The 71,779-nt window shown below is 50.5% G+C and overlaps 1 long non-coding RNA gene across 1 annotated transcript; it reads right to left on the minus strand.

The window, feature by feature from the left end:
* Positions 1-9,900: 9,900 nt before the first annotated feature.
* LOC141567315 (uncharacterized) lies at positions 9,901-30,360 on the minus strand. Its single transcript, XR_012489893.1, has 6 exons — positions 30,098-30,360; positions 26,472-27,129; positions 21,404-21,635; positions 11,602-11,710; positions 10,727-10,876; positions 9,901-10,484 (listed from the first exon to the last, which is right to left on the minus strand). It is a non-coding gene; the product is annotated as an uncharacterized LOC141567315 (long non-coding RNA).
* Positions 30,361-71,779: the final 41,419 nt, after the last annotated feature.

Consider the following 71,779-nt stretch of genomic DNA (forward strand, 5'->3'; position numbering starts at 1 on the left):
AGGCGGGTCCAAGCGTCCCCTGGTGACCAATATGCAGCCAAGTCTGACACCCTGGGCCGACCCTAGATCCGAGTGAGAATGTCGGCCTCACCTGGGCACTTGATGAAAATGCAGTTCCTTGGGCCCTTGAATGAGCACCTGAGGAATGGGGTCGCCACCATGTATATTTCCACAAGCCCTCGAGGTTCAAGTGTGAGAGCCCCGCGTCTCCAGCAGGGCCTCTCGAACTTCAACGTGCATGAAAATCACGGGAGGTCTTGTTCAATGACATGTTCAGGACATCTGGAGTGGGGCCTGTAATTCTACATTTCTAAATGAGATTCCAGGTCCCGCTGACGCTACTGGTCTGAGGCCCGCACAATTGCAAACCTCTGGGTCTGCACCCTGAAGCTCTTCTTCTTCTGAGAGAGGATTGAGGGTTTTGTTTTTCATTGCCTCTTCTCTCCTGCCACCCACCACCCAGCACTCAGTGGGTCTGCCCTAAGCTGGACATGGGTGGCAATGGACCCTGCCTCCCTCCCCCTGTGCCACTCTGGGGAACCCCACTTTTAGTGAGCAGAGCCATGTAGGGAGCATTCTGGGACTTCAGCGTCATTGGCACGTGGGTGCAGATACTGTCACAGGTACCTTTCTACTCAGTGGTCAGCTGTGAGCCACCAGAAGCTGGAAGAGGCATGGGACAGAGTCTTATGTATAGGCAGACCGCGTTTTATTGAACTTTGCTTTTTTATGCTTCGCAAATGTTGCATATTTTACAAATGGAAGGCAAGACCCTCTACCAGCAAAAAGATCATGAGTCACTTTATTTTAGTGTCTGGAACCAGACCCGAAATATCTCTGAGCTGTGCCTGCATTAGTCTGCTCGGGATGCCATAACGAAGTACCACAGACCTTGTGGATTAAACAACAGAAATTTATTTTCTCATAAATCTGGAGGGTGGAAGCCGGAGGTCAAGGTGTGGGCAGGGTTAGTTTCTTCTGCGATCGCTCTCCTTGGTATGTACACAGCTGTCTTCTCCTGTGTCCTCACATGGTCTTCCTTCTGTGTGTCTCTGTCCTAAATCTCCTCTTCCTATAAGACCACCAGTCCGATTGGATTAGGACCCACCCTTATGGCCTTGTTTTAACTCAATCACCTCTTTAAATGTCCCATCTCCAAATGCGGTCACATTCCGAGGTGCTGGGGTGAGGACTTCAACATATGCACATGGGGGGACACAGTTCAGCTCCTAACACCTCAACTTCAGACTTCTGGCCTCCAGAATCTAGGAGAAAATAGATTTCTGTTGTTTTCTGCAGTTGGTGGCATTTGTTTCGGCGGCCACAGGACACACTTTCCCTGTGTCTGTTTTGGCAGCTCCGTCTCTCACAGCCCCCAGCCATCCAACAGGAAGCCCTTCAAACCAGATCCTGGAGCCAACGACTCCTCCTGGCTCCCACGCCCCGCCTCCGCCCCCGCGGAGCCGTCCCCATTCCACTGTCCTCTCAGCCGACCCAGTGTGTTCTCAGAACCATGCTAGGACCACGTCCTCCTCTGCTCAAACCCTTCACTGTGCCCCAGCTCAGAGTCTTTCCAGTGGCCCCAAGGCCTGCATGACCTGGCCCTCTGACTTCGCTGCCCTCATCCCTCTCCCAGCTCTGCCTTCCTCAGGGCTTTCCTCTGGCTGTTCCCCCTGCTGGATGCTCTTCCCTACACATGCATGGGGCTCCCTCCTCACCTGCTTCACGTCTCCTCAAATATCACCAGCTCAGAGAGGCACTCCCTGCCTCCGGTACCCATCTCCAATAGCACTGATCACCTTTGAACTTGCTGTTACTTTTACTAATTATTTCATCTTCTCCCCCCATAGAATAAAATCTCCCAGAAGGAAGAGCCTTTGCCTACTGCACTCACTATTTCTAGTTCCAGCACCTGGAACAATGCCTGGCACATAGTAGGTGCTCATTAAATATCATCAAGGAAAGGAGAAAGGGAGGAAAAATACTCTCCCCACCGCCCCCCCCAAAAAAAACCCCCAAAAACGTATATCCTCACAATACCTAGAATTTAGGAGAGGAAAGAGAAGATTCTAAAGAAAGAACTCAATGTTTTCCGACCAGAGAAAAGGATCCTTCTAGGGGCTCTAAAGGCGGTTACCACCCTGGGCATCTGATCCAGGAGACCGCGCTCCAGGCCTGCACACTGTCTTCTTGCCGTGCCCAACATGACCAGCAGGTGGCAGCCCTCCCTGGCCGTGCTTCCTGCAGTCTCTTCCCCGCGGTACAATGGGTGCCATAGGACAGGGGACATAGATGGTGAGGGCCCTGGCGGCTGTGGCATTTGCAGACACGTGCACATGTGTGAACACACAGGCAAACGCCACATGCACATGCATGTTCACTCTCATACAAGCAGAGCAGCCTACCTGGGAATCAGCTTCCCGAACATTCTGCCCCTTCCAGGACAAGGCATTTCTCAGGACTCTTGTCCTTGGGAAGTCCTTTCAGAAGAGGGGTCCCCCTCTGTTCTGCCTCATCTTTTCCTTCCTAATCACTTTTCTGAGGCATGCACAGGTCAGCACGACACAACTCCAGCCACAGAAATCTAATTGCAGCTGAGGAGGGAAGTGGGGTAAGGAAGTGGATAGGAGTCCTCGCCTGGCTCCCAAGACCTTTGCAAGTCAGTTAATCTGTCCGAGCTTTAGTTTCTTTGTGTTACACAATTAGTATAAAGAGCAAACTCTTACAACTCAACAGCTGAAAGACAAACAACCCACTGAAAAAATAGGCAAAGGACTCAAATAGACATTTCTCCAAAGAAGACATATAAATGGCTAGTAAGCACATGAAAAGACGTTCCACATCGTTAGTCATTAGGGAAATGCAAATCAAAACCGCAGTGAGGTACCACTTCACGCCCCCTGGACATTTCTGATCCTCACCGGTCCAGAACTGGGCTCCAGTCTCCTCCCAATCTTGTCCTCTGAGCAGGAATCTCCAGAACCTTCCCCACCATGGGGAACCTCACCTCCCACCCACTGGGTACTCAAGCTAAACATCTGGGAGATGCTGATTCTTGCTCTTCTACCTTCCTGCATCCTCTCCGATGTTGGCTAGTGCTGTTGGCTCTCTTTCTAGAATATACCCCCAATCCAAGCCTGTTGGTCTGTCTCCCCTGCAGGCACCATTCCTCACCTGGGGGCTGCTCCCTGGCCTCCCTGCCCTGGCCTCTGCGCAGTGACCTCTAACAACATAAGCTGCACCGAAGCGTCCCCTATGGCCCCACTGCTCTAAGAATAAGCCTAGGCCCTTCCTGCTTTATGGGGTCTCCCAGACCCTCCCTGCCACATTCCCGCCCCACGGGTCTTTTCTTAGATCCTGGAACAGGCTGTGTTAGAGTTCTAGGACTCCCGTAACAAACTCCCACAACACAGGTGGCTAAAGCCCCAGAACGTTATTATCTCACAGTTCTGGAGGCCAGGAGTCCAAGATCAACGTGCTGGCAGGGTACTTTCTAGAGGCTCAGAGGGAGAATCTCTGCTCCACGTCTCTCTCCTGGCTTTTGGGAGCTGCCAGCTGGCCATTCTGCGTTCCTTGTTCTGTAATCGCCATCAGTCCCATGTCTGCCTCCTGCACACGGCTGTCTGTCCTGTGTATCTCTGAGCTCCTCCTTCTCTTATACAGACACCAGTCATTGGCTTTGGGGTCTACCCTAAATCCGGGATGATCTCATCTCGAGATTCTCAACTAATCACACCTGCCAAGACCCTCTTTCCAAACAAGGTCACATTCTGAGGTTCTAAGTAGACATGATTTCTGAGGGACAGTATTCAACCCATTACATAGGCCAAACCTGGAGGTACTCAGAACATGATGTGAGTGCGTGGGATTCCAGGTCCCCTCCACTGAGAGATGAGCCCCTCTGACCCAGGAGCAGGGGTGGGAAGAGGCACGCGGGCTGCAACAGCTGGCGATGGAAAGAATGTTGGGTACAGTCAGTCACGAGAGGCATGTGCTGAGTCAGTATTTTGGAGACAGTGGTAGGCAAACCACCCTCTGGGAGTGGGAGGGTTTTGCTTTCCTTATTTTCTTCCCCCAAAGCCACCGTGTGCTTCCAGGAATGGGCAGCAGGGGGCGCTACAAGCTTTTCTGAGAGGAAGCCAGCCGCAGAACAAAGAACGCAAGGCTAGGCCTCCCTTGAAACCAAAAAAATAAATAAATAAAAATACTCAGTTGTTCCCACTCAGGCAGTAGTTTCTGGCCAATCCCCAGTGAGCGTTTGACCAGGTGCTGGGCCGCTCTTAGTCAGATCCTGGAGGAGGCCGGGGATGGGGGCGAAGGGGGCAGGGGCTGAATCTTCTCTCAAACAGAAACCACAGCCTCTGCCCCCAAACAGAGGTCGGGTCAGCGCAATCTCCCGCTCAAAACCCTCAATGCCTTCTCATAACCTTTAGCACCACATCCAAACTCAGTCTGGCATTCAGGCCACTCCCACTTACCTCTCCAGCCTCATGGGCTATCGTTTTCACGCTATCGCTAGGACATGTGTGGTCTGATCACATCCCCATTGCCATTAGGGCTCACCCTTCATTCATTCAGTGAATGTCACTGTGCCAAGTGCTGGGAGTGCAGCCACAAACAAGGCAAGGCCAGCCGCTTGGGGCTTCCTGCCCCGTGGATGTCTGACGCCAAGCCACGAATCACCGAAATAGCCACCAGCCAGCGCCTAGTGCAGAAGACACCGAGAGTCCCGACTCCAGCCCAGACCACAGCAATGATGGGAGTTCTGGTGGCCATGTGTGGCTCTTCTGATGGCAGAAAACCACGAGGCTTCCCCAGGCTCAGGGTCCCCATGGAGATGCTCTTGGCTTCTGAACTCCAGGAGGTGAAGACAATAGCAAATATCCCAGCAGGTGCCTTCTCACAGCCACCACCACCACCTGCTCAACCCGGGGCTACATACACGTTTCCGCCAGAGTTTTATCAGCAATTAGGAAAAACATCAATGCCTGTGGTCTATTTACTCTTATATTCCAGCACCGACACTATTAACATTCTTGCTACTTATAGATTCAACCCACTAAGAACAGTGTTCTCACTCTTGGTGATGCTAAATAGAACCCGAACCCTGTGCTCCTGGAAAACAGAGGGTTAAAGGAACACCCTACCCTCTGTATTCTGGAAAATGGCTTATTGCAAAGAACCTCCTTCTCTATGTGAATTGGGGAAGAGTCACAGAGGCCCCCCTCCCCCGTTTACCTATGACAAGACAAGGCCAGACACAGACCTCAAAATCCCCTTCCTTTGCCCCATAAATGATTGCCTGAACTAGTTGTCTCCACTGGTCATTCGGAACAAAGTGCTTGGTAACCAACCTTTGGTTAAGCTTTGCTCCTCCCTCCAGGCCCTTAGAACTTAGGCCCTCAGCGGAGCTGGCAGAGAGCTCCTTAGAAACAGGCTGGCCTCAGGGTAAAACGCTCTCTCATCTTCTATCCCATCATGCCACTCTTTCATCCTACTTTCCCACACCGGGTTCTTCTTACATGTGTTTTCTCTTTTTTATAGACGAGATCTCTGTTGCTTAGCTCTGGAGATGCTTGCAGACCTGATGGTCCGTGCATCCGCCCTCTTGCCGGAATTCCCTCCCCTCCCCCTGCCTTGCAACAATCCTTTTGAATAAAGTCTTCCTTACTAAGCCCAGATTTGTTTTTATTTGATGCTCTTGAGAAAGTAACTTGGGGACGGTTGCTGATGACTCTGTAGTCTCAGGTGTTCAGAGCAGGCGATGTCAGAGCCTGCCCACCTGCCTTAGGTTCTACCGTGTTTCCCTGAAAATAAGACCTAGCTGGACCATCAGCTCTAATGCATCTTTTGGAGCAAATATTAATATAAGATCCAGTATTATATTATATTATTATATTATATTATATTATATTATATTATATTATATTATATTATATTATATTATATTATATTAAAGACTGGGTCGTATCGTATATTAAAATAAGACTGGGTCTTATATTAATTTTTGCTCCAAAAGACACATTAGAGCTGATGGTCCAGCTAGGTCTTATTTTCCGGGAAACACAGTAGGCAGGGCTCACAGTTGTTGGGGAAGTGTTTTCCTGCCCAAACAGATAAAACCGAGTGATTTCTAGGAAACAGCACAGCTGAGCTGTCCCAAGGCCATCTCCTCGAGTTCAGCACTTACCAAAATAGCCAGTAAGTGGTGATTAACTGATACAAAGACCCGGAGGCAAAGGAACACGGAGGTCTGCTCTCTTCTTGGAACCGGGAAGGGGAAAACGCAATAAGAACAAAACATAAATTAATTGCACAGTGGTTTCTCCTGCCTGAGCTGTTCACCCAAGGTCGCAGAGGGGATTGGGTGATGAGGCTAGCGTTTGACCTCCTGGCTTGCCGGTCCCCACGCTGCTCTGGTGGGCTGGCCCCCAGCCTACTGCTCCTCAGGCCTTCAGAGGTGCCCACCTGACCTAGGTGTCACCAGGAAAGAGGCTGAGCGGCAGGAGCTGCTCTGACCAGCAGGGGGCGCACAGGCTCCAACGATGGGGAGCAGGGAGGCCTTGCAGCAGAACCGAGAGCAGAAATAGGGGGTTCAAGCCCAATCTCCCCCATTCTTGCATCCTCCCAACAGCCTTGCAAGGTAAGCCAGGCAAGGCTGCCGGGTTCAAATCTATGCAAGTCGTGTGACCTTGGACAAGACATTTTGCTCTTCTGAGTCTCACTTTCCTTGTTTCAATTGGGGGAAATAATGGTGTCATGTGCCAGAGAGGACTCTGTGCCATGTGCCTCATAGTTAGGACCCAGTAAATATTAACAGCTACTACTGTTAGTACTGATATTGTTATCAACCCAATCTACAGCTGAGGAGACTGAGGCCCAGATAGTCACCCAGTGCTGACCAAAAATCCAGTTGGCAGCACCTGCCAAGCATGTCCTCACACAAAGTTCCAGAACCTTCCAAGTCTCCTGAACCAGAGCTCTCTAGTGGGAGAACTAGAGTGGGAGAGCTCCCTGCACTGTGTAAAAAAGGCTGGAATCATGTAGACAGAAAGAGCCCCGGGTTTGAGCCCTAGGACAGCTATTGACCTCTCTGAGCCTCAGTTTCCCAAGACAATGCCTTGGAAGTGGTTGGGAATTATGTGTGAGGTTTGTGTTCCCTGAAATGTTGGCCCCATCTTGGAGTTCCTGGAGGGCAGGGGCCATGTCTGAGGTCTCGGTTCTCTGGGTGGAGCAAGGTACATGTATGCATTGAATATTCTCCAAATACAGGGAGCTGTGCTCCTGGGGGGCTCGCGGTGGGAGTGGATTGATCAGAAACTCATATGTGGGTGTCGGAGGTGAGAACCTGGAGGAGGAAGGAATGTGGGGAGCAGTGAAGGGGGGCGGGTGTAGTTGTGGTATCTCCTTCTGGAAAGTGTGCAGCCCAGGGTTTTGCAGAGGCCATGTCCTGGACAAAGGGACCGGGTTAGGGACACTGCAGAGGATGGAGGGCCACTGGTGGGAAAATGCCACCCTGGACGCCCCTGCGGCAGGATGGAGCTGTGTTCTACAAGTCACACCCACGACCTCCGTTTTCTGCTGGGGCCCAGCATGTGGGGTAGAGAAGTGTCCACCAGCTCTGGATTTTTCCCTCTGTGTTGGGTGACCTTCAGGAGACCGCTCTCTGTGATTTTCCTCATAGCCTAGCCTGCAGCTCCATCTTTAAAAATAGTTGCAGAAAAGCCCATTGCTTATTCAATGAGCTCTTTTGTTAAAAAAACACAAAAAACACCCTGCAGCTTTGGTTTGTTTAGTTCATAAAAAGGCCAACTGTGATTATCATAGAGACTGCTCATTAAAGAAAAATAGGATGCTGGGAAGGAGCATGAGCGGGCAAGGGTGGGGAGGTGGTGGAGCCAGGCGGGGTGGTGGTCGGAGAGGCCAGGGCATGCTTGAGTGCCAATCACAGTCCCCTCTGGAAACCTGGGCCATGGGTCCGCCCCTTGAAGCTTCAGTCTTCTCATTTGTCTTTTGGGGATAATAATGCTTGGCTGGGCCCTGGGATTCAGAGCTGAACGAAACACCCCATCTCCTTCCACCTGCCCCATTTCCGTCGCCTTCCCCAGCCAAACTTCTGGAAAGAAGGGCACCCACTCAGGTCTTACCTTCCTCTCACTGCACTACTCAGTGCAGCCTGGCTTCCCACCTACATCTCTGAAACTGCCTTTCCCAAGGTTATCGGTAATGTTCACATGGCCAAACCCACGCTTTCAGTAAATATTCGTCAAGCATCAACTGCAAGCCAGGCACTGTTCCCAGCAGGTTTTGACCCTCACTGTGCCTGGCACTCAGCCACCTTGGGTCCTGGGTCCATCCTGCCTGAAACCTGCAGACCTCATGCTCTCCTCGGAGGCTGTGCCTTCTCTCTCCTTTTCTGACTTCCTCTCAATGGAAGTGGCTAGCTGCCCACCCAGCCTTTGTTTTTTTTCCATTTTCCTTAGGACGGGGGTCCCCATTCAATTCTGGACCACCATGAGTCCAACTAAATGACTTTTCCAGTCCCCTATACAGCTGGGGGTGGCTGATGAGATAAAAGCAGAAGTTTTGGGTGAAACACCTTCACAGTCCCCTTAAAAGGGAGATAGACAGCTTCTTTCCATTCGTGTAGCCACCATCCTAATCCAAGCCACTAGTATGTCTGATAACCTGGACGACAATCATTTTCTAACTGGTGTCCCACTGCCCCATTCTCCTGAAAGCTGCCAGAAGGGTCCTTCTGATGCAGAAATCCCTGACCCTGTCATCGCCCTGCTCAAACACCTGTTATGGCTCCCCATTACCCAGGAAGAAGCTCAAACTCTGTATTGAGCCAACAAGACCTTCTAGCCCACGGCAGCCCTCTCAGTTTACTGCCCTTCCCTCTCCCTCCCCCTCTAAACTCTGATCCTGCGCTGTCCCATAGAAAAAAATTCAAGCCACATATGTCATTTAAAATTTTCTAATGTTCACATTTAAAAAATTAAAAGAAACAGGTCTGATTATTTTAATATCTTTTAACGCAATACAACCAAAATATCATCACTCAACATGTAAGCAACATAAAGTTTATTAATGAAATGATGTACCTTCATTTTTTTGTACTGCGTCTTTGCCATCTGGTGTGTGTAGTTTCTTCTTCCAGCATATTTTAACTTGATCCATATTTAGATTTCATAAAATGTACAGTTGGAAAAATAGATTCGCATACCCGAGTTGTTCTAAATATAATTAAAAGTCTTTCAGTGACTGAATTAAAGATCCATTTTTAAATTTTAATTAATTAATATTAAATAAAATTTGAAATTCAGTTCCTCAGTGGTACTAGCCACATTTCAAGGACTTAGCAACCACCTGTGGCTGATGGCTGCCACCGTGGACAGCGCCTCTCGGGGTCCAGCCAGGTTGACCAACAAACTTTCTGAGATGATGGAAATGTATACACTGCCCATGCCCTCTCTAACGCAGTGTGGCTCTTGAGCGCTGAATCTTTAATTCTGTTCAATTTCCCATGATTGAAATTTAAAAGCCACATGTGGCCAGTGGATACCTTACCGGAAAGTCACTGTCATCCCCAGAACTCTCGCCTTCCAGCCTTGGCCCCTCTGCTTCCTCTGACTGAGGCCCGTGGTTCTTCCCCTTGGCTGCGTCTTAAACATCAACTCATTGTTATGTGACTGCCCCGCTGTGGTCCCCTTCACCCTCTTTTGTTCCTCATCCCAATAGTGACATTTTAATCATGACTGTTTAATTTTTCTTCCCAGGGAGAGGGTGAGCTCCATGAGGACCCTGTTCATCACTCTATGCCCAGTGTCCTGACAGTGAATGAATGAGTGAATGAATGAATATTCTTGAATGAATGAAGTGTCACACTGCCTGGAATTCCACTATTAGACATTTATTTGCTTCATGGTTAAACATTGCCTTTCTCATAAAACATCCACCTTCCTTTTTCAGCCAACAAGTTCAGGAGACCTGGGCTCCCCATCCCTTGGGTCCACTAACTCATGGCAGCAAAAATTAATCTGATATAATATAATGTAATATAATACCCAGTCTTATATTAAGTTTTGCTCCAAAGGACGCTTTAGAGCTGATGGTCCAGCTGGGCCTTATTTCCAGGGAAACACCATAGGAGCCTAGGTGAGGTCCAGACAGAGGGCGGGATGGGCCACAGCACATCTTGGCCAGGATTGCCTCGTTTCCGTGGAAAGACGTCAGAGGCTGTGATGGAGCGAGGGGGAAAGCCGCCCACCCAGCAAGTCCCTGACGTTCTGTGAATGTGACGCCTAGAGAAGGATGGCTGGCACAGAGCGACGTGTCAGGAGCAGATGGAGGATCCAGCAAAAGCCGGAACTCAACGCCAGGTGGGCCTGGAGCCATGTCAGCACGCAGAGAATCCCCAGGGAGTGAGCGGCACGAGGCTGGCGTCCCTCCCAGGCCCTGGACAGGGGCCAAGGCCAATTCTGTTGAAATATAACAAGACAAAGTGACCCCAGCTGGCTGGAGGGCATGGGGGTGATGGGACAGGCTGGCAGATGGGCAAACAGTAGCAAACAGTAGAAGAAAGCCCATGCTGTGATTTTGGCTGGGTTCCGCACGCTCACACACCTGTACAGGCACCACACCTGTGCAGGTGTGCACGTCCACAGACACGCACAGACACACTCGGTGGCAGGCTTATCTCCCCCCACCCTCCCAGCTTTACCACAGACACTGTCTGTTCCTAGAGGTACGTTGTCCTAGAAATCTCTTTCCATTCAAGGATTTCTTGGATGCTGCAGCCAATTTTCATTCCTGCCATGGAGTTCCGCCGCAGACCATGCCAGCATTATGTCTTGTTCATTTATTTTGGGTGCTGGAGAGTCAGTGAGAGGAAGAACCCTGCAGACGGCTCGTGTATTTTCCTCAACACGACAGCCTTCTGAGCAAGTACACCCTGGAAGCCAGGGCCTGGGAGCCATTCTCCCTCTGATGGGACTGGCTGGACCAGGCCCCTCGCTGGGAGGCAGGGAAGCAGAGTGGAGGGGAGTCCTTATGCACAGTGCACCCCCATCCCCACCTGATCCCCCCCACCTGCTCCATCCCCAAATCTTACGTCCTATGAGACCAGGGCCCGTGTCTGGGTGGTCCACCTTTGTAGCTCCAGCCCTAGCACAGTGACTGGGCCACAGAGGGTGTGGTGCATCCACCGGCAATCAGATGCCAAGACAGGATTTTATTAGGGAAATGCCTGTGTGGTGGGTTCAATAGAGTCACTCCCCAAACATTCATGTCCACCCAGACCTCAGAACGTGACTGTATTTGGAAATAGGGTCTGTGCAGACGTAATTAGTTAAGGACCTCAAGAGGAAATCATCCTGGACTTAGGAGGGCCCTAAATCCAATGACTGATGTCCTATAAGAAGAGGAGAGGACACAGACACACACAGGGAGAACGGCCATACGACAATGGAGGAGAGATTGAAGTGATGTGGCCACAAGCCACCGAGCACCAAGGACCACTGGCCACCACCAGGAGCTGGGGGGTTGACAGGATAGCTTCTCCCTCAGAGCCTCCAGAAGAACCAACCCTGTACATACCTTGATCTTGGACTCTGGTCTCGTGGACTGTGAGAGAAGTCATTTCTGTTGTGTTAAGCCATCTGGTTTGTAGTGATTTGTTGTGGCAACCCTAGGAAACTAACACAGCCTGAATGAGAGAGAACAGAGGGGGTTAGGAATGGCTGAGCACACTGTCAGCTCAATGCAATCCTATCACGAGTAAAGGAAAGAGGGAGGGAGGTTTAGCCTGCAAGTGAGCTCCGCTTATGTGCAGCCTCAGGAAGCTTCAACAAGGCTCTTGGGGAATCTCCGGGCAAAGCTGGCCATCAGCGTCCCGAGAACCCCAGGAATGGGTCTGCTGAAGGCAGCTGCTGGCTGGGAGCAATCCATGAGAAGGGTGCTCTCAGGGCAAACACAGCTGTGGATTGCAGAGCACAGCAGCTGTTGGGGGCTGCCGGTGTGTTCTCATGGCCATCCCAGTGGTTGAGCAAATGTACAGTAAAGAGGAGCTGCTGGCCTCAGAAGGACTGGATCCTTTTGGAGCAGGGCCCTTTCTCAAGGAATTGACATCAGAGAGAGACACTTCTGCAGAAGCCTCCAGAAGGCAGAGGGCCTATATTTCTTTCCTAGGGCCACCTTGAAATTACCACAAACTCATGCCTGGTGAGTTTGCAGAGCTGCCGAGGTCCTAGTCCTGAGGTTCTGCTGGCTTAAAATGACAGAAATGTATTTTCTCACAGTCTAGGAGACCAGTTAGGGAACCTGTCACAAGTACTCACCTCTGACTGCAATGGCAGAGTCCAGGGGTCTCCAAGACCACTCTCACTTCTGACACCAATTGCAAATTCAGGGGTCCCCAAGACCATCTTCAGGTTCAATAATTAGACAGGACTCAGAACTCACTGAGAGCTGTCACACTCATGGCTGTGGTTTATTCCAGCAAAAGAGACAGATTACAGTCAGCCAAGGGCAGAGGCTCATGGGACAGGGTCCAGGAGGGTTCCATGTATGGAGCTTCCAGTTATCCCCTCCCAGTGGAGGCGGTGCTAACATCTCCTGATAGTGACATGTGACAATGCACACAGAGTACTGCCCATCAGGGAAGTCCCCTGAGCCTTGCTGTCCAGTCTTTATTGGGGCTCCATCACATAGACACGGCTGATGGCCCACATGGCTGACCTTAGTGTCTAGCCCCTCTGGAGGTCAGGCTGATATTGCGTGGTCCCAAGCTTCATCCCTATTCACATTGTTAGACTTTCCGGCATGGCCCAAAGCCCCCAGGTAAACAAAGACATTCTTATCATGCAAGGCATTCCAAGGGCTTAGAGATCACCTCCCAGAAACCTAGGACAAAAGCCAGACCTCTTTTTGGATAAGGTTGATTCTTCATTAGATGCCCACAAAAGGACCTTGGACAAGATACTAAACCTCTTGGGACCTCAGTTTTCACCTCTGCAAAACAGGCATGTGGGCACCTTCCTTCTGTCATTAGGGGAGGATTATGTGAGAAAACATCTATGAAAGCCCCCAGCCCAGCCCCTTGCACACAGCTGGTCCTCAGGAAGAAGGGGGCAGTGTTGTCCCAGGCTAATGACTGACTCACAGGTGATTCATCCCCAGCCTCGGGACAAGATCTAAGGGTCCTTGTCCAGGGTGTGGGGCTCTTAAAGGTGAGCTGACAGTCCCAGCTGCAGAGTAAGAGATGAGCTCATTATGTGTGACCTTTTTGATGAATTATAAAGAGCTCAAGTCACATGCTGAGAATGGAGAGGGAGAGATGTGAGGCTACCAGCAGGCAGACAGGTATATTTTATTTCTGAAGGAGCAGAATTCTGGTTCTTTACCAGGAGAGCTGTGCCTCCGTGCAGAATGACCAAGCAGGCTAAGGGCTGAGAGGTGCTGAGCCAGGAAACGGGGGCCCATCAAGAAGAAGGAGCAGGGCCGTGTGTCAATGGTGCCTTTTAGGGGACACTTCGCTGTGTTAGAAGTTCAGGGCTGTGTCAGCTGCTGGCGGTGAGAACTTGTGCAGATTACCTCACTCCCTGAAGGTGTTCTTTTTTCTTTTTTTTCTCTTCCTTGAGAAACGTGCTCACAGGCCAGGGCTTTTGCAGGAGTGGGAGGCCCTGGCCTTCTGGTGGGGGCTCCACTGGGCAACCCTCCCTGAACATGAATGCTCAGAAGGCAGATAGGGGGTGGGCAGTGGGCAGTGGTCCTTGGATCGCCCACTTCTCTGCCCTTCACTTCTCTTCCTGACTCCTGAAATGGGCTCCCAATGGGCTTGGTTGGAACCCCTAATCTCTTTTCAGTTTTCGTCCCCACAACCTGCTCCTTCCAGCCTTCCCACCTCAGTTGGTGGCAACTCCACTCTGTGGTGTCTCAGGCCAAATCCTGTGACCCCCGGATATCTCTCTGCCTTTCAAACACCATATCCATTTGTGAACGAATCCCACTGGCAGCCTTTGTAATGTATCCAGAATCTGCTTAGTTCTTTCTAAGTCTACTGCCCCCAAACTGGTCCAAAGGCAGCACCACCTCTCACCTCACCTGGGGTATTGCCATCAATTCTTCCATCTCCGCATGGTCTAGTCTCAGCCCTTTACAACCTGTGTTGATTAGGCCTCAGCCCTGCCACAAACGTTCCCAGTCTCCCCGTCTCTCTCAGATCCCTGACCTGCTCCCTCTGGACCGCCTACCTACACGGCAGCAAGGGGATTTCACTGGGCAGCGGGGCATCGAGGCTGTGGCAGGGGCCACCCGGCCCTCTCGTGCTGGACATGCCCATCCTGAAAGGTATCAGAGTAGCCACCGGGCACAGGAGGTGAGCAGATACCACCTGGGGCCTTCAGCTCTCTCTATAACTTCTACCAAGTGGGAAATACCCCATGAATAGCCAGAATCTGCCCGTGGGAAATACGTAGGCTGCCATTTTGTTTCACGATGGCAGCCAGAATCCCAAAGAAAACTCTAAATATGCATACACATGTGTGTGCGTGCACAGACACACACACACACTTGGCTCTAGGTTCTTTATGTGATTTGACTCATTAAATCCACAGAACAGCCCACAAGACAGGTTACTACTGTTGTCTCTAGATGTGTGGGGTTTCCCTATGTTCTCTTCAGAAACATTGTAAATATTATCAACAACAGCTAACTACTGGAAATTCTTCCTGGGGCCAGCAGACAAATGTGAAACCCTACCTGGGTGGGCTGGAACACACCCCTCCATTGGTTTGGTCACTAGGGTCTTGGGAACCACTCAGTTCTGGAATAAAGATGGAAGAGTTGACATCCCAGACCACTTCTGCAGTTAGCATGGGGTGGAACAACTGGCAATTTGCCACCGTCACCACCAGGCGTCACCATGGGGCACGGCTGCGATGACAATACTAACAACTGATGTGAGCCCTGGGCTTGTATGAGCCAGGCCCATCGCTAAATGCTTTCTGCTTCTCTCTGCTTTAATCCCGCCAACCAGCCAGCAGCAGGGCAGAGGGGGGAGGTGACCTCCATTTTACAGATGAGGAGACTGAGGTTCAGAGAGGCTACGTAATTTGCTCCAAGCCACTCAGTGGTGAAGCTGCGAGCTGGCGCTGATACTGGGGGATTCACTCTGATTGTCTCCACTAGGGGTTTTCATCCAAGGCAGAAGAGACCTGCAACCTCAAGGGTAAGTCCGGTTGCCCCTCCCCCTCCAATGCCAGAGGCGGGAGCACTGGTGCTCTTCTCCCTGACTCTCCACTGCTGAGCGCCTCTCGGGCCGTCCAGCCTCTTTTGTCTCTTCCCCTCCACATTTTTCACAACCTGCCAAGCCCTGTGTCCCCCGGGATACCCGTCATAGTTTTCCAGCGGCCTGTCTACTCCTTATCCAGACTCTCCAGCCTCTACCCAGGGACCAGTTTCCAAAAATACACATTGTATCCAGCGCGTGGCTGAAGGGCAGGGCAGCTGGGAACTGGGGAGGGGTGGAGGGGGTGCGTTGTGTGAGAGTCAGTTGGTGGCTCCCTGGGATGGAAAATTTTACCCAAACTCTTGGAGAGGTGGGTAGGGACCCACTCCAGACCCTGAGGCCCACGCATGGGGAAGGGTGTCCAGACATCTGGTCCCCCAGTCTCACCGGTAACCTCTGACGGCCCCAGCATGGGTGAGGAGGCTCTTCCCCATTGTGAGGGCAGATGTGCGTGCAGGACCATAAAACCTAATGCATTTGCCACCAGAAAACGTTTTAATATAAAGGCACTCTCCACTCTTTCCTAGACAGGCTTGTCTGATGAATAATAGCTCGGATGAGCCCAATAAAGTTATAGGTGAATGGAAATTAGGCTTTTAATGGTCTAGTAGCAGCTGAGGGCTGTTCACGCTGCCTTTTTATGAGACCAGCATAGAATTCCACCTCCTTCTCCATGCCTTCAACTGCACCCTGGAGCAAAGGTCCTTGCAGCTGAGACCTAGAATGTTCCTTTAACCCCTCCCAATCTTTTAATCTTCCAAATGGGCTGAGGTGTCATAGATTGTCCTGTCTGCCTCTGACCTGCCCATCGTGGGTTGTACAGAGACCCGGATCTATATTTACAGCTCCTCTGTTGATGACCAAACTTGAAGGAGAGAGCCGCGGTCCTGCCACGAGCAAAGCAGGAGCAAGTCTGCATCTGTGAGACATGATTCTGTTTGACAAACTTGCCCTGTGTCTCCACTGTGTCCTCAGCTGGGCCACACTCTCCTTGGTGGGCACCGTCCTAGAAAGGCAGGTGCAGGCCTGACGGACACAGGCAGGCGAGGCGAGAGGGTGAAGGTGTGGCCGTGGACTTCTGAGTCACCACCACCGGGCATCGTCAGCTCTGAGGCGGGTCTGGAGGAAGGCCCTCCCCCCATGCACGAATGTGGAGGATGCTGTCTACCTTCAACACACTTTCAGGTGCAACCTGGATCCCGGCCGGGCTGGCTGCATCCCAGTCCAGGCTCCACGTCTCTCCTGTTCCTCCTCCACCTCTCATTCTCCCACAGGAAGCAAGCCTGGCAGAGGACAGAGATTAAACCCCAGGGAGGGGGATTGGGTACGCCTGGGGGGGTATCACTCAGAGAAGGCTGCCCAGAGAAGGGGAAGTTCCTCTACTTGCGAACTTTTGATCATTCAGATTTGGCCTCAGAAGCATCTATGAAGAGGTGGTCTGCCAAGTGAGCAAGTGGTGTAGGCAAGGTTGTGGGGGGAAGGTTCATACACTGCGTTTGAAAGACAGTGTTTTCAAGTACTGCCGAGAACTTTGCAGTGGATGGATGAAGCCAGCTGGGCAGGAGGCCAGTGTCCTGGCAGCAGCCTAGAGACCCTGACTGCCCAGTGAAATGACCTGGACTTTGACAAAATCCCAATGCCACCCCTGCCAAGGCACTCTGATTTCATTGGCCTGAGGTAGAGCCTGAGCATTGGAATTTTTAAAAATCTCCCTGGATAATTTCACTGGCAAAGTAGAGAGAGGCTTGTCTGGAAGTCAGAACAGCTGCGTTCTGCTGCCTGCTCTGCCCCAGCTCACTGGGTGACATTGAGGCCAGCTGATGTGCTGAGCCCCAGCTGGCCTGTATTTCCCTATACGAAGGCAAAACCACATCCACTCTCTTCTGCTCCACAGCACTGGGGGGGAGGGAGATGCTGATGGTCAGTGCCCCCCTGGCTAGCAGAGATGGGCATTCCCAGAGAGCTGCCAGGATGCAGGGTTTCATTTCTTCTTCCTCCACTTGGAGACCACACTGCCCTGAACTCTCCGGGATCATGTGCCTGCTCCCTGCTCTCACAGCCTGAGACTGGCGTCCCTTACAAGCGACTCCACACACGGCCTGAGACCTCCTCGGGGCTTCAGTCTTTTCCCAGCACACAAGGATGGGAGAAAGGACTTCCGCGCTTTGGCCCACTTTCCAGGCTGGCTCCGGCTCCACTGCGGCCCAGGGAACTAGGGAGCTTGTGATTGGTACAAAGAACCACTTTGGTCCACGGCACAGTTTCTCCAGCTTGTGTGTTTCAGCTGCCCTCCAGTGGCCTGGAAAAACAAAGCCAGTGACCCCTCTGGGGGAAGGGTTTGGTTGCCATGGACAGGTTTTATGTCTCAGCCTGAGTTCTGCTGCCTGCATCTTCCCAGGATGGAGCCAGCCCTGCTGGGCAGGGTTCTAGCTCAGCTGTGGTCCTTGCCACCCATGGTGGGGCAGGCCACGCAGCACAGAAGAAAGTTCAGCTTTGCACCCACAGCCACAGTCACAGTGACACACATGTGCTGAGTGCTTACTCCTGCTGCACTCTCTGCAATCACCTCCATGACTGCCCTATGCACTTCCCCTACCACCCTCGGAAGTGGGTGCCATTCAAGGCAAGGCTACAGCCACAGCCTCTGGCTGGTCACTGCTGTGGACATCTGAGGACACTCACTGCCCCGGGCCACGTTCAACAACCCAATAGTGATGCCCTGCCAATGAGTCTTCAGATGAGGTAGATGGTCCAGCAGTTGTTAGAACAGCTGTGTGGGTCAGTGGTGGGTGGGTTTTGCCACAACTGAGCCCTCGCCATCGGAGAGCGAGGTGAAGTGCAGCAAAGCTGACTGGAGGCAGGCCCTTTTCCAGCGGTCAGTCCGTGCCCTCAATGGTGAGGCCCCAGCAGCCTTAGAATCTACTCACGTTTCTGTCCAGTCCATGCTCACCCCTGGCCCAGCCGGTCCTGCCGGACTCAACACACTCGTCCTTCTCCACCGTCAACCAGGACAAGCAGCCAGCCGACCTCCAGGGGCTACAAATGAAGCTGATCAATGGGAGGGGGTCAGTACTCCACCCCCAGGCCCTGAGTGGAGGTCGGCTGTTTGGGAGGGGACGCTGAGCTGACACCCTGGTACAGGGGAGTACGAATAATACTTCATGTGGAGTCAGGTTTATTTGGGCTGGAGAAGCAACCCTGGCGTTTACTAGCTGTGTGACTTTGGGCAAGTCACTTGACTGCTCTGAGCCTCACCTTCCTCCTCCCCACACTGGGACTGGCAGTGACTGGGCCCACTTCACAGAGCGGTAATGAAGATGACAAGAGATGGTGCAGTAAAGGTGTGGATACTATCAGAAGTGTTAGTTATAAGGATTGTTAGTACTGAGTCGTAGGTGTCCAGGGTGAGGACTCTGCACTGGCTGGGCCACAGGGTGGACTTGCAGTGGGGAGGGCCTTTTGTGCAGAAAGATGATTGGTCACATCTGCCTGTGGGATCCAAGCTGGGTTTGCATGAGCCCTGTGGTGATGAGCCTGGGCTTTCGGGCCTTGCAAACCTATCCCGAGTCCTGGCTCTGCCACTGCATCAGCCAGAAACTGCCACAGCAATGCTGTGTAATAAAGAGCCCAGAGCCCAGGCTCACAGTGGGAAGCACTTATGCTCACTCTCATGGATCTGCAGGTTAGCTGTGGGCCTGGGTGCCAGGGCTTGGCAGGGCGGCTCTGCTCCGGCTGCAGGCGGGGCTCAGGTCTGCTGCAGTGTATGCATTCCAGGGCTCAAGCTGACCTGGGGGCCACAGCTCCAGGCCATGGCAGAAGTAGGAGGGGTCAGCCCAGTCGGGTCAGTGCATTTGGAGTCTTTCCTCCTCTGGCACCTGCTTGTATCCCGCTGTCCACTTACCCGATGGACAGGGATTAGTCAACATGTGCTCAATAATGCAACAATCTCACCACTTAGCAGCTGGGTTGCCTTGGGCACGTCCCCTACCGTCTGTGGTCCTCACTTCACTCATCTCTGAAGTAGGGAAACAGGCACAGCACCTGCCAGCTGTGAGTGGGCGTGGAGACAAAGCCTGGAGGGTGCTGGCCCTGCGCCCACCCGAGTGGCTGGGACTGATTACCTGGGGTGCGTGTCATGGCTGGCAGGGCCAGCGCTCTCTGTCCATCCCAGGATTTCTGCTCCTTATTTGAGCAGGCGTGGGGGTGGGGCCTTTCTTCTCCAGATTCTAAGCAATTAGATGTCAGCACAGCCAGCTCAGGCCCTGGTGGTCCCCACAGGCCTGCAACTGGGACACGGCTGAGTCCTGACAACAAGCATTTCTGAGGGTGTTGGAGGAATTTTTCTGGGAAGCTCTCGGCCCCGATTTCTGGTCCCCCTGACAGCAGTTCCATGCCTTTATTTCCTCCCCATGGCGAATTCCATGGATTCTGACTCTGGTTTCTATTTTCTAGGACAGGGTTCTCTATTCGCTGCTCTTGTGTGCAAATCGTATGTGCAGAGGGTGTAAACCACCATAATGGCCGCTTACCACCCCCACCACAAACCCTCCCCAAACCTGGCCTATTCTGCACGTTTCTATAGCACCTTCTCCTCTCTTTCAAGAGCTCTGCTCACATGACACACATTTGCTGGTGGGGACCTACGAACACCACTGGATGCTGGCTGTTTACAGGCACTGGGGGTGGGGGACACCCGGCTCTGACCCTGGGCTGCCTGCATTTCCTGGGCTTGCATCACGCTGTTGGACCCTCTGTATATATTCCTGCTTTGCTGGCCGGTAAATAGGGGACCCGGTCTCATTTCTCTTGCTCACACCCGGGGCAAACCGTGGGCACTGGGAAGGGAAGCAGGCTGGTGCTGAGTGGCAGCCTTCCTACAAAACCACTGCCACCTCCAGGGGAAGTCCTGAGCCCTTGGCAGCCTCGTCAGCATGCCCCGAAAACCTGTCTCATAACCAGCGTGGCCACCAGACAGCCAGCTCCCACGCCCCACAGGCCTCAGACCTCTTGGTCTGGAAAACTAGAAATCATGTTTTTTTAAAAAAACTTCTGCTGACAGCCTGAGAATCCTGTGATATATGCGATTAATATGAGAAGCAATATCATTATTCTGTTAATATATTATTCATTTCACTCATGATCTATTCTCTCCACACTGAGCTGAGAGTGAATTTTCCCTCCCTGTTATTTTAATAGAGCCGCATTTTAAGTGGTGAGAACCTTACATTAAACATGCATAAAATGTAATCTCATTTAGAATGTGCTCTTCCAACCCTTCCACCTCATACACACGAAGACAGCAAGGCTGCCCAGCCTTCCTGGGACACGCGGAGAACAAAGCCGGCCCTAATTCAGGAACGCGTCAAAGCTTCTGATTTGGGCCGTGCGCTCCTCCGCGGAGTGAATCGGCTCTGTCCCGGGGGCCAGCACCTGAGGCTCAGCTTTCATTCCTGGCAATTGGAACATTTCATCTGACTTTTTGCTGCTTGCTCAGCAAAACTTCAGTAGGGGCCGGAGCACTTCCCTTCCGGCTGAGTGACTGCACCCCAAAGTGGACAGTTCCCACTGCCCTTGCTCCTGCCCCACTCTGATGCTCAGAAGCCATGTGGCAGAGAAAGGGGGTTGGCTTCTGTCCCCCCCCACCCCCAGCATTTGGCAACTCTGTCCTCGGGTACCCACAGGTCTGTGCACAGTGACCCCCCCAGGCTCCAGCTGCCTCCCCAACGTCAGGAATGGGGGGGTCGCCCTCATGGCTCCCACGATGTCTCAGCCACCTGGTGGGTGTTCAGTGGCAGAATGGTGAATGCTGCTGTTCTAGAATCACCAAGTCCTCGATGCAAAGCCCAGTCCCCCTTCTTCCAAGTGCCTTTGGCAAGCCAGTCATCGGCCCTCATCAGAAAGAACGTGAGAGACAAGTCACCCAGGGTGAGCAGGTACCAACAGCCCTCACCTATAGCCCACCTATGGGCTGTGGGTCTGCAGACAGCTAGGGCCTCCCTGGGATGGGCTCTGCCCTATTTTCAGGAAGCCACGGGGCAGAGGGAATACCACAGGTTTGTGTGGGCCAGCCCGGGAACCTGCCATGTGCTGGTAAACCAGCAACTGACTCACCAACACAACTTGGGTGCCCAGATCTGGGGGCTGGGGCTGTCCTCTGCTGGGCCCAGGCCACGTTGAGGGCTCCTGTGTGGACCCAGCCTCCTCTGAAGCCGGCAGGCCCTCACGTGCCTTGTCTGCCGGAAGAGGCTCGTGGGCTGGGATGGGCTCTTCTCCTCTTGCTTTCCGGGCTCCCCTGTGGACCCACTGTGTGATCCTGGGGCAAGCCTCCAAATCTGCCTGTATCCTGGGAAAAGAAAAGAGCAGTTGCTCCAGGTGGCGTCTCAGGCTGAACCCCGTGATCCAGAGGCTCCCCCATTCCCCACTGATGCTAAAAGGCTGCATCTGTGGGGCTCTGGGCTCTGGGAGTTTGGTCTCTAGGGTTCAGTAAGTGGCAAATTCAGCTACTTGGCAGGAGAGACCCCTCAGCCCTTGTGATCTGAACTTGGCAGCCCCAAGCTGGTCCCAAGGCTGTGCTATTACTCTACCTTCCTCTTCTCTCTCTCCCTCTCTTTTCCTCCCCTTCACTCCTCCCCACCTCCTCCCTGGCACCCCCCACTCCTCCCTGTTAATGAGTCCCAAGGAGATGCCATGTGCCAGGTGTCGCCTTTCCTGTTGGCAGGCGAGAGGCCCTGAGAGCCCCTGGCATGTTTGGCTCTGCTGAGCGTGGCCCTGACTCATGGTTTCCATGGCGATGGCACTCGTGTAACAGCCTTGGCTTGTTGCCAGGGCAGATGACAACCATGACAGCCAGTCAGACTGTGTCCAGCTGCACTTGCCGCCAGAGGAGAGAGGATACTGAGTGGGGGCAGCTCCCCTCCCTTCTCTCTGACCACTGGGGTCCACCCTGGAGACTGTACCCAGGAGGGCAACCCCTCTTGCCTGGACAACCTCAGCAGGGATGTTAGGGTGCAGGAGGAGCCCTGCCGGGGGGGCCAGCACCTAGGAGCAGGCCAGACCATGCCACTGCCTTGCTGTGCAAACTTAGGCAGGACTGTGCCCTCTCTGGGCCCCGTCTATATTCAAGGAGCTGCAGGGCCCCCCGGCTTTCCTGGGAACAGATGCCTGGTGTGGAGGGACCACTTCCCCTTGTGCAGGTATGAGCACTGTCTCTGTCTGCAGCCCTTCCTCTTCCCCAGTGCAAGGCTGGGCATGGGCTATGGGCCCCTCCCTGTGGCTTCAAGAGGACCTGGACCCAGGTGATTGGGCTACGTGGCCTCTCTGTGACACCGCTGGCTCCAGGCGGGTTGGGGGGTGCTCTCTCTCCTCAGAGAAGGCTCATTGCTGTTCTGAACAGCTCAGTGTTCCTGTAGATGCTCATCAGAAGGACCACCTATGGGGTCACGCTACGGCCCCCAAGCTTGCAGTATCTTTGGGCCCTGTTGCTCCTGACAGTACCACAATTCTTAGTCCCAAATGTCTCAGAATGGACAGCGGAGTAGAGATGGTTGGGAACGGGCGCCTTCCTGAAGACCCTCCTACACCAGGCCGGTGGTGGACACTCAAACCCACACTCCTTCCAGTCACCTCCCGTTGACATTGCACACAGAACTGTTTTGCAGATTGCAGCCCTGTGGGAAGCAGAGCATGAATCACTGCTATCTCACCTACCCACTGCAGCAGAACAGACCTCCCCCAAGCAGCTGTCCTGTTCTCTCCCTGGGCTGGCTGGGGTCAGCAGGGCTGTTTTTGCAGGCAATGTCGTCAGAGAGTGGCTGGGTGGTGCACTCTGTAGCTCAACAGGGCCCTGGGATGGTGGGGCTTCTCTCTGCTCTACATAGTGTAAGAATCTGCCTCTTCATGTCCTCATCCTGACCTCCCGCAGGTGAGTGCATGGCCTCCAGCTTCCCCTGCAGTAGCCTAAATGTACCAGAGGATGTCCCTGGAGCGTGGGTGAGTTAACTTCCCATGGGAACCACTTTGACCAAAGACATAGAAGATGAGATGAAGGGGGGAGATCAAGTCTCCTTTCCTCTTTTTGAAAGACTGTTCTGACGCAGGGCTTCTGTACAGCCTCTGGGCAAACATCACACCACGGCCAAGTGCCCTGGGATACCTCTTTGTAGCTGCAAAGCAGTGGTCAGTCCAGGAGCGTGTCATTCTGTTTGAGATATGCTCTATCCCATTCCCCCATCCTTACTCTCACAGCCTTGGGACGGCACTTTCCAGTAAGGCATTAGCACTCAAGTGTTGCCTCGGGCCCTATTTTCGAGAAAACTTGGACTAAATAGACACAGTGCACAGCTTACACTGTTCTCCGTGTCCCAGAGAGAATGGACATCCCTCCTGGGGTGGGATAGCAGACAACAGCATGGGCACTGAGGTTTAAGTTCATATCCAAATCCGGACTCGTCACTTAGTGACATGTGACCTGGACAAATCATTTCGCCTCTCCGAGCTCCAGTTTCCTCATCTGTGAAATGCAAATGTATTAGTTCGCTGGGGCTGCTGTAACAAATTACCAGAAGCTTAGTGGCTTAAAACAATAGAAATTTATCCTCTCACAGTTCTGGAATAGGGAAGGCTCTGGTACCACAATTCTTTGCAGGTCACAGGGGTGCTGCTGTGGGGTCCCCTCTAGTCTTGTTTCCCCAAGACCCCACTCCCCCGAGTAGTGCTCTGCTGAGTGCTAAACTTGCCCAGGCCTGCCTCTGGGAACCTTACCCCAGCTAAGCCTCCAGTGGTTCTGGGAGTCCTCAGGTGTCCCCATAAGGAAGCATCTGCCGTTTCCTTCTGCTATTTCTTTTGCTGAGGCCTCTGCTGCTTGACAAGCCACGGGAAGCCCTTGCTTCAGCTGCCTCCTCCCACCCTCTGAGAGACACCATGCAACTCAGTGACTTCCCACAGTAAAGATTTAATTCTGGCTCACACCTCAGCTGGACGTGGGCTGAGTGGGTGCTTTGCTCCACGCAGTCACGCAGGGGCCCAGGCTCCTTCCATCAAATGGCTCCATCTGCCCTGGGGCCCCGGAATCCAGGGAGGGAGGGAGCATGGAGGAGGGTTTGAGGGGCTAGGCCTGCAGGGTGGACTTGCTTCTGCCTCCATGAATCTGTCTGCAAGGGGCCTGGGAATTGTAGTCAGCATCCAGGTCTGGATATGAGCCCTGATATGTGCGGTGTAGAGCCTAGAAATGAACGTTTGCCCCCAAATAATAACATCAACAGCAACTCAATTCAAATGCAGTCTGTGCCCACTGAGAGCTTTGCAGTGCCTCCCTGAGAGGTTTGGAAAGTGGGTCCAATTAAGCAGCTCCACGGGGAGGATAGACCCTTGTGGACATGGGGAAACAGGAAGCGGGATGTACAGGGGCAGCTGAGAGACTGTGCCCACTGCTCAGAGTGTGAGAGGATGGGCTGGGCCTGAGAGTTGGCGCCCTTGCCGGCTGCTGGGCTCCTGGCCACATGGCTGGACAACGCAGCTCTGGGATGCTAAATGCTGGTGGGTGTGTCCCACTGTAGGCTGCTTCCCTGGCAGGGCAGGTCCTGGGCTTTCAAACCAGTAGCAGCTGCTGAGCCCAGCGGGTGAGAACCTGCCCATGGGGACCCTGCCACAATCACCAGCAGCACTTCCACTGCTGTCATCCACCATGCTCAGGGTGCCACCGCAATTCTCACCTCCAGGGCTGTAAGATGTGGGGAGATGAATGCAGGGTCAAATACTGGTGCCACCTTTTCACTGCTGTGTGACCCTGAGCTAGTCTCTCAACCACTCTGAACCTCAATTTTTTCCATCAATACAGTGGGGACAGTAGCAGCTGCCTTGAGAGATGGTCTTAATGGATTAGAAATCTCATGTAAGCACCAGCACCTGAAAAGCCTCTAGAGAGCATGGCTAGTGTTGTCATGGTGATGAAGATGCTACAGAGGATGGAGACGGCTCCCGGGCCTGGTCCCTGCCATACTCCCCTCCCCCACCCTGTTTGTCCTTGACCAGCTGGATCTTAAGAAATGAGAGAAACAGGACCTGCCTCCTCCAGATTATTCATTTTCAGAAAACCTTGCCTGGAACCAGACTCATCTTTCTTGGGCCTCATCGTTAGGAGAGTGTCGGGGCCCACCCTGGGCTCAGCAACATCGAGGTGAGATAGCCCAGCCATCATTAAAAAGAGCCTTTGAGCAGGGCCCACCACGAAGCCCCCAGAGCCGATGCTGGGAGGCAGATGAGGGCACTTCTAATTTGACCCACTCTCCAGGGCACTTGGAAGCACTAGTCAGGTGACAGTCCGGGCGTCTCCAACACCCCTCCAGCTCTAATGTGCTACAACTTTAGGACACATCAATTCTTCACACAGAACTGCGAACATTCGCTGTCCTGGGAGAACCCTTAATGACCATCCACCCTCATTTCACAGAGTAGGAAACCGAGGCTTAGGGACAGGGAGGGACATGCTCATGGTCACTCTGAGCCGCAGGGGCTCTGACCCTTCCTACAGCCGCAGCTGGTCCTGAGTCCTCATCCCAGTTCCCCTGCCTGCCCACCTCTGTCCCCACATCCTCGGGGACAGGTCTGTACTGCTCACACCCTCTGCTGGTCTCTGACACAGCTGAACACAAAGAACAGACGCTGCAACTTGGCCTCCTGTGTGACATCAGCCCTGATACCCCCTAGGGCCCTTATTTCTGAATTTAACCTCCTGTGACAGGTACGCAGAGCCATCTCTGTCTGTTGGTTTAGAGACAAAGTAGATCTTCTTCCAGACCCCAGGTTGGGCTGCCTCAGCACCAGGATACCGGGGCTCTGGCTTTGCCCAGCAACAGAGAGCTGCCCGCTGGGCCACTTTGCCCAGCCCAGGGAGAGCAGAGCCCCTACTGAGTTGCTTTAGTTTTACTTACTCATTTTTACTGAATAAACATAAAAGTTACCATTTCAACCATTTTTGGTGGCATTAAGTACATACACATAAATGTTGCCAACATCCATCTCCAGAACGTTCTCATCTTCCCCAAATTGAAACTCTGTCCCCATTAAACACTGATTTCCCACCCCTCTCCTTTCAGCCCCTGGCATCCACCCTTCTACTTTCTTTCTCTACGAACATAACTACCCTAAGGACCTCATATAAGTGGAATCATACAGTCCTTACCTTCTGTGACAGGGTTATTTCACTGAGCATGTCTTCAAGGTTTATCTACATTGTAGCACAGGACAGGATTTCCTTCCTTTTTAAGACTGAATAATATTCCATTGTGTGGATAGATCACATTGTTTCCAAGTATCCATTCATCTGCTGATGGATACTTGGGTTGCTCCCACCATTTGGCTCTTGTGAATAAAGCTGCTACAAACATGGGTGTGCAAATATCTGGTTGAGACCCTGCTTTCAATTCTTTGAGTGCATACCCACAAGTGGGATTACTGGGTCGTATGGTAGTTCTACTGTTGATTTTTTGAGGAAATCATCTACTTCTTACACGCGTTGCCATTTGTGAATCTGCAGGAGAGCCAGGTGCATGCAGGGAAAGTCTAGCATCTCTTCCAAAAGGCGTTGGCAGCATGGCACGGGGGCTGGGGAGGTGGGTGAGGCCTGTCCGCCTTCTTGCTTTCTTCAGGCATTGCTGGCGAAAGATGACATTTCGGTGTCATCAAATTTCCAAGGGAAAGAAGAAAGGAGCTTTGGTGGGGAGGCAACACGGCGCAAGGGCTCCTCCGGAAAAATCTTGTGATCTGGGGAGGGCGAGAGCTGCAGGGGGTGGCCTTTGTTCCATTCTGTACAATTCAAGTCCTGAAGCTTCACCCCAAGGCTTGGTTGGCAGGTATTGAGATCCAATGGGCAGGGCAGGAAAAAAAATAATTCCATTAGTCAGAAGTGTGGCTGAGTCAGGACAAGAGCCCCGTTCTACACACGGTGAACAAATGTGGATGACAGCCCTGTAGCCCATGACACATGTGAAATGCCTCTAGTCGAACTGGACTCAAAATGACCGTGTCAGCCCTGGGAAAGGGATGGTCACTCTGCTGCCCCAGATCGGGAACCACGCCCCAGCCCGAGGCCTGGTTGAGGAGGCTGAGAATCCATCTGACGGATGAGCTCAGTGTGTGCTGGCCCTGCTGGGACGGAGAGGGAGGGAGGATCCAGTCCCTGTGGCCCTCAGAGCAGGAGGCAGGTATGGGAAGGGGGCTATGGTGCAGGATGACCAAAGAAATGGCAAATGCCAGCACAGGATGTGGCATCCTGGGGCTCTACGCAGGGTTCAGAACCCTGAGTTCACGATGGATCTCAGGGGTCGGCAACTTCCTGAGACTGCCTGCAACAGCGTGCGTGTGTGTGTGTGACAAAGAGCACATGCGTGAGTGTAACCGTGTGCATCTATCAGAGGAGAGGGTCCAGGGCTCTCCTCAGGGTCTGTCCCCACCCTGCTCCCCCCCACAAAAGCTCAGAATCACTTTGACAGTCCGCCCTGGGACCTCACTCGCAGGGTCCCTGTGTGGGCGGGTCTCTCTGCTCCCTTCTGCCCCCATACTCCGTTCTCCACAGCAGGCACAGGAACCCTTGGCAAAGTCCCAGTTCTCATCACGTCGTGCTCCTGCGTGGGACTCCCAAGCTTTCCCTTTCTCGTAGCTGTAAGATCTGCTCCTTGTTCCATGGACAGCAAGACCCCTGACCATCCTGCCCTTCTCAGTTTCCCTCTACCCTTTGCCTACACTCTCCACTCCAGCTACAACAAACCCCCTGGGTGCCCCATCTCGGGGGACCGACTGTCCAGGTTGCCTGGCACCATAGGGCTTCCCAGGACAGGCCCAGGCATCCAGACAGCTGGTCACCTTAGCTCCATCCTCTTCCTGCTTTGTCAGCCCTGCTCCCTCCTCTTTACTGACAGCGCAGCCCAGCCCACCCCACTGAGTTAGGGGCCCCTCATCTGTGTTCCCACAGGGCCCCATACTTCCTGTCATAATGCCCACCTTGCTGTACTGAAATCGCTTCACCCTCTCTCTTCCTGCTGCCTTACTCACTGCAGCATCCCCACACCAAACATACCATCTAGACTGACTGACTAACGTGTGGTCGGCCAGGAGGGACTGGGTGATTCCACACTGAGCAGCCCTGCTGTCCCCTCCCTGCCTGGACACCTGCCTTAGGAGGGGCGACTCTGTAGTTCCGGGATCAGTCAGAAACATTTGATAGCCAGCAACAGAGAAATAGTTCTGATACAGTAAGCCCCTCCCCCATGTAAAGAGGTAAGGCCCCCTCCTTATTGAAAGGGTCTGGGGGTAGCTCACAGAATTGAAGGGGAGGCAGGAGGGAGATTCCCACAGGAACATGACCCATCTGAGGGAGTAGGGCAGGGCTCACTGACAGCAGTGTGATTCAAATTTCAGCTAGGGGGCATCAGATCAGCATCCTGGCCAGAGCAGGGGAGGGCACTTTGATTGACACTCCACAATGCCAGGGCTGCCATTAAAAATACCACAAACTGAGTGGTTTAAATGACAGAAGTGTATTGTCTCACAGTTCTGGAGGCTGGAAGTTCAAGATCAAGGTAAGGTCACACGCTGAAGTACCGGGGATTAGAAGTTCAACATATGAATTTGGGGAGGGGGAAACATAATTCAACCCATGAGACCCACCAAGACAGAGTCCAGGGGACGAGATGGCCCCTCAACACAAAATGAGGGCGCCATCCCCTAAAGAAGGGAGAGTGAGCCCTGGTGGCTTCAAGAGGGACTCACTAGATGTCCAGGTGACTAGGTGACAGTGGGCCACAGTGTAAATTGACAACTTGCCTTCTCCCACATCAACCTCGCTCTGGCTGTAAGAACGCAAACGTCAGTCGAGTTGACCTGGTGTACCCGCTCAGCAGGTGTTTGCTGAGCAGCTAGAGCTGCTCTGTTCAGGCACGTGGGCGAGAAATGTAGGCAAGACAGACAAAACGCCTGCCCTCCTGGGGCTTCTGTCCCAGGTGAAACCCCCCTGAATATCTACTGATCCCGTTCCTATGGGGTCCTTCCTGCTGTGGTCTCCTTGCTCAGACATGATTCCTGCAACACTTCTCCTGGGTGACAACTGTCACCCGAGGTGTCAGCCCCCACCACGGCCCCATCCATCTGTCTCCCCCTCCCCATCCATCTGTCCATCTGTTGTCCCTTCCCTGTGTCTTTCTTTGTCTTGAGAACTAAAACAGGAGGTGAGTTTATCAGACACAAATTACTCAAGGACCTTATTCATTTTGTGCAGTAATTAAATAGAAGCTGCTTGGAAGTATGATTACAGATTAGCCCATCAAAGCAAATTAAATCTTTGAAGAGTAATGGTCTAATTAGCTTCCAGATTCTGTCATTAAAAAAATTCAAATGCCCTGTTGTCCTGAACCAGGAAATACCGGGTCCCGGCTGTGACAGGCATCAAAGGGACATTAATATCAGGTGGCTGTGGATGCTGAGAGGAGGAGAGACTGCAGGTGTAAACCCATTTGTCAAGATTAACCTGGCCGGCTAGACTTCAGCTCATTATTTATGTAGTTGCCTGCTTCACAGGGTCTTCTTTTTAGTACGTTTGTGGATAAACTGTTCACTCTGGGGTCTCTTGGCTCCAGATCTTGGCCGGGCCCCACTCCCAGGCCCTTCCTCTCCCAACCCCAGGACTCTCAGCAGCTTTTCCTTCTTAAAGCTGACTGCAACCATCTGTCCCAATTTCTCAAGACCAAGCCTGTCTCTGCAGCAGACAGTCTCCCCCACCCCGACCCTGCTCACATTCACAGTTTTCCCACTGACCTGGGACAGAAGGTGGATGAGATTCTGGAAAGTTCTGGAATGTGCAGGGATGTCTCGGGTTGTGTCTCAGTCTGAGCCCTGACTGTGTGTAATGGATGCCCATGAGTCGTGGGCTCCCCTTGGCTCAGCTTCCAGAGGGTGGGGCTCACCCAGCAGAGCTGACAGTGCTGCCCTAAGCTGTTGCCAAGTAGCTTAGGTCCCTTCTTTCAGTAGCAGCACTCAGGTTTTCCCGTGGGGAACTGCCCTCCATGCTGGGTCCCTGCCGGTTAATCCCATGCCTTGGGCCCAGGAATAGACACGTGATCTTGGTCTGGCCAATCAGAACCCTTGATTCCCCTGGCTAAAGTGATTGGTGCCTCAAGCCAGGAAAATCAGAAACATAGTGGGGCCACGTGGGCTTTATCCACCGAGTTGCCGAGTGGGAATTCTTGGTCTGGCTGCTGGAGGGCTGAGCCTCCTGAGGACGCCCTACTCAGAGGAGAGCCAAAGACCAGGGCAAACTCCAGCACTGGACCCACCTGGGCCAGGAGTGAGGCTTGTCTGGACTTTTCAATTACTGCACTAGCCTTCCGGGTTTTACTTTGGCTAGTTTGTTAGAAGGCTGGCAGTTACAATTGAAAATGCTTTAATTCTACAAGCTTCTCCCGTCTCAGCACCCCCACCCAGGAGGCCTGGTGGCCACCCATTGCCAGATTCATGGCGCTCTGGCCAGGCCTCTCCGTCTGCAGTCGTCACTCCTCGGGAGAGTGACTGTTGGGGCCTCTTCCCTGCGGGTCCCCTCAAAAGCAGATAGGACTCATTCTGCACGCCTCTCAGAAGTGGGCACTAAGACCATGTTAGAATTTTATTAGGAGAAATGCCTCAGAAAAATATGAAGGGAGTCAGGAAAGGCTGGGGCCATGAGCGCATGGAGCAAGGTGGGCCCCCAGGGAAGGTGAGGGGGCCGGAGGGAAGGTTGGGTGCAGCATCCTGGACGCCACATAGAATAAAGGACGCTCGGTAAGGCTGTTGGTTGACCTGGAGCCCTCGTCTCCCCCTCTGTCACCCTCAGTCATCCGCTGGGAGCAGTGGGTCCCAGAGCACAGCTGTGGGGGTCCTGGGTCAGTCGTGCTGCCCCAGGGGGAGGTCTGCGATGGGGAGCTATTTCCCAGAGAAACACTGGTTGGGTTTTCAGGGGCTTTGACACAAGAGGCTGGGGGTGCAAAGATGACATTAGCAGCCAAGGAGGGGAAGCTGCGTGCACGTGTCCAGGCTCAGAAACCAGCAGGCTGGGTGGCCTGTGTGTCCACCTCCTCAATCTCTGCCTCATCTAGAAGTCCTGGGGGAGCAGCTGGAGGGTCAGGGCCCCCCAGGCATCCCACATGGCTCATTGCTCCCTGGAGGGCAGATAGGGCCAGGTGGGGCCAGGAAATGGCTGTCCTTCGAAACTTTTGGAGTGGCTAGCTGAGGCAAGGAGGGCCTGGGGACTGCAGGAGCAGGACTTCACTGTGGGAGCAAGACCTCCAGGGCCCAGCTTCCCACATCATGATGCTGGACGAACAAAGACATGTATTGAAAATAATCATAGTGGACCCTGGTGGGGTCCTACTACGTGCAGGTGTGTACGTGCATGATCTCCTATAAGCCTCACCCCAACCCAGCAAGGGACAAGCTGGACTGTCCCAATTTTACAGCCAGGGAACTTGACAGCAAGTAACTTGCCCAATGTCACACAGCTGGCAAGAGGCAGAGCCAGGAATGGGACCTCTAATGCCATCTTCACTGCATTCCAGGAGTGTTAGTCCTGGGGCTGCCGCTCATGGCCACCTGCTCCTGAAGACCTTCCTTCCCCTCCCTGGGCCTCTGTTGCCTCGCCGGAAGTGAGATTCGAGCAAGACTCGAGCAGTTTCTTAAACAAGGTGTGCCCCAGAGCCACCCGGGGAACTTTTGAAAAATCCTCCCGGGCCTCACCCTGTGAGTGGGGACCAGGAGCATGCATTTTGTAAATGTCCCTTTGGTAAAACTCCCAAGGCAAGTCTTGAGGACCCCCAACCAGGAGAATCCTCTGATCCTACCAACACCTTGAATTATTCCCCATGTGACAACTGGAGCACAGAAGGTTTGATTTCTTCATGTTCATTATGGGTGAGCTCTGCAGAGCTGTGGGGAAGATGGGCTGGCAGGCCGGGTTGCAAATGAAAACCAAACACATTCTAAATTATGAAATGCACAAAAACCCCGGAAACCAGGCTCTTTCATTCAGATCCAGAGAACTGGATGCCGTATCCTTGGCAACACAGTTTGAGGAAAACAAGTCTCTCTCCCACTAGCCTCGTCATCGAGACGACCAGTCTTCTGTCCTGGGACGGGACGCAGGGCCTCTCTTCAGCCTTCTGCTCCCACAGCCCGTCTGGATCAACTTTATGTAGGGCTATTATTTGTGGAGCTGGAGGGAGGTGGGAAAACTTTGGAATCTGAGAAACTTGCCGGAAACCAGCGTGAAAAACACAGACCTAAGAGTCACATTGATGAGATTTCCGGAACTGTTACAAACCAATCCCCATTGCCCATTGTGTCCTTAATGGTTTTGAGAAATGGGTCCTATAATTACATCCCCTCTTGAGATGTCCAACAACGAAACTCTAAGCCTGGGAGGTAAAATAGTTGCTTTGTCATCCCATTACTCAGAGTCCACAAGGAACACATTCAGGATGAATTTTGCTTTATATTTAATTTACTCCATATTGATTTTCATCAGTGTGATTTAAGCAATTACCTCTGAGCTAATTCTGAGTTAAAAAGGAGAAGTTAGAAGTTATACAGCATAGACATTAAGATATTGGAGCTTTACAACAGATGGAGTTGTAGTGATTGGGTGTGTCTAGCTGCCACTTGTCTCCATGTTTACAAGTGGCAACCCAATAAAAGGGTAGGCGCTGTGGGCACCGACCGACGTGTGAGGAGTAATTCCATCGCCCACACCGTGGCTCATGGAAGCAATGGAGATGGGGTGGCCCTACGTTGCAGCTAGATACCCTGAAAGACTAGAATCTGAAGTGTCCCGAGACAGGATGGAGCTGGGTTCTGGGTCTCCCGCAGGAGAGGTCACAGGTCACCAGCGATGTCTCCAGGTCACAGTGAAGAAAGCGAACTGGGCTCCTGGGTGCGGTTTCCCTTGGGCTTCAGCCTGGGGAGACCCACCTCATTCATTGCCTCTGCAGGTATTTATGGGCACCTGCCCAGTGTCCAGCACTTGCTCGCTGACAGACGGAGAGGTCTCCTGGGCTCTGTCTCTTGGGAGATGTGTTAGGGCTGGTGGGGAAGGCCCCAGGGCCCATGGAGAAGGCAGAGTCGATGCACAAAGAAGGATGAGGATGAAAGGATGTGGAAACTGATCAGGACCAGGAAAAGAAGGGCAGTCAGACTCGGCAAGGTAAGTCAGGTGGCCCCGCACCACGGGACTCACCCTCCAGGGTCCCACGCACAGCTTCCTCTCTGCCAGGATACCCCGCCCCGTGCTATATGCGTGCATGGAGCATGTGCAGGACACACAGGCTGTGAAATAATGGTTAGTAGAGTTATGGATGCAGGAGGGAGAAAGCTTGGAGTAAAATAATGGTAACTCAAGGTGCTATTTATCGAGCACTATTGGGTAAGGCAGTCACTTGGTCCCTGCTCGGCCGCATAAGCGTGGGCCCTGGCCTGGAACACTTCTGCACCGAGACAGGGAGCCCGCACAACGTGTGCTGGGCTTAGCCCCTTGGGGAGGAATACCTTCCCGTTTCAGATCCAACTGGGTGCTCCGTTTTTCTGCATAAGCACCTGGGTCAATGGCCCTCAGGTGTGTCCCCAGCTTTCTGTATTTGAGACCCCACAGGGGAGCAGGAAGTGGGGTGCATGCAGCCACACTGCCCACGTTGGTTGCTGAGTGGATCTGCTGAGTGGATCTGCTGACCACAAGGGAGGGACACACTGCAAGGGGCAGATCTCATTCTCTCTCTCTCTCTCTCCCCCCCCCCCCCCCTTGCTGTATTGAAATGCTGCACCACTTCAGCCTGATGTGTGTGTGTTGTCCATTCTCAGCAACCTTGAATTACACACTGGTCTTTCATGGTGTCACTTACCTGATTTTATCTTGGCTGCACTCATGTTATTTTCTGTCGTTTGGCACAGCCTGGCCATCCAGCGATGGGTGAAACAAGCACCTCTGTGCCTGGGGGTGCGTCCCGTGCATTCCCCATGCACACCCTGGCTGGTGGAAGTGCTCCCGTTGGTCACACGAGGAAGCTGAGACTCAGGGAGGTATGTTTCTTGAGGTACAATGAGCGCTGGCGTGAACCCTGCATATGGAGTCCAAGGCCACCATCTTTCCAAGGAAATCTCATGAACGTAGTCAGCAGAGTTGCACAATGGGCAGGAGGGGCCCTCCAGGTGGTGGACAGGTATAAGCTCAGGCACACTGGGGAGCTGCAAAGAGGGGCCTGGGCAGGGGTGGGGGTCAACGGAGAGAAGACAGGGCAGGATCAGGGGCCTGTCCCCAAGGTCAGGCACTGACCTTTATTCTCCTAATATCTTAATCTCTGAGATAATCCAGAGGCTGGGAGGAAGCCAGGAGTGCTGGAGAGGGTCTCTGCTGACCTGTAGCCCCATGTCCCTTGGTCAAACCTCTACTAGGCTCTGCATGGGTCTGACTGGCTAAGCCCAGGTCACCTGACCACAGCCCAGGGCCCAGGGAGTGGAGAGAGAGTAGATACCTGCTCCACTCCCCAAACAGGACAGCATTGTGACACTGGGTCCTGGCCATGTGGGGGCGTGCCAGCCTTCCTCTGACCAAGAACAGCACACGGGCACAGATCGCATTGTTGGCAGGAGCGTCTTCAAGCCAGGAGAGGAGGCAGTGCCGTGGGGCATTCCATCTACCAGGCCTTACAGGCGCAGGACCCTTGGGTTGTAGGCTCCTCAAAGGCGGAGGAAACACTTGAAACCTGGGAAAAGTAACGTTGGGCTGTGAAATATGAAAGAAAAATCACAAAATTGTAATCGATACAAGTTTAATTGAACATCTACAAAATGTCATGTTATGGCTGCTAGTCAGCAGGGACGTGGTTTGACGCCTGCGTTGTTGGCTGTAAATGGTTTTTAATGAGGACCATCGGTGCTCGCGCTGCCGGGTGAGGTGGAGTGGGATCTGTATCGGTTTCCCGGGGCGGCCCTGACCAATTACCACGAACTGGTGGCTTAAAACAATAGAAATGTATTCTCTCACCGTTCTGGAGGCCAGAAGTCCAAAATCAAGGCACAGCAGGGCCAGGCTCCCTCTGAAGTCTCTGGGGGAGGCTCCTTCATGCCTTTCCCAGCTTCTGGGGGCGGCCAGCCAGCCTTAGCATTCCCCGACTCATGGCTGCCTCACTCCAATCTCAGCCTCTGCCTGCACATGGCCTCCTTCTCTGTGTGTATCTTTTGTGTCATCTCTTCTTCTTATAGGGACACCAGTCACTGGATTTAGGGTCCTCCCTGATCTAGTGTGAACTCAACTTGATGATGTCTGAAAAGACCCTGTTTCCAAATAAGGTCATAGTCTGAGATTCTAGATGGACGTGAATTTGGGGGATGCTTATTCAACACACGACAGCCTCCCAGGGAAAAGTGTCTGGGGACCAGGCAGGACTGGCACGGTGTTAAGGGGAGGGGAGGAGCTGTCCCTGGAACCTCTGAGATGGGGAGTAGGGGTGGCCCTGCCGGGAGCCGGGTCCCCCCTGGCTGACCATCGCTGGCTGCTGGGAGGGCAAGGGAAGACAAGAAGAATGAAGCAGGCAGGTGGTCTGAGCAGTTCTGTAGGAAAAGACAGTGGGGGCAGGGAAACAGGGCACATTTGAGAGTGACGAAGTACGAATATTAACACAATAATGACAGCCAACGTTTTCTGAGTATTGAATGTGGACCAGGCACAGCTCTTAGGCGTTACAAATTTGAAGTCACTGAATTCTCCCGCCCGCCATAGGAAGTAGGCACTGCTGAGACTCCCACGTGATAGAAAAGGCTCAGAGAAAAGAACTTGCTCAAGATCGTATAGTAAGTGGGAGAAGTGGGACTTGAACTGAGAACCCTGGCAGACTGGCCCCCAAGCCGGCCCCCGTCCTCACAAGCCACTGTTGCCTCCACATGGAGGGTATGGCGGGTGCAGGCTGAACGGGGGCACGAGAAAGGGGGCAACCACCCCTCTCTGAGAGGGGAATGGTGGGGGGAGTGAGTTTTGTGTGTTGAGGGGGTCGGTGAGAGAACAGGTCCATGTTGGACATGTTGAGGAGAAGGGGTCTGTGGGACAGCCTTGTGCCACCATGGGCACGGCATGGTGTGGCCAGGCCCTCGGGAGACCGGAAGTAGGATGTAGAGTTTGCAGGGAATGTATAGACCAAGAATCTGAATAAAACAGAACTACAGCCCCTCCTCCCTCACGGCCCATACGCACAGACTCTTTCCCTCAGTAGCCAGGCCTCGCTCCCACCTCCTTTTCTGTTTTATTGACGCTCCCTTGACAACTTGCCTCCCTCTGCTTGCGTGGACACAGCAGCAAACGGTGTGACTATTTTAGGATGTGCTTCATCTTCACGTTGTTTCTTCTCCCACCGGTTCTATTCGCATCGGTTGTTTGGCTCAAGGGTTTGAATTGTTGGTTTGTGCACTAAATTCATTTCCCAGAAATGTCAAGCATCGCCAAGGCCAAGAGTGGGACATGCGTTTTTCTTCTGAGGCTTCTCCTTTCGTGCACAAATGGGTTGTTTCATTTGGCTGCACGTGGAAGCTCTGTACCTTGAACTAAGCTGAGAGCTGCAGCCCTGCCTACCACGCACCAGGCTGCCTCTTGCTTCGTGTCCCCTTTGAAATGATTGCTTGATATCTGAGCAGGAGCGTGGCCAAGGTTCTCAAGCCCCCAGAGGAATTGTGGAGCCATGACACTCACCTTCTGGGTGGACCTGGACCACCACTGGCCCATGGTCCCTAAAAAGTGGCCATGGGTCTGTGTGTTGCCAGTGCTAAAAGGAGACCTTTTTTCTGTCCCTCCTCCTAGGATGTCCCCGGCAGACCTCTGATCAGTGTGGATAGTGCCAGCCTTCTACTATGATCCTTTAACGCCCTGATATGTGCCAACTCAGCATGCACACCTGCTCCTTGGTCATTTCTTGATGCTAAATCCTGTGCACAGTTGTAAGTATTCTGAGGAGGCCCTGGAGGGTTGAAACTTTTGTGACCACATCTCCGACACAGTTTGAGACCGCTGGCATTCTAAAACCGAGATAAACTTTGTCCTTGTGGCATTGGGAGTTTTCCTCCTTCGCCTCACATTTTTCTGCAGTGGTTTGGCACTTTCCAAGCTTGAAGACACAGAACCAGATCTGTCACTTTGGTCCACGGGCCTGGTGACCTGGCAAGCAGCCATGATTGAGGCTAGGAGGAAAAATGACTGGTAGGCACCCCACTGGAGTGGCACCAGCTCAGGATCAAGCACTAGGGTATTCATGAGAGTGGAGGCCGTGCCTCAGTATATGATGATGATAATAATAATAATTAACAATAATAATGATGATGATGACAGCAGCCATGTCCTCACTATGTTCCCAGCACTGTGGTTTATGCTTTATATATATTAATAATCAATCCTCCTAATTGTCCAGCTGGAGACGAGCAGTGCCCTTGTCTAAGCCAGGGTCATATGCAAGTGTCATGAGTTAAAATGTGTCTGTCCAAAAGCTGTTGAAGTCCTAACCCTAGTACCTGTGAACGTGACCTTATTGGGAAATAGGGTCCTTACAGATGGTCCAGTGGAGATGAGGTCATTAGGATGGGTCCTAATCCAACTGGTGTCCTTATAAAAAGGGGGAAATGTAGACACAGAGACATGCACAGAGCAAAGATGGTACGAGGACACAGGGAGAAGACGGCCATCTACAAGCCCAGGAGAGAGCTTGAAGCAGGAACTAACCCTGCTGGTACCTGATCGCAGACTTCCAGCTTCCAGAACCATGAGACAATACATTTCTGTTAAGCCACCCAGTATGTGGTACTTTGTGATGGCAACCCGCGCAAACAAATAAAACTGCAAGTGTTTTGTTAAGGAAGGTCTCCCATGGGAGATTGGTGAGGAAGTGGGGGCAACAGGACAGAGAGTGGGAAGAAGCCAGGAAAGGTGGGCGTTCAGACTCTTGTTGGGGGAGGGACATGGGCATTTGGGCCATAGAAAAAACCCGTGGCTTGTTTTTGCAATATGAAGTTGATCCTAACAGACCTTAAATTACATAAATTGTGACCAGAGCAGAGATATACGGCCTGAGGGGAGAGTAGGACTCTCAGCTTCCTGCTTTTTTCTTTGAGTCATTCATTCACTCATTCACTCATTTTCTCATTCACTCCTACAAGCATTTATTAAATGCCTATAATGGCCTAGGTTTACCAAATAAAGAAGCTTGAGGGGATTAAAAAAAACTCAGATTATCTTTTTAAAAGATTCTCTTCTATATGGTTATGCTATCCGTTTAATATATAGTATGTTTCATTTATTTATCTTCTTAATCATTCCTCCCAAACTTGTTGAGTTAGTTTTTGATACAAAAGTGAAAACTGTACAAAAAAGGTTTAGTCAGAGAAGTACCCCATCTACCTGCACCCCCTGTAGGTAGCCAATTTCATTAATTTTGGGGCTACCCTCCAATGTTTCTGTTTGCAAAAATCAGCAGATATATATGTATATGTAGTTATTTTCCTTTCTTACTTATACAGAAAATAACCTCACAGTAGATACTTTTTCATACCTTGCTTTTTTCACTCAACAATATATCCTGGAAATCACTCTGAATTAGTACATAGAGAGCCTCATTTTTTTTAACAACTGCCTAGTATCCTTTATGCGAATGTACCACAGGCATTTCATCCCCCTCAGATGTATGAGTGCCTATTATACACAACGCTGCAGTGACTTACCGGTGTGTTTCTGTCATGTTGTTGAAAGTGTGTCTTCAGGCTTGCTTCTTAGAAGTGGGACTGCTATGTTAGGGGAAAATACAAGAAGTGTTGTTAGCTTTGATCGAATTTCCCTCCATGGGAGGGTGCTACCATTTTGTGCTCCCGCCAGCAATGTATAAAAATGCCTGATTTTGGGGGGGCAGGCAAGGGATCCTAACAGGCAGATTAACAAAGAGTCTGATTCTGTGATGCCTGGATGGCACTCGTCCATCAACAGGGAAACCCATCAGAGGGAGGGATGGCAAGCAGACAGATGTGCCCGCATTTGTCTGTAAGATATTTTCTGCTTGTAGTTAGGTAGGGTGGGGGGCTCCAGAAATGGTGGGAGTCACACAGCCCTCTAGTTCCCTGTTCCTTAGAGAGATGTCCTGGGAAAACACTCTCTCCCAAATGCCCTGTCCCATGGCCAAGCCCCCAATGATCATGGGAGCAGACCATGCAAAAATATGAATGCTGGGGGGTGAGCGGTGGTCCACAGGGAGCCCCTATGTGACAATCACACACTGGCCAATCTACAATGTAGGGAAAGAAAGAGATGGAATGGCTTTTTGACTAGACGTCCAATTCTGTCTCGTTTCCCCTCCCACCTCCAAAAGCCTCTGCTGGGTTCTAATAACATCTGGTAAGCAGGTCTAGGTCTGGGCTCCATGGGGAAACCTCGGTAGAGCATTTCTAGAGTTCTTTAAAAATACTATGACAAAGAACCTCCCTTGCCAGATCTGACAAGCTGGAATTTGGGGGAACAGAAATATACTCAACAAAGTCACATCCTCAGGGGAAGCAGGTTTCCCATGAGTGTCCTGGGAGGACAGAGCCCGGGCGGCAGAGTGGGCTGCTGCCCACATGGCGTATATGATTAGGGGGCTGGGACTAAGTCGCTTGTCTCTTTCCCCCAAACAGCCCTCTTCCAATCATGCTTGAGATTTCACCAAATGATAAACTCATCTTTAAAGTGATTTGGGGGAGGGGGAGGTCTGGAGATCATCCACACGTTAGTTCATATTTTTCTAATTCTATTGCTTTTCTCTTTTCACTTCATTTCATCCAAGTGAAGCCAGCAGTTTATTTTTTTATTTTTTAATTAATTTTATTAATTTCAGTTGAGAAGCCAGCATTTTGCTGAAATGGGAGCTTTGATTCGTATGTAGGACAGATCTCCCCCAACAAATTCCAACTGTTTTTCGAGTCTGCCTCCACCTAAGCTTCCTTAATATGTCTCCATCATCGAAGACATACTCTGTGACTAGATGAGGCAAGATGGCAACTTTTGCCAGTGGACCTGGGACCAGGATAACCAGGTAATGCTTCCCATTCCTGAGAGGCAGCATGAACCACTGACTAGACACAGCACTCTGGAGCCAGACTGCATGGGTTCAAATCCTTGCTCCTCCACCAACTCATGGTGTTCTCTTGGGCCACTTCCTCACCCTCTCTGCCTCATTGTCCTCATTTACACAGTGGAGACTCATTCATTCAAAGTGGATTTACTGAGACCCTACTATGTGCCAGGCCCTATTCTAGGCTCTTGGGATACATCTAGAAACAAGAGAGACAACCATTTCTGTCCTGTGGAGCTTGCATTATTTTGGGGAGAAAGACCGTAAACAATGACATTGTGAATGGGTAAAGATATAATAGGTAACTAAACCGAGATAGCAATCAGTAAGTGATGCACAAGGTGGTGAGTAGTACGGGAAAAGAAAACATAGAGCAGTAAAGGGGGAGGGGGAAAGGGAAACAATTTGAAATTTAAAGAAATATGGGCAGTGTCCTGTATCTCGGTTTGGATGGTGGTCACCTGGATGTATTTGTCAAAACTCACTGAACTGTAAACTTAAAATCTGTGCCTCTTAGTGAATGGAGATTATACCTCAATAAGCATAGTAGTTTGTAAAATGGTGATCAGAGTAGCCCTGATTGAGACAGTGACGTTTCTAGAACTTCAAGGAGGTGGGGAAAGTGGGGAAGCAGATGTCTGGGGGAAGGCAGAGTAGAGGCCCTGAGCAGTTGTCTCCCACAGAGTCTAGAAAACCACCTGGTGCCACAAGGACTGGTCACACCCACTTCAGTTGAAGAATGGGTCAGCTTTGACCAGGAAAGACAAAAAGACGGGGGCAGTCCCCTGCCCCTCACAGGGCATCGAGGAGGACGTGTGGGTTCATCCGGCACTTTAGGCCCAGCTGAGCATCTGTGTCAGTTAGTTTTTGCTACAATAATGCTGTGTAACAAGCTACCTGAAACATCCCAGTGACTTAAAGCAACAAATATTTATTTTTCTTGTGCATGGGTCTGCAGGTCAGCTGGAGAATGTCTGACCTTGGCTCAGCCAGGCCTAGTTCCATGCTGTGAGTTGGGCTCAGGTCTGTAGCATGGGTTGGCTCCATGTAACGTAACTGTTTTGGAACCACAAGCACATTTCAAGCCTCTGCTCATGTGGTATCTGCTGAAGCAAATCCCATGGCCAAGGCTTCTGTCAACGGGAGGGACATGGACCCCCCACAGCAGGAAGTGCTACAGTCACAGAATGGAGGGCATGGATGTGTCATCGTTTCAGGGAGGGAAGAATTGGGAACAATAATCCAATCTACCCCAGGGTCTCTGATCAAGACAGAGACCTCCCGAGGCAAAGAAGAGCCAGCAGGCCCTGGGTTCCAGCCACCTTTGCTCTCAGAAACCCCTTGAATAAGTGACAAGGAGAAATGTCAGAGCCTTCAGTCACCGTCATCGGTATTGATGAAGGTGCCCGAGTGGGTGGGGGTGGCGCTCTGCCACTGTGAGGCCTGGCCACTACCTTTCCCTGCCTCCCTGGGCACCATCCAGGATCCGCCCACACTTCCTGAGTTTGAAATGTTTCTGAACATGATGGGAAGAAATTTCCATTATGTAATACTCCGTGATCTGACATAGTGGCCCGGATTTAAGGTTTAGCCTATATCCTCAGCAGAAGAAACTTTCATTTGTAAGCTTTATTGAGCAATGTTTTTTTGTTTGTTTTTTTAAATAATGACCCATCTACAAAGAATAATAAAAGTGACAAATATTGGTACACCATATACAGATTGTCACTTTGGATTTACTGCCCCCCAACTTTTCCTGGTGAGTCACACTAAATTTACAGTTTGGGTCTTAATCCATCACTCTGTCTTGTAGTGCAGCGTCTAATCTCACTGCTGCTCTCCCCGGCACAGCTTCTCCCAGGTACACTTGCAGCCCGGATTCGTATCATCCGTAATGCGTTTAAAACAGCGCATCAGCTATAAATCAGGGCCTTTATTGGAATGCTGGAAAAGTTGCTTTAAACACAATAAATTTAGTGCTTTTGATTCATCCCGGGAAATCTGACAGTAGGAAGAGGAACTGAGCCCCTTTGAACTCAGGGATGGGAGAATCATCCCTTCAAGGTGAAAATGAAACACTTTCTCCAACTTCGAAACTTTCATCCCTTGTGACCAGGATTCGAAAGGAGCCAGAGAAATCTAGGTTTGAATCCCAACTCAGTCACTCACATGCTGTGTGAACTTTGGCTAGTCACACAACCTCTCTGAGCCTGTTTCCCACTTTTAAGATGGAGATGGATTGCCTACCTCCAAGGTTGTCGTGAGAATTAGTGAACAGGCCTGTGGGGTGTGCCTAGTTCGCAATAGGTACTCAATACATGTTCATTTACTGAGGTGGCCCCTCAGGAGTCAAGGCCTTCTTCTCCGATGGGCCCCAGGACCTGGTTCCTCCTGGAGAAAGCAAAGCAGCCCTGCATGTCTGTTGGGTGTGAATCTCTACCGTCCACACCTGCAGCCCTTGCTCCTCCCACAGGATGGAGGAGGGTCCACTGCTGGGGATTGCAGGGCTCCCAGGACCCTGTCCCTGCCTCTAGTGCCTTCCCTAGGATGGCCCAGAACATCTGAGGATTTCCAAGGAGCTTCCTGTCAACCCCAGTCACAGGGCTGGTTACAAGAGTCAGGTTCTCTGAGACATGTCCTTCTGTCTCCACTTTGCACATCCTACCCTGCCTCCCCATCTTACAGAGGAGGAAACTGAGGCCCCCACGCTGGGTGGGAGAGGTGCCTGTGTGCTACATGCCTGGGTTCATCACTGGGGTCCTGATGCCCAGCTCCCGGGAGCCTTGCAGGGGACCCAGCAACACAAAGACAGGACTCTGTGGCCACCCCCACACTCGCATCACACTGCAGATGTCACATTCAGGCCCAGAGCACAATATAGTCATAGTAAAGCCTGGACAGCAGCTGTCTACCCCACCACATGTATCTCTCTATCCTGCCCTCACCCCTCTCATTCACCTGCCACCCTTAACGTTTCTACTACGTGCCAGGCCTGTGCTGAGCATGACATGGAGCAGACCCTGGTCCTGCCACTTTGCTGGCTGCTGGTTTCCTTGCTGTCTGAACACATAGAAGCATGCTGGACCTCAGGGCCTTTGCACTGGCTGTTCCCTCTGCTAGAGGCCTCTTTTCCCAGAATCCCACAGGGCAAGGAGTGTCCAGTTTAGGGGAAGGCCATTCTGAACACAGACATTCCCAGCCTGGACAAGGCTGGGGTCAGGAAAGGTGGAGGGGCTAGGAACCCAGAGGGGCCAAGGCTCTGCCTGGGGAGCTGGGGTGGATGGGGCCCTCCCTCCACCCCCTGTCCCTGCCCACTCATGTTCTTCCAGACCCTTCTCCATGTGTTTGCTCATACCAACCCCATTCAGCAAGTGCACCTGCAGCTTCTTGTCACTTTCTGAAGCCCCTGGCCCTCAGGGACCTGCTCATGTCACATCTTCTCTGGGAAGGGGTCTCTGGCCCAGCCCAGCTCAGCAAACTCCCTCCAACTGTGAAGTCCTGAGGTGGCCTTGTGAATGGCCACATGGGCGACGTCATCTCTCACAAACCTTCCCGTGTACACTCAGGTCCGATGTCCCTCCTGGAGCCCTGCCCTGGGCCAGGAGGAAGCCAAGGGAGGGGCTCTTGTGTGGCTACACTGCTCCCTGGGCATCCGGAAATGGAAACGAGGCCACTAAGCCAGGGAGCTGCTTCCAGAAGCCACACAAGGAGATTAAGGGGGATAAATGCCTCCCAGCAAGACATTTGGGGAACATAAATTTCACAAGGAATTAGTCACTCTAAATTGCTTTATTTGGTTTTAACTTAGAATAGCACCTAAATTATTCAGCTCAGTGGTGGTGGGGGGGGAGGGAGCAGGAAATGGTTGCCAGGGCCTGCATCAGCCCGGAGGAGTCACGGGCTGAAACGCTGGACATCTGTCTGGGGGTGGCCTGTTGGTAGCTGGTAGGATGCCTGGATTCCTTCTGAATTTGGTGAAAAAACAAACCCAGGATGGGAGACGCAGGCACGACTTTGCATCAGAAATATGTGTGTTCCCTTTCACACAGAGTTGGGGGAAGGAGGGGTGCCAGGTTCCACCCCCCACCCCGCCATTTGAGAAACCTCCCCGACCCCACTTTCAGCTCTGCTGTGTAACACAACTCCCCCAGGCTGCACTTCTGTCCTCCCTCCTTCCCTTAAACCTGGTCTGGTAGGTTTGGTCCACCCCACTCAGGAACAGCTCCCGAACCTCATGACCTCCCTGCTGCTAAATGCAGCAGTCCACTCTCAGCCCTCACTCAGCTCAGCCCGAAGCTGCCACTCTGGCCTCCCGGGAAGGCTTTCTTCCCTCAGTTACCTGGACGGTGCATCTCTTGCTTGCCTCCTGCCTCATAGGCTGGTTTCTCTCTCAGCAGTCCTCTCCCTCCTCCCCCGCCCCCACACTGTTCACTGACCTCCTAACTGGGCCCCAGGGCTCTTCCTTTGGCTGCACCCCTGCCTTGGTGAGCCTTAAAACCATCAATTCATCAATGATTCCTAAGTGTATCCCTCCGGCGCCTGACCTGCCTTTGAAACTGCAGACTCGCACATACTACGATTGCCTTTTTGCTTCTTCATTTGGATGTCAACTCAGACATCTGAAACTTACCAGCCTCCCAAATGAATTGCCAACCCCCCGCCCCCCCCCCCCCCAGGACCTCTCCACCTAGTTCACAGCAACTCCATTTCCCATGGCTCAGGCCTGACCCTTGGCAATCTCCTTCATTTTCCTCTTCCCCTCATATGCCCTCCCTAATCCATCTGCAAATCCCATTGGCTCTCCTTCAGAACATATCCAGGACCAACCTCCTCTGCCCCCACCCTTGTCCAAGCCACCGTGGTCTGTACCCTATACTGCTGCCTTAGCATTTCCTGTGTCCACTTCTGTCCTCACAATCTAATCTTGGGGGTGGGGGGCAGCCAGAGGTAAAGCATAAGATGCTTCATGTCCCTCCTCCCATTTCCTTTTCTGTTTAAAATCCTCCAAAGGCTCATGTCACAGAGCAAAGTCCTTACAAGGGCCGACCAGACCCCTCTTCTGACCTCTCTCCTCTATGCTCAAGCCACTTCTGCTCCTGGTCGCCTTGCTGTTTGAACATGTGAGGCATGCTCAACCTCAGGGCCTTTGCACTGACTGTTCTCCCTGCTGGACACCAGTCTTCCAGGCAGACCTCTGGCTCATTTCCTCACTCCCTTCAGGTCTTTGCCCATATGTCACCTTGTCTATGAGGCCAACTCTGACCACCCCACTGAAAATTCATCCCCCTCCTCTGCACTTCATACCTTTCTTACCTTTATCTAGTTTTAATAGCACTTACAGTCTTCTAATATACCATACAACTTACCTGTTATGTTTAATGTTTGTTACCTCCTTCCCCTGCTAGAATGGAAGCGCCATGAAGCTGGGGGCTTTTGCTTATCTGTTCCTTGCTGTACCCCCATGCATGGCAGACATGAGGTGCTCAATCAGCTGGATGAAAAAATAATGCCATGAAGCCTTGTCTAGTCTTTAGGAGAAGCTACGACGAGGTTCTGTTGGAATCATGTGTTTGAACCATGATTCTGGAGAATTCAGTCTGTCGCTTGCACAGTTCCCCTTGACAAGGGCCAAATGTGAGGGCTGTGCTCACCCATGCCTGGGTGGGTTTTGCTGAATTAATGTGGCTTTGGGTGATAGCTGCCCCATCACAATCATGGTGCTTCCGGGTTTTGCCCTGGCCTGCTGGCACCCTCACCTGCCCAGGGAGCGAGCACACTGCCACATGCTGATGCGAGGGTCCACAAGGGCTGCAGGCACATAAAGGGGCTCATCGAGAGACAGCATCCCCCTCGAAGATTTTTGTTTTAATTTTCACTTTTCTAGTCCACATAGAAAACCAAAATGTTCAAGTTTCAGCAAAATGCAAAAATCTGGTAGAGAAACATGAAAGCTTGGGAAAGGTTTAGGGTGCAGAAGGGGAAGTCTAACCCGCCACAAGCACCGATGCTGGGGTGTGTAGGGGGGAGCTGGGGGTTAGACAGGTGTACCGCAGGTGCTTGTCAGGTGCCAGGACTCGTGCTCCACACTCCCCATCTTACTGCTGCTAATTCCCAAATGACCCAATGCGGTGGGGGGCGGGGGGGACAGCTGCAGTTTCCGCCTACCCAGCTCCCAGGTCCCCTTTTCCTTAGAGAGTCATCCCCCTCCAAATCTCTGGTCGTATAATTGCAGGGGAAGCCCTACCCCCCAGGAGCTGGGGGGAGCATGTGGTGCAGGCTCAGCCAATGAGCTGTGCCATGTTGGGGGTGGGGGGTGAGGGGGCCGGGAGGGTGAGCATGCGATCTAAGCTCAACCATTTATCGTTCTCCATGCAGGCTGGGACACTTGACCTGTCAAAGCCAGGTCAGCAAGTGCCCGTGCTGTTATGTGGCACCACAGGGACCGTGTGTGCAATCCCAGCCTGCACACAGTAGGTACAGGGCAAACAAGACGAGCGACTTCCGCAAATGAGGTGTATTATTGCTAAAAACATTCCCAGAACCCTTCCTTGTGCCTTGGGGCCCAGACTAGAGATTATTCTGCCCACGAGTCTGTGGCTGCATTTCCTGGCTAAATGATGAATGGGGGATTCGGGGATGTTCCGAGATCCCCAAGTGGGAGTCAGGGACGCCCCAGGGCTGCGAGGATGCAGAGCAGAGCCAGAGGCACTTCCTGCAGAGGCCTGATCAGGCTCTCAGGTTGGCAAGTAATTAATTTGCTTAATTAAAACGTGCAGGCTCAGGGCTCCTAGCTGGGATGTGCTGGGGAGCTGCATGCCATCCAGTGCCATCCACCGTGGGAAGGGTCTCCTGCACTGTCAGGGCACTGCAGGGGCGGTGGGAGGAAACTAATTAGGAAGCAGGTTTGGGAAGCACTGCCCCTTGGAGCAGAGGCCTGGGCATGCTGCCTGCAGAGCGGATGGCTGGGCCCTGGGTACAGGTGGGGGGTGTGGGGAGCTCTCCCGGTAATGGCCCACCCTCTGTGGGTTGGGATGGAGGGGGAAAGAGCTGGTAGTGCCCACCAGGCTGCAGACAGGTGCTGTGTTGTTGATGGGCCGACATTTTGCATCCACCCCATTAAATTCTGTTCCCAGAAATGCCAGGGCAGCCTCTCTCCCTCCTGAACCACAGGCATGAGACGGAGAAGGCTCCTGAGGAGGCTGGTGCCCTTCCCTGGACCAGAGGCCTAAATGGGGTAAAGCTGGGCAGCCAGCCCCCGACCCAGCAGCCAGGACGTGCTGTTGCCACCGTGCGCCTCAGCTGGCTCCACCTTGGAGCCTTTGTCCCTACTCGTCCCCCAGCCCAGGGTGCTCCCTGCTCTGTCCCACCCCTTTGCCCCTCTGCAGAAGCCCTGACCCCTGCCTCACACTGTTGCCACTGCCTCCCGGTGCCCCTCTTTGGGCGCTCTGCACAGTATGTGGCTGTCCTATCAGACTGTAACCTCAGGGTGACCTGCCTTGGGGCAAGTCATTCAACAAACACTGAGTGCTTACTGTGTGCCTGGAATTGTCCTAGGTGCTGCCAAAGGCAGAGAGAAAAACAGACAGTCCTTGCTTCTGTGGGACTCCGTCCTTGTGGTCAGGACAGAGAGAGAGCACGGGCCCATCTGGGGGCGCTGAGTACTATCAGGGGCACATGGCAGGGCAGGGAGGTGGCGTCAGGGGTGGTCAGGGAAGGGCCTTCCAAGGAAGGGACAGTTATGGGCTGAATCGTGTCCCCCACACATTTATATACTGAAGTCCTGACCCCCAGTACCCCAGAATGTGACTCTATTTTGAAGATGGGGTCTTTAAAGTGGTCACTTAGTTAAAATGAGGTCATATGGGTGAGCCCCATTGCAATATGATGGGGGTCCTTATAAAAAGAGGACATTAGGATGCAAACACAGACAGAAGGACGACCACGAGAAAGTCCGGGGAGAAGATGATCATTTACAAGCCAGAGGAGAGAGGCCTTAAAAGGAACCAACCCTGTCGACACCTTGATATTGGACTTCTAGAATTCTGACAGTGCTTTCTCACTGTCCATCCCCCAACCCAAACGCAGAACAGCTGTTGGGCTGGGTCCCTGTGGGTACAAGGCTGCCCTTGACCCAGCACTGGCAGCTGCCGGTTTGCTTGTTTTTTTTTCTTTTCTCTCTGACAGATTGTCTTTCAGCCTGGTCCCCGTACCTCAGGGTAGCTTTATCCCTGTCAGATTGGGCAACACGCTGTGTGACTTGCTCCCTTGTCACAGCAAGTCCTCAGGACCCACGACCTTCAGAGCCCTTCAAATGCATCCAGAAACCTGACTCAAAGTCATGACGTGTGCACGTTTTGCCTTTGGTGGGAAAAAAGTTGTCTGGTTTACCTTCATTTAGGTAGGAGCCTACAATTTGTCAAGAGATAAATTAATGTGGGGCATTGAGGGAACACAATTAACTGCTCATCAAGTCTGTATTGTGAACAGATGTGTAATTCCTGGCCATTCCAATTGTCACCTGCAGAAATGCAGGTCGGCTGCGTGTGTATTTTGCATATTGAGGAGGAACCCATGGGATATGCCCCCAGAATACATCCACTGCAACCTTCTCAGTCACCTGTGGAAAAGGCCAGGAAAGAGAATAATTGGGAACGAGAATAACCATACTGCTGAGAGCAAGGACCCAATTTCTCGTTGAATCACAATTTCTTGCTGCTGTGTCTCAGGCACGTCCGAGCCCAGATGCAGGCTGGCCACCTGGCACTTCCCCATGCTCTGCCAGTGTGACCCCCAAATAAGCGCCCCCCTCCACTCCCAGTGGCTCAGATGATTACAGACACCCCCTTCCCTCCTGGCTGGCGGCTGGTGGGGCCCCTGATTACATGACTCCTGACTACATGGCTGGGAGATGGGGGGAGTAGAGGGGGCTGCTGAGAAGGTACTAAAACAACTTTTAGAGCCGTCATCTGCAACACTGCCCTGGGTAAAAGCCCAAGCCCGGTGGGCGACAGAGGCCGGCCTCTCCAGGGGCCGGGGCAGAACTGCTCAGCGGAGAGGCGATTCCATGGTAGGAGGGCTCTGGCCTCCAATGGGGGAGGCTGTGACGCAAGCTGGATGCTGCTACATTATGGGGTCAATTGTGTCCCCTCCCCAAAGTTACATGTTGGAGTCCTGAAGCTCCAATACCTCATAATGTGACCTTATTTAGAGACAGGATCTTTACAGAGTTAAAACAAAGTCATTAGCATGAGCCCTAATCCAATATGACTGGTGTCCTCATACAACAGAGAAAATTTGGACACACACACACACACATAACTTCATGTGAAAATTGGAATTATGCTGCCACAAACCGGAAACTTCCAGAAGCTAAGAGAGAGGCCTGGACCAGATTCTTCCCTCACAGCATGAGAAACCATTTGTGCCGACACCTTGAATTTGGACTTCCAGCCTCCAAGACTGTGAGAAAATAAATTTCTGTTCCTGAAGGCCCACAGTCTGTGGTAGTTTGTAATGGCAGCCCCAACAAATTAATACATGCTGGGTGCGTGGTGAGGAAATTAGTGGCATGCTGGGAGAGGGCACCATGCAGTTAAGATACGATTGACAGGCGCCCTCCCCTCCCGCCTCAGGCAGCTGAGGTGGGAGAGTCCCTCCTGGCACAGACTTCCTGCCCACCACCCCTGCTCTCAGGCTGTAGTGTGGGGAGTTGACCTGTGTGTAAAATAAAAGCTACCAAAAGCTGAGGGAAAGAGTAAAGTAATTAAGAACCAGTTTCTGAGATGAGTGTAACTGTTTTCCTTGTGAAAACCAGGCCCCTTCTCTCAGGTCCTGAGTCAGCCAGCCCAGATGGGGTGCCCCTCCCCAAGCATGCCCCCCTTGGTGGAGGAGCCCCCAGCCCACCTGTGCCGCCCCTTTCCTGTAATAGGCCCTGGTGGGGTTCCTGACTGGGGTAGTTACTCTCTCTGTGGAGGCCTGGACACTGCACCAGCCACAACAGTGACGGGTGACCCCATTCCACACTGACACCCATGCACACAAGGGGCTTCCTGTTTGAGCACTGACCCCCGGTGCCCTGCCTGGCTCCATAGAAATAGGAGGCTCCACTGCAGACATGAGGCCTCATCTGCCCATTCCTCTAGAGAGTGGGCGCTCTCGGGTGGAAACATGCAGCTTGGATGCTCCCAAGGGCAGACTTGGGGGTCCCCTTGTTGTCTCCAGGCACAGAGCAGCTTCTAGCTGGTGAGAGTGTGGACTGATCTGTGGGTTCTGGGGGAGACAGGCTTGGTCTCACTGGGCATGTCTAACTGGGTGGGCCCAAAGGTGACACCAGGTGAGGTACCGTTAGCTCTTCCTCTGGGGGAGGAATGTCACCTTGTGTAGTAAGGAATTTGGCCCTCCCGAGGGAAAGGTCTGGCCCTGTCCTGGCTCCTCCTGGGAGCTAACCTCGAAGCACTTGGCTAAAGGTCCTTGTTATTCATGACAGTCACTCAGCCCACACCTGACTGTCAGTGTGAACAAGGTCACTCCTGGTGAACCCCTAGGTAGTTAAGGAGATGACTCGGGGTGAAGGCTGGCCACACCAGAAAGATCAAACATGGGATTAAAGACGTGGGGCTTTGAGCCATGTAATAGCCTGACCTCCGGGCCGGGAAGGGGGACGGGAGACCGAGGTGAACCACGCGGCCAGGAATTCAATCAATCAGGCCCTTATAATGAAACACCAATAAAAACTCTGGACACTGGCGCTCAGAGGTGCTTCCCTCGTTGGCAATATACTCTGAGTATTGTCACACATCATAGCTGAGAGGGGTAACGCCAGCCAGGACTCCATGAGGAGGGGATGACAGAAGCTTCACATTTGGACCCTTGCCAGACTTTGTCCTGTGCAAAAGTTAAAGCCTTCTTTTTGCTGCTTCTAATTTGTATCCTGCTCTAATAAAACTGTCATCGTAACTACAGTGCTTTCCTGAGTCCTGTGAGTTATTTTAGTGAATTATTGAACCTGAGAGTGATTTTGGGAGACCCCCAAATTTGAAGTAGGGAGTCTTACCCTTGAGTTTGGCTACCTCTAGGGGGTAACCCCAACACCACCAGAGGGCAATAGGAAGAGAGTGGGGCTGGCTCAGGAGGAGGAGCCCCCTTCTGAAACAAATCCATATTCATGCCCTAAATAAGAGGGAGCAACCAAGACATCTGGTTATGAGTTCATGCCTTCCTCTGCTTTTTGTGAGTTAAAGAAAGAGCCCCTTCACTCCACCACAGCAGAAGGCTAATAAAAACGCAGACGTGAGCCTCTGATGGTGAGGACAGTTTCTCCGTCGCCAGCACTGTTCCCTTCCACCTCTTTAATTATATTTTAAAATATTCATGGAAGGAGTGTTTCTAGACTCCAAATGTAATTTTAGACCTGAAGATACCCTCATGATAGCATAAGTCCAACTGGAGTTAATGAAGCCCATACCACAGTCCATCTTTACAGCAGGTCATTACGGAAGTGGTTTTGGGGGAGGAATGGCCTGTCTTCTCTCTCCTGCATGGCCTAGACTCCAGTCAGAGACACATGGACAAGACCCTTTTAGTGCACTCAAGCCCCCTCCAGGCTCTCATAGTCCTGTGGTCATTCAAATAAGAAGGGAGACTCATCACACCCCAAAATCACCATCTTGGAAATTTAATTTCTCTCATTATTTGAAAGCAATTTTCCAAGTGTTTCCTTGTCAATTTAGAGCAGCCTTACATCCTGTCCTCGGTTGGTTTCCTTTCATCTTAATTCATCTGATGGATTCTTCTGAGGATTCCACTTTGAAAACGTAATTGACCGTATACAAAACAAAGGCTGTTGATGGCTTTGTGAGAATGTATTGATACAATATTTGATGGGCTGATTTTACCGTGTTTGAATTACAAGACTGGATGGTAATATACATTTGTGTTCAATTAGGCTCAAGCCATCAACTGCTGAATACATGACACATTTTGTTAAATCAGCCCAGTTGATGTGGCAAGCTCCACCGTAATAGCATGCAAAGCTACTGTCATCAGATTACCGTAACCCCCTCTGTCCTCGTTCAAACTTAGATATGCAGCCACAAAGTTGGTTGGAGAAAGAAATGACAACCTGACAATGAACATGGTGTGGACATAAAGTCAGGGCATGAAGCGTATAGCAGGGTCTACAGTAGATCTGTAATGCTTGCTGCCTCCAATTCTGTAAATGACGGAAATAGAGCAGTCATTAGGGCCAAAACCAGTTCCCTCCTGAAAAGAGGGGTAGGAAGGTTCAAAGGTGCAAGTCTGGCCCACCCAGCTGCAGCAGACACTTTAAATGAGGTGCACTGGTTAGTTAAATATTCCAGCTAGAAAGGGAAAGGGTACTAAGAACTGGGCAGATATCACTAAGACTCGCCAGTCTCCTGTTCTCCTCTCCTTCCCAGCTCACGGAAGCTACACTCTTCCCGCTAGACCCAACTGTGTGGGCTGATCTGGCCAACGATATACAAGAAGTGTCACGTGTCACTTCTAAGTTGAGGCACTGAAAAGATGGCAAGATTCTCCAGTCTCTCTTCTTCCCCCGTCTCAGTGACTGACAAGGCCTCCATCAGCCTGGATCCCAGACTGATTGCACATTTAACCCCTCCCGAGGCCCTGCCTACGTGTGCTGGATATACCTGTGAGCTAGTAAGAAATCTGGGTTGTGTTTGGTCACGGCGATGTTAGGGTTATTTTGTTAATGCACAGAGTCTCTTCTACTGACTATTACAAGGATTTAAAAATAATTGAAATATGGTAAAACTCAGAGACAATACCACTTTAGACCATCAGTTTATTGCATCTCTGCTGAGACAGTTTTGATGAAGGCACCACAGTCTCGGAGAGTTGGGGTCATTATTTTGGCCCTTAATGGCTAATATACAAATCTAGGTTTCAGATCTGGCCTTTGGAACCTGTTTTGCCCTGGGCCATAGTTTTGACCTGACCTTCTTGGGTCCGTTGTTTATAAAATTAGCCTAAACTTTATTCATTCATTCATACATTGTGAACATCAGGATATGTTAGGGATTTGCTAGGAGCCTGAAGGGGGAATAATAATGATGGTGATGATAATAAGAGCTGACAGTTATTGAGAGCTGGCCACGAGGCAGGCATTGTGCTGAGTATTTCACATGCATCATGAGACGTAATGTTCACCCTACTTCATGTGGCAGATACCATCCTCATCCCCATTTTGCAATAGAGGAACCTAGAGAAGTGGGGAATTGACCAAGGTGCCACCCCAGGATGTGACAGAGCCAGGATCTGAGCCCGGTCCCTAGACTCGAGGGCCCATGCCTTAGCCTCCTCCAGTGGCAGGAGATGAGGACCCCTCCTGCCAGCCCCTCTTCTGAAACAACCATCTGTTCTTGTTGTCCTGTTTACAGACAGGCCCTTCACAGACTCTGCTGCTCTTAGGATGATGGCCTACACTCCTGCCCTGGCTTCAAGGACCCCTGGGATCTGGCCTCTGCCTGCTTCTGCTGTCCGACCCTGCCACACACTGTCTAGACACTTTCCACACCTGTGGCTTTAGGGCTGTCTCTTTGACCTCTGTTGCTCTGTCCCCATTTATGTGACACCTGAGGAAACTTCTCCCTTTCGGGCCCAACTCCAAGGCTCCACCTCCCATGAAGCCCCTGTGCCCTGAACCCCTTCTCTCCTCCCTGACCATGTAGGTGTCTGTCTCTCATGTAGCACTGTCATAGTTCACTCCTGGTTTGTCACCCCACAGGGCCAGGGCCCCTCATCTTTGTCTCCCTGGCCCAGCTTGTTGCCTGGGACATGGTGGGCTCCAGTTCCCATTGGTTCAGTCTTATCCAAATGCCCCAATGAAGGGCAATCCTGGCAGGTCCTGAAACCAGTCAGCTCCCCACAACCTCTGTGATGACAGACCCGGCTCTGAGAAGCGACATCTATATACATCCCTAATCATGGGCCCAGCAGCTCCCTGGAGGCCCTTTCCCATTAACAGAGAGGAATGGCTGCCTTTGGCTGATTAGGCGCCATTTAATTTTAAATAGCAGTCATTAGTACTCACCATTCTTCATTGTTAAAGAGGACACAGCTGAAGGAGGAGTCGAAAGAGCCTCTGCTTTCCATCTGAACTCAGCCCAGTTCCTGAACTTCCACAGCCGTGTTCGTTTAAACAAAATCATCACCTCCCAGGCCCATCCTGGCTCCTGGCTCAGAACCTGGAGATGACACCTGTCGTTTCCAACAGTTCCCCAGGTGGCTGGGTGAGGCCCACATTCTGCTGAAGACCGAGGGGGTACACTCTCCACTATCTCCCTCTGCTCCAGCCCCACCCACCTCCAACGCCAAGGTGGTGGGGTGTTTCTTGGGTGTTACGAAGCTGGAACATTCTTCCTGGAGGTGGCCACCTCTCCCTAGGCAGCTGTTCTCAGTCCTGCTGTGCATTTGAACCTCAGACTCTCTGCAGTGGGGCCTGGGCATCAGCATTTGCCCAACTCCATGGGAAAGTCCAGAGTGCTGCCCTGTTTGGAACTCCGCCAAGCGGCAGCAGGGAGAAGCCGGTGCAGGCCGCCAGGCAGGAAGCAGTAGGAGGTTGGGCTGGCTGACCTTTGGGAGAGGGTCCCGCTGCCTTCTCCCAGCCTCCCCAGCCTCCATCACAGAGGCTGCTGTCAGAGGAAGCCAACAGAATATCCCCAAGTCACAGCAGGAGATGTTTGGAGGATGCATGATGGTGCAGGGAAGGCATCGCTGTAGGACGCCCATTGTTCCGGTGGCAGGTTGATGAGCCTGTTTCTCTTCCTCACCATGACCTCCGGAACCTCATCCCCGCATTAGTCTCAAGTCCATCCTCCCTCTTCCGGCTTCATTGTGACGTGGAGGAAAGGGCGCTGGACTTGAGTGAGGGCACCTGGTTCTTGATCCTCAATTACCAGCCCTTTGATTATGGGAAATGTACTGAACCTCTCTGAACTTCAGTAACCTCAGATATCAAATGGGGACCATAATGTCTCCTTTGCCAGGCGCCGGCCAGACTCCAGTGTCATCGTGCAGATGAAAGGCTGGTACACTGCACAGGACACACTTTTCCTTCATTCGTTGACTCGGCAAACTTTTGCGGAGCTACTACTGCGGACCAGGCACCGAGCTGGCCGCTGGGTGTCAAGAACCAACAGCCCTTGGCAGAGAATTCACTGATTGGACTCACTGTGAGGTCTGGAGTCCTCCTTCTCCAAGTAAAATTATTAATATCTGTGGGTCATCTGGGGAAGACGTTCCACAGATAGGCCAGAAAGGTGGGAATTAAACCTCATGGACCACTTAGAGTCGAAGAGGCACTGAGTGGAAGGCAGTATTTTAGATTTTAAAATTAAATCGTCAAACTTTTAGCTGTTACCACTTCCCCCTCCCTTTCCCCCCTTCATTCAGCCTCTTTCTTTCCTTTTCCTTTGTAAATACAGAGACCATTGTACTGTTATCAGCATTATTTTTTATTCACTATTTTCTTTCCAACAATAAAACCCTCCTTGGCGTCTCCATTTATGAGGATATCTGGAGTTACTGGCATTCTGACAGCTTAAATCAAATATTTTAAGACCAGTCATGAGGAAAGCAGTAAATCTATGACTGAGCTGCCGCCCAAACAAATAATAAAAAAGATCTGACACCAAGGTAATAAACAATGATAATGCTGGCGGCTCATTAGAGTTCAAGATTCATAATCATGAAAGACAAGTATTTTAATAAAAAAGGAAAGGGCGATGAGAAAACAAGATGTTCGGTTTGTTTTCTCTCTTTTATTCATTCTTTTCTCTTTATCGGGGGCTTATCGTGATTTTGGATGATTAGTTGTTGGGGTGAGAGAGTTCCAAGGACTTCTGGTTTTAATTAATAAACACTGTCAGAGATGAGCTCGTATGGGCAGAGGTAGAAGAAAAATAAATGCCATACTCAGGAGTCACTGTGAGTATGAGCCATGTCAAAGAAACAAAAAACATTGACTTTCATATCCCCGTGGCCATCTTGTGGTTACCGACTGTGCTTTCTAATCCCCTCACCTTCCCCCTTATCCCCACAACCCTGCCCATCTAGCAACCCTCAGTTTTTCCTCTGTGTCTCTGAGACTGTTTCTGATTAGTTCATTCACGTATTCTTTTCTTTAGAATCCACATATAAGTGAGATCATATGGTATTTGTCTTTCTCTGTCTGACTTATTTCACTTAACATAATGTTCTCTTGGTCCATCCACGTTGTTGCAAATGGTAAGATTTCTTTCTTCTTTATGGCTGCATAATACTCCATTGTATAAATGTACCACAGTTTTTTAATCTAGTCATCTACCGATGGGCATTTCGGTTGTTTCCATGTCTTGGCTATTGTGTATAGTGCTGCAATAAACATAGGGGTGCATACATTTTTTTGAATTAGAGTTTTGGATTTCTCCAGATAGATACCTAGGAGTGGAAATGCTGGATCATAAGGCAGTTCCATTTTCAGCTTTTTGAGATACCTCCATACTGTTTTCCATAGTGGCTGCACCAATCTGCAATCCCACCAACAGTGCACAAGGGTCCCCTTTTCTCCACATCCTCGCCAGAGCTTGTTGTTTGTTGATTTATTGATGATAGCCATTTTGACAGGAGTGAGGTGGTATCTCATTGTGGTTTTTATTTGCATTTCTCTAATGATTAGTGAGGTTGAGAAAGTCAATTTGGGGAATGTAATCAATAATGTTGTAAAGATTTTGTAGGGTGTCCGATGGACACTTGTCCCATTTGGGAGACCACCTCAGGGATGATGTAGATGCCTGATCTCTGCACTGTACACCTGAAGCTGAAGCTGAACAATAATGAATGTCAACTACAATTTTATATGTATGTATATGGTTACATGAACTGGAGTACAGCATTAGGAATAGAGACAGTGGAAATGTAATGGCTGTGTGCGATGTCAGAGGGATAGTGGATGGGTGGAGGGGGGTTGTCACTGTGTGAGGGATATAAATGATTAGTGTCTATTACATTGTTCTGTGTACCTAAAACTAATAAAAAATAAATTAATTTAAAAAACCCCTCCCAATTCTTTTCCTTATTACATCCCACCTTGTTTTTGGATCAAATTATCCTCTACTTACAGAGATGTGTGACAGTCCATGATTAGCCGTGTTGTCACCACGGTACATCTCTTTGTGCTGGATTTTCCCTCACAGGTATGGATTCAGGTACTATAATTCATTACTTCTGGCTGCATAACAAATTACCCCAAATTTAGAAGCTTAAAACAATAAGTACTTATCATCTCACGCAGTTTCTGTGGGCCAGGAATTAGAACCTGGCTTAGCTGGGTGATTCTGGCTCGGGGGTCCCTCTTGAGCATCAGTCGAGACATCTTTTGGTGCCGTAGTCATCTGAAGGCTTGGCTGGGGCTGGAGGCTCACTCATATGGCTGACAACTTAAGTGTTGGCTGTCGGTGGAGGCCTCCATTCCTCACCGCGTGGGCCTCCCCACCAGGCAGCTTGAGTGTCCTTACAACATGGTGGCTGGTTGTCCTCAGAGGGAGTGATCCAAGAGAGAGCGAGGCAGGAGCCACAATGCCTTTTATGATCCGATGTCTGAAGTCATGCTGTCATTTCCACAGTATCCTATTGGTTGCACAGGTTGGCTCTCTTCAGTGTGGGCGGGGACCACACAGGACATGGATACCTTTGTGGTCATCTTAGCTATGAGCAACCATATATATAGAACCTCTTCCTCCAGGCTCCCTCTGAGTAGGGAAGGAAATGCTTTGAAGAGCATAATGTAAAGCCACAACAAGGCCTGTCCTCATATTTTCAGGGAATTTTCTCCCAAGAAGGGAAAGAGAAAAAGCATGGCAAACAGATTGTATCTTGCATGCTTTTGCATATCAGTTGGTAGTGGCTATTTATCTGGAACAATGAGAGGAGGAGAAGGCTGAGCCCGACCTGGGCTCAGCAGGAGAGCACGGCAGTTGATTGGTGATGTCTGTCATGGGCACAGAAATGAGGAGGTGACACAGATGTGCCTTTATTACTGTCTTACGATGACCAGGCTCTGCAGGGAACACAAGACGAATCAGACATGGGAACAAGCAACAAGCACTGGCTTAATTATGATGCAGGGTGGAGTCACAAGATGACCAACAGGCAGAGGTGAAGGGGACCATCCCTTAATGTTGTGGTTCGTGAAGTTCCCAAATCCACAGTCTCATGAAGTGTAGAGCCAGAAACCTCCCAAAGGCCATTAAGTCAATGTATTTCCAACAGATTTTGGCTTCAGGTCCTCGTTTTAAAAAAAATCTCTTCCAGGACAACATACAAGAGAGGTGAAGGCGGAATTGTTTGGGTGGAAGTGGAGGTAGGGAGCCTGGGGCCAGCTCATTTAGACTCCCCTGGATCACTGCAAGGGTCTCTCAGGGGCACAGTTTGAAAACCACTAATTTACTCCCGTGTCCTCCACCTTACCGCTGAAGAAATTGAGTCCAAGAGAGAGGAAGGGATTCTCAAGAATGCCCTGGGGATGGGGCTCCTGGCTTGTTTGCTGTGTTTGGTCTCCAGTAGGTCACTGCTCCAATGCAGGCGTATGGAGAAGGGGGGAGCTCTGAGCACCCTGCACCCTGTGTGGCCAGTCCTGTGATTGGCCAACTCCCGTCTCCAGCAGTGGGACCTGCTGGCCAGGTGGGCTGTAACGGGGACTGATGCTTGAGGGTCAGTAGTGAAGGTGACTTCTCTTCCTTCTTCCCTCCACTCTCACATCCTCGCTGCATGCACGTACGTGTACACGCACACTTGTGTCAAGCACACCAAACCCATAGGACAGACGGCATTGGGGGTTTTTAAAGCCTCATGAGACAGTGTTCAAAGTGTGTCATTTCCTTTCCCTTCCTTGTGGAGTTAAAGCAGCAGGCTGGACTTCCGTGCAGCTTCTGCCAAGGGCTAATTTAGTTGTGATTTGTGGCAAACATTTATGGTTTAATAAAGTGGCTTTCCAGTTGCTATGTTTATCACAACTCAAGCGAGGAGTTTTGTTGGGAAAGCATCTGGTGTCAATAATTATTATTAAAATAAAAACACTTTCGTGCGCCATTTTGTCAAGCTCCTTCAGAGTGACTCAACCTCCCCAAGCCTGAGTGGAAGAAAAGAGTGAGAAAGCTCAGGGAGGGGGCGGGCTCTTGTCAGGGAGGACCTCGGCGGGACAGGGGCGCAGGCAGGATGGAGCACCCTCTGTGTGGTGACTCAGGGAACAACCCCACATGCCGTCTCCCTAGACCACAGAAGTGCCCACACTGTCATGACTACATTCTTTGCAGAGCATGTGGAAATGACTTTGTTTCATTTTCTTGTGAGTTCCAGGAGTCCACAGGAGCCCTGGGGGCGTAGGCTCCATTCCAATGAACGGGGACCCAAAACTCTTTGGACATCAAAGGTTTCTGATTGGAAATGTGTCATGGGTTGAATTGCGACCCCTCCCCCCAAGTTCATATGTTGAAGCCCTAACCCCGAGTACCCCAGAACATGACTGTATTTGGAGATGAGGGTTGTTAAAGATAATGAAGTTAAGATGAGGGCATTAGGGCAGGCCCTCATCAGCTATCACTGGTGTCCTCATATGAAGAGATTAGGACACAGACACGCACAGAGGGAAGATGCAGAGAGAAGATGGCCGTCTACAAGCCAAGGACAGAGGCTTCAGGAGAAACGAACCCTGCCACACCTTGATCTGGGATTTCCAGCCTCCAGAACTGAGAAGATACATTGCTGTTGTTTAAGCCACTCTGTCTGTGGCATTCTTTGTGGCTGAATATTACACAAATACCCAATGGAGACCTGTTTTTCAAGTAGCCTATTTTTCGCAGAGATTAATGCCCGAATTCAGACCCGATGCTTATCAAAGAATGCCGAGGAGGCCGAGGCCAGAAGAATTCTCTCCCAAGGTCCAAGTGAGTAAAGACTTTAAAATAACATAGCAAGTTCTTCAGGGCCCTGAGGACCCTAAGGCGTTGTTGCTGAGATCAAGGTCCTTCCTAAGAGCAGTTGCCTTAACTCAAGACAGGAGGAGGATGAAGGAGTATTAACATGTCTTCAAATTCATTCATTCATTCATTCATTCATTCATTCATTCATTCATTCATTCAACAAACCCTAAGTCAGCACCTAGTGCAATAGCTTACTAGAGTTCACTCTGGCCAGCACAGGGTTTCCTCTTCTCAAAGCGTGACTCCTAGATCTCCTTTTAAAAATTCAGACTCCGGGACCCTGCCCCAGGGCTGCTGAGTCAGAATCTTTGGTGGTGGGGCCTGGGACTCTGCCTTTTGAATACCATCTGATTCTGGTGCCAACGAACATTTAGAGCCTGTGCCACACGGTACCCCTCATGCTGGTCATTTGGCCTCTGCTCAGATACAGTCAGCATGCGCTCACCACCTCCCAAGGGAGCCTGTCTCACGTGGGTGTGACGTGGCTGTGACAGGGCACACATTGTCTTCATCTTGGACCTGAAACCCATGTTCTGCAGCTTCTACCCTGAGGTCCCAGCTGCACGCTCCAGGCCCCCCCTTCCTCTCACACCCTTCTGGTGTTCGAGGACACACATATGAGCAGCTAGAGGTGGTGAGAAGGGAAGCAGCTAAGTACAGAGCAAGAGGAGCGAGAGAGTCAGTTCTAAGGGGAAAAGAGTTAGAGGACCAGTGACGGCTGCACTCCCACAGAAGGGAGTGAGGAGCGAAACATGAGATGACATTGACAAATCCTCACCTTTGAGCGTACTCTTCTGGAAATCAGGGGCATTCCTACAGCCCAAGGAGACAGAGTCATTGAGGCTGGATTTCCAAGAGAAGTTCAGCTTCAACTCCCTGAACAAGCTTTGGGAAGGTACGCAGGAAACAATCCTGGTGAGAGCCATTGATTCACCAGGGCCAGGTCTAGCTGGTCAGAGAAAGCTCTAGAAGAGTGCCATCCAATAGAAATACGATAAGGGCCACACCGAAAAAAAAGAACATATCTAAAATACATGCTACATATATGATAGATTATCGAACATGCATGTAAAGGAGGTCATCTCACTTTGCAATCAATGCAAAAAATCAGGATGGAGAGGTTTGACACCATTTTCCTTGTAGTAAGTCTTTGGAGTCGGGTGTATATTTTATGTTTACAGCACATCTCAGTTTGGACGAACCACTTGTCAAGTGCTCAGTGGCCACATGTGGCTGATGGCTACCATATTTAACAGCAGAGCTTGAAATAGTTACACGGGACGGCCAGATGAGCAGGGCATGGGGTATGGGCCATAACACATGATCAGAGTGAGCAGAGAGGGTGACTCAGCCTCTGCCCCAGTGACAAGAGCGAGGAGGCTTGGGGTGGGGTCCTACTGAAGGGGAGGGCTGGGGCGAGGTCAGGAGAGCGAGGCACTCACCTCACAGGCCCAATTTAAGGGGTGACAAACACTTAGCAATCAAGATAAATAAGGAGGTGGACTTCTTTGCAGTAACGCTGGTAGGTAGGCCTGCGGGACAATGACCTCAGCAGGCTTTCTCAGGCCTTCCCATGCCTTATGTATTTAACACATATATCTTCTGGTTATAAAAATAATATGTATTCTTTGTATAGATGTTTCAAGATTATTCCTAATCTTGCCCCTGAGAGGAAACACTTGCTAACATCTCAGTGTGTTTCTTCTTTTCTTCCTCCTGGTTTCTGTCCATGTCTGTCTGGCTTTCTCTCTTTTCCTGCCCACCCCCCCCCCTCCAGTGCCCCATCATCCTTTTTATAGGAAGACATTTAAGCTGATCTTGCCTTTGCACATCTTCTGTGGCATAAAACTAAAAATAATAGCTAATGAGTCATCTCCAGGCACCAGTTTTCCAGGAACCTGGGTAGTTGAGGGCTTGGAGGAGCCTCAGTGATGATTCCAGAAGAGCCTGGCCCCTCACTACTTCCCCTGGGGGGCTGGCAGGACACTGTGGGGCCTTCAGCATGCACTGGGGTCAGTGTGATAGCCCAGAGGACCCAGCATGATGACTTGGGGAGTGGGCTGCCTGCCTCCAAGCCTCTAGCCAACTGGCTGTGGGAGCCATCGTCACCAATTGCTGTAATCATTTTCCCACCACTCCTGAATTGACACTAGTGAGGCGACTCAGGGTGGGGAAGAAAGATGGGAGAGAGGGAGAAAGGGAGGGAGGAAAGGAGAGAGAAAGAAGCGGTTGAATGCTCCCTTGTGACTCAGAGCATGGGCTCTGACATCTAACAGGCCTGGGTGGGGGTGGGGAGAGGGAGCCAGAGACCCCTGAAATCTGCCACACGTCCTTCAACATCTCAGAGTCTCACTTTCCTCATGTATAAAATGTGAATTATCAAACCTACCTCACAGGATTGTTACAGGGCTTAAAATAGGAAAGTAGCAAGAAAGCAAGCAATTCAATAAAAAATGGGCAAAACGTTTGAACTGACATTCAGTTAAGTACACAGATGGCCAAGAAGTACATAAAAAGATGCTCCATAGCATTTGTCGTCAGGGAAATGAAAATGAAAATCAAAGCACAGGGAGATACCGTTAGACACCTGTTAGAGCTGCCAAAGTGAGCGAGAGGGAGGAGAGAGGGAGCATCAAATGCTCGCCACCATGCCGAGCAGTGGAACTCTCACTCATTGTTGGTGAAAAATGGTGTGGCCACTGTGAAGACATTTTGGCAGTTTCTTAAAAAATGAAAGCTAGGCTTTCTTACCTTCGGCTCTGTTCACAGTTGGGCCTGATAGTTCTCTGCGTTGGGGCCTGTACTGTGGGCTGTTTAGCAGGACTCCCCTCCCACCCCCCAGGTGTGACAACTAAAGAGAACCCCAGTATCACTGAGAGTCAAGATCACCTCTGGTTGAGAACCACTGAGTTAAACGCACTTAGCATCTGGCCCAGCCATCCCATTCCTGGGCATTGAGCCGAGAGAAATGAAAACAGGCCCCACAAAGACCTGTACTCTGATCTTCGTGGCAGCTCCACTCATCATTGCCCCAAACCAGAAGCAACCCAATGTCCCTCAGCTGAGCGATGGATAAACGAACTGTGGCACACACATAAAGTTGCACTTGCGTTATGCTGAGTGAAAGGAACCAGATGCAAAAGGCAACATACTGTATGATTCCATTTATATGACAATCTGAAAAAGGCAAAGCTCCTCCTTTTGGAGAACACCTCCGTGGTTGCTGGGGTTGGGGAGGGGGAGGGGAAGGGGTTGATTCTAAAAGGGCACGAGGGAATTTTTTAGCCTGATGGAAACATTCTGTATCTTGACTGTGGCAGTTACACGCTGTAGGTGGTTGTCAAAACTCAGAAATGTACAAGATAGAATGTACAAGAAGAGTAGATTTTATTATATGTAAATTATGCCTCAACAAATCTGATCTAAAAAAAAGAGAGAGAGAGAGGAAAGAAGGAAGAAAGATTGAAAATCACATCATCCAGTGCCCAGGTTGCAGCCTTTCAAAAAATTGAAGCTTTCTTAATCATCATTGTTTTAAAGCCAGTGAAACAAGAAGACAGGGACAGCTGGACAAGGACAGTAACCTGACAAGACCCAGCATTGGGAGCCTGTTTAGGGCGGGGGGCCGGAGGTCAAGAGCACTGGGGGATGAGCCCCCGACCCCCAAATCACCCTTTCCTGACATCACGCATCAGGGAGGCACAGTTCTGGGAGGTGAAAACCCAACGAATGCTCTTTCTCTACCCACTTGGTGAGCGAAATAAAACACACACACATAAGTTAATCGATAAATGAAATGGGCTAGAGCTGTATTGGGGACACTCTCCAGTGTGCTCTGTTAGGAACGCCTGGAAAACTCTACAGGCCAGGCGGGTGGCCGGCACCACGTGTGGCCTCCTGCTTTTGGTCCTCAGCTGGGTGTCGTGTAGTTAGAGCCCAGTGACCCGCCAGCACTCAGCATCGCGTTCCTTTCCTCAGTCCGTGTGGCCCTGCCCTGGGCAGGCCCTGGGGACAGAGCAGACAGTGGCCCAGGCAAGGCGCTCCCCAGGGAGCTGAGTTCTCCTGGCAGGAGGCAGCCTTCCCTCAATCCAAGGATTGCTGATCAAGGCAAAGTTCAAGTGAGTCCCTGCAATTGTCTTAACTGAGGCACACGAGGCCTTTGAGGCAATCAATTTCCCAGATCATTCTCAGCATGAGAAGGTAGCTGTGGTCAAGATTTCCCTTACCAGCCTCGCCTTCTGAAGACCTCCTTTTCCCCATTTCACAGGGAAAAAAAATAAAAAATAAAGGTTTCCCTGACTCTAACTGGAACCTACCGCGACACAGAGAGAATGGGTACAAATCAGGGCGTTTCTGATACTGAGCTTTCCATGCAATTTAAAGACCAATTGAAGTTGTCAGCTTGTCAGCTGATGGGTTGTTTTGATGATGGGTTTTTATGTGAAATTTGACACACACCTAAAGTTCAAATCATTGGGGCAGTGGGTGGGGCTGGTGTAACAAAACCCCTTCTGTTCCCAACTACTTATTTTATGAACCAGTATATTTTTTAAAAGCTTACATTGAAACTAGGAGAAAAACAGATGCTAAACTCTGGCTCTTCGCAGCAAGAGTAATATTTAGTCATAGATGCATGAACTACACAGTAGGTAGATACGGCAGCTCCATCTATCTCCTTAAGAGATGCAATTCTAGCAAAATTTTATTTTTATGCCTAATAATTATTTATACAAATGTGTAATGAATTGGTTTTGATAAATTGGATACTTATAATTGCACTTTTAGCTCAAACCTGAAAAAACACATTTTTTTTAACCCCAGAGCTTTATGGTCACAGGTAATTAAAAAAATGTGATTTTAACTTATACTTTTTGTGGAGAGAATTGTGATAGGGTGATTAATAAAATACTTTGAAGCATAAAAATATATTACATTAGAATACAACTCTGGGGGGAAATGGAACGGAAATATGAGTTCAAGGAGAGACGCAAATTACAAAGTTTCTGACTATTAAAAAAGAGTTTGTTCACGTACCTTTTAAGTGAATGATAATGGGTATCAAATTACTATGGCATTTGGATTTCATTGGATATATTTTAAAAGGGTGATATGACAGTTTTATTTTTAAAATGTCAATATTTACAATGCATAAGAAATTGTATCCTTTGCAGCCATTTAAATTTATGAAAAATTTTAGATGTCAATTAAAAACATGCCAGAAGATACAAAGTTTTTCAAGTTCTTTGTGGTGGTGGGAGAAGGTACATAAGTAAATAATAATAATAATAATAATAATAACAATAATAAAGATTTTTGTCCTAAGACTCTTACCTTGAGACAATAAACTCTTTTTTTGCAAAAAGTGCTAACAAGCCTCAGTTATCTAGCTTCCCAGCCACAGCTACTAGAAGAGGCAAAATAAAGTAAAATGGGGGGAAGGCACGAGAGCTGGGGAGTCTGTCCACAGGAGGGATAACTACAGATGAAGCAGTAGCTCTCCTGGCAGGAAAGAGGAAACAGGAAAATTCAGAATCAAAACCTGAGTGTCACATGAGTCTGGTGCATTTGGCTAGAGCAGAAACCTAGCCACCCTTCCACCTCTCAGCCTCGTCCAATGACAGGTGTGCCTAGCAAGAATCATGTGGTTGTCACCACTGTGTCAGCAGCAAGGCTGAGCGGCAGCCCCGAGACACTGTTGGGGAATCCATACTATATACCAGAGACATTTCTACCAAAGGTCTAAACACACAGGCAAGCTGCAATTCTTCAGGAAAGTTTACTTCAACAGACTCCGGCCAGCCAGCCGTGCTTGGCTGCTGAGTGCAGGGCAGGCCCGGTGTCTGTATGTGAGATGGCCCTTCCCGCCCCAAGGATGTGGGGCTCAGGAGAAAGGCATGTGGAAGAAGGTATTAGGGCAAATTCACAGCTTCCAGGGCCACCCTAAGGTATCAGATTCCAATTCCCTGTGGCCTGGGGACAACAGGTGCCCATCACTACAGCTTTCTCAGTGCCAGTGCTATCCAAAGACCCCTCACTACTATTTCATGAGGCAAAAGCCACCCAAAGATATCAGGTCCTAATCCCTGGAACCTGTCACCTTAAAAAGAAAAAGGGTCTTTGTAAACGTAATTAAGTTCAGGATATTGAAATGGGGATTATCCTGAATTGTCCCTTTGACCCTACTAAGTGCAATCACAAATATCATCATATGTAGGAGGCAGAGGGAGATCTGACACAGGCAGAAGAAAAGTGACGTGAGGGCAGAGGCAGAGATAAGCCAAGGAATGCCAGCCACCAGAAGCTGGAAGGGGCAGGAGAGAGGCTTCTAGAATGAGCACTGTCCTGCTAACACCTTGATTTTGGCCCAGGGATAATGAGCCCCACCTCCTGGGCTCCAGGACAGCGAGAGAATACATTCCTGTTGTTGTAAGTCAACTTTTATACTATAATTACCGTGTTGCATTAAATTCAGTAATTTTTGGCTCTTCTTTCAACTGTCCCACAAAGCTCTGCAAATGGATTTGGTATGTAAATGATACCTTTGTAGTGAAAATGATCATTGACATAATAGATAACTCTATCAAGGAAACTGCTTTCTCTGCATTACCCAGAACTTAATCCTTTTGCCGAAATGCAACGCGTTGGTGAGAGCGTCCAAACGTCTCCACAGTTTGGAAACCTGTATTATAGGCTGGTTCTGTCAGCTTTGCAATTTGAAATCTCACCAGAACACAGAAGTCATTTCCTGAATTTTGAAACACTATCAAATTAAACTGAGAAGCAGCTGCTCATATCTTTAATGCATTCTCTTCACCGTGTGGCAAAATCGTTCCTCACCAATTTCTGTAACGGCAGTCCGTTTATCTAATTTAAGTGCCTAGCTACATTTTCCTGTTTGAAATAAACAGGACCTCATTATGTATTCCTTTCCATGAAGTCCTGTACATGACGTGATTAATTTTCTGGTATAAAACACACATCCCAGCTGTTAATAATGTGGGGGTATGGGGGAAAAAATTACTACTCACTAAGTGAAATTGCCCTGAAGCTTTTATTACAAGAAATCCTTCTTTCTGGTGTCAAAGGGTCGGCTGGATTCCCCAGAACACAATTCAGCAAAAAGTATTTTGTTTCATGGCAAATCATGAAACGTAGAACATCATCTGCTATTAAACAGTATTTCTTACACTCCCAATTATTTCTGTCATTTTGCTGTGGCGTATAGAGAATTCTGTTAAAAGGAAACCAGCCCTTTCCTTTTATTTGCAAGGATTAACGTAAGTGACAGACTTCGACTTTGGTTTATTATGAAACAGCTAAGTGCTCATCTGTGAGCCACCAAGATGAATGATTACTGAACTGTGTGAAAATTAGTCTTTTCCTACTTAAAATATCATTTTGCTGGAGATTTTTAAATACATTTGAAAAAGAAGCTCAAATCTGAAGGTTTGCAGTTCTGTTTGGTAACTGTTGTAACATTTCAGCTAAATGGAAGATTCCGACTTGTTTGATTTGATATAAGGTTGTCTCTTCGACTTCCTGTATGCTAAGCTTGTTCTGGAAAAGTTGTGAGGCTGTAATGGTGGCATATTTCTACAAATTCCTCTATTGTGTTGAATGTCCAAAATGTGATATGTGGAAAATTACATATAAAATTTTTGTTTCCAGATGCATCCATCTTTGTTGATAAGTAGCAATCAGACACGGCTTCTACTATTAAGATGTAGCCAGCATGGCCCTGTTGTAAGCTGTTGGCCCACTGGGCATGTTGCCTGCATGCTCCTCTTTGTAACTGTCTGCATACGTCCAAGAAACTGGGGCCCCTCATTCCAGGAGGCTGCGTGTCCCCCTTGGATCAATGAGCTCCATGCCTCTGGGACCCAGGTCTGGTGAGTAGGCCACGAGCACACTTGGCAAGGGTGGGCACCAACCTCCAGCTCCAGTCGTGGCTCCTTGGCATCTCCACCTTTAGGCCACATGCCCCCAGGTGCTGGGCTCTGCTTCTCCTGTCCCTGTGGGTCCCACTGTCCTGGCTGGCTCAGTCCATCCTGCCTCTCCCACCTCACCTCCTCCTACTCATGCCCAGGACGTGTCCTGCCAGGAGCAAACGCATCCCTCGGGCTCTCAGGGATGAAAGACAAACCCTGTTGTATTAATCAGCTCAGGCTGCATAACAACATCCAAGATGGGAGGCTTAAACAACGGAAGTTTCTTTTCTCACAGTTCTGGATCGAGGTGTCGGCAGGGTTGGTTTCTTCTGCGGCCTCTCTCCTTGGCTCGCAGACAACTGTCTTCTCCCTCTCCTCACATGGTCTTCCCTCTGCGTGTCTGTGTCTAATTTCCTCTTCTTATAAGGATCCCAGTCATACTGGATTGGAGCCCACTCCCATGACCGCACTGAACCTTAATCATCTTTAAAGACTATTTCCTACCACAGTAACGTTCAGAAGTACTTCAGCATATGAATTTGGGGGGGATCAGAATGAATAAATCTCTTGAGGTCTGCACAGCTCCCAGAGGCTCTGCTCTGTTTCGGCCTTGACTTCCTTTTTTACCCATTTGGAGCTTCTGTGCGTGTGTCTAAGGGTGAGGGCGGGAGGCACGCTGGCCTCAGTGGGGTGTGCGCTCCTCCAGGCATCTTCTCCATCTTTTTCACCATTTTGCCTTGAACATTCACTCAACAAACCCGTGTTGAGCACCTACTGTGTGCCAGGCCCCATGGTAGGCCCCGGCGACTCAGCAATCAAGAAGACAGCTTGGGCCCTTGCTCTCATGAGTGTTAGTAGGGCAGACAGTAAACTGCACACCAATCATTGAACATGGTCACTTCAGATTGTGGTGAGCAGAATGAAGACGGCTGGAGTCAGTACGTGAGGATTCAGAAGGCCTGGTGGGGAAGACCAGGTGTGGCCAGAAGCAATGAGAACACCAGAGCGCTGGATGACTCGGCAGGGTCTTGTCATTAGGAACCTAGATTTATTCCGAAGAGAAATAGGAAATCTTCAGAGGGCTCTCAGCGAGAGAATGACATCAGATTTATACTTTTAAAAGCTTACTCTGAATGAGTACAGAATTTTAGTTTTGCAAGATGAAAAATTTCTGGAGATTGGTTGTATAACAGTATAAATATACTTAACAAGGCTGAAAAATGGTGAAGATGGTAAATTGTATGTTATGCATATTTTATAATTTTCTTCTCTGATTTTGGAGGTGAGGGGAAAACCTGGGACAAAGGGTGACTTAAAGAGAGTTTGTTCAACATATGCCAAGGATGATTAATTTTCTACCTATGATAATGCATAATATGAGTACTTTCATTAATCAGAAAAATAAATCAAAATTTCATATATTCTAGTCACTGAAATAACGTATGGCCTAAGCTCATTTAAAGATACTTATCTAATTTAGATATTTTAGTTAGATAAATAACATATTCTCCACTGCTACCATTTAAAATATTAACATGTAGAAGCATTTGAGAAAATTTAGCTATTTTATATAACAGATTGTAGATATTTTATTTTATTCACAGGGGAATGTACCTGGATTTCTGACAGCCTAGAGAATTAATGGCAATAGTAAAGGATTTCGTGTTGGTAATTTTTTTTAAAGCCTTTTCTGATGTCAACATAGGGGACTGGGTGAAGAGGATATGGAAATTCTTTGCAGTATCTTTGCAACTTTTCTGTAAGTTTATAATTATTCAAAAACTAAAAAGTTGATTTTAAGAAGATCATTCTGCATCCTCATTAGAAGGGTTAAAATTAAAAGAAGAGACAATACCAACTACTAACAAGGACCCAGAAAGACTAGAAATTTCACACCAACTGTTGGGAAGGTCAATTGGTATATCACTTTGGAAGAGTTTGGCAGTACCCACCAAAGTCATTTATGCTGTATGACCCAGAGATTCCAATCCTGGGTGTACACCCCCCCCGCCCCAAAATGAGTGCTATGTTCAAGAAAAGACCTGTACATGAAGGGTCACAGCTGCGTTATTCTTAATAGCATATCGTGGACTGAATTGTTTCCTCCCCTTCAAAAAAAAATTTCATAGGTTGAAGCTCTAACCCCCAAGGTGTGACTATATTTGGAGACAGGCCCTTAAGGAGGTAATTCAAGTTAAATGAGGTCATAAGGGTGAGACCCTGATCCAATAGGACTGGTGTCCATATTAGACAGGGAGAGACAGGGATGCATGCAGAGTAAAGGTCATGTGAGGACACAGAGAGAAGGTGGCCTCCTGCAAGCCAGGGAGAGAGAACTCAGGGGAAACCAACACTGCAGACACCTTGATCTCAGACATCCAGCCTCCACAACTGTGAGGAAATAAATGTCTGTTGTCTGAGCCACCTAGTCTGTGGCATTTCGTTATGGCATCCTGAGCAGACTAATACATAACCCAAACTGGAAACAACCCAAATGCCCACAAGAGTACAACACATGAAGGAACTGCATTATGTTCGTACCATGGGATATTATGTGGGAATAAAAAAGAGCAAACTACTGAGACCTGTGACATCATGGGTGGATCTAAACATGCATTCAGCGAAAAGAACCAGAAATATGGTGAGCTTTTATTTACATGAAGTTTAAAACCAAGGAGGACTAATCTGAGGCAACAGAGGTCCGGCTAGTGTTTACCTTTGGGGGTTCTGACTGGGAAGGGACATGGGGGTCCCTCTGGGGTGACAGAATGTCCTACGTCTTGCTCTGGTGGTGGTTACACAGGGCACATGCATACAAATTCATTGAGCTGTCCACCTTATCATGTTATTCAATATAAAGTGGAAAGAAAGAAAGAGAGAGAGAGAGAGAGAGAGAGAGAGAGAGAGAGAGGGAAAGAAGAGAGAGAGAGAGGAGGGAGGGGAAGAGTCATGCTGCCTTCAGTCGACTTTACACTTTTCAACCAACAGCTTGGACTTTGTGCCCACAAAGGTGCAGGTACCTCAGATCCCCATGTGGGAGGGGTCAGCTTTGCTGACCTTTAAGGGACAGTAAAATTCCCTCTCAGCTCGCCACGAGCCCCCACCTGGCAGCTCTGACTCTCGACAGAGCACCTGATGACAGCACTTTCGGCTTGTAAACGTTGAAAGGAAGCAAATTAAAATATCAAGGCTGTAGAAATGAGGATTAAAAACTCAGAAGCACACCCAAACGTCAGTCAGAGTTTGAAAATCAAGTTGGACTTTCTTGAACATTGATGTTAAGAGCTCGGGTAGCTTCTTTCATGAAAGGGCCGCTTAAATATTGCATGCCAGGCCCCCTCTCCCTGGGATTCATGGCAGCCTGCATTTCATCTTCTGCCTCCATCAAAGGCAGAATGGCTTCATCACAGATTCTGTGTG

This window comes from Rhinolophus sinicus, linkage group LG10 (assembly GCF_036562045.2).
Source record: "Rhinolophus sinicus isolate RSC01 linkage group LG10, ASM3656204v1, whole genome shotgun sequence".
NCBI classification, from domain to species: Eukaryota; Metazoa; Chordata; class Mammalia; order Chiroptera; family Rhinolophidae; genus Rhinolophus; species Rhinolophus sinicus.